Below are 71,061 nucleotides of genomic sequence, written 5' to 3'. Positions count from 1 at the left end.
GCATGCAGGCTCGGGATTGGACTCTAAAATTCAGGCCTGACTATTTTACAGGCCGAGCTAGGCCGAGCTTGGGCTTTCCCAAATAAGCCCAGCCCGATAATATTAAATATATAATAGAAATATGATAATATGTCATAATAATAGATAATATATATTATATAATAGTAAAATTAATATAAAAAAAGTATTATATATATTAAATGTATAAAATATTATATAATATATAATATATAATTAATATATTATAAAATACATGTCAAAGTTGGGCTTCGGGCTTTATATAGGGCCAGGCTCGAGCTCACGATCTAGGCCTGACAGTCAGGCCGGTCTCTGGCTCAGGCTTGGTGATTTTCTGTTTATAAAGAGGCAAAGCCCAACACGGCTCGACTCATGAACAGGTCTAGTGGTGATACAGTCATAATTAGAGCAGGAGATAGTGAAGCTCAAGGAATTTCTTGCCTCTCAATTTGTGGTAAAACCGTAAAAGATCTAAGTCACCTTCAATACTTCCTAGGAAATTGAGGTTGCCCACTCCACTAAGGATATCTTCATTTCCCCAAGGAAGTATATCCTAGATCTGTTACATGATTCAAACAAGATGGGAGCCAACCAACTGGCGCACCCATTGAGCAGAATCGTAGACTTGGAGATAGTGAGGGAGAACCCCTCTCGGATGTTGAATAGTATCGGAGGTTGGTTAGAAGGCTACTGTACTTGTCTATGACATGCTAGACATTGCCTATGTTGTAAGTGTTTTGAGCCAGCATCTCACATGCACTCTCCAAAAAGGATTCAAATCTTGATTATAGAGAGAGTACTTCAATAGTTGAAGAACCATCTAAGAAAAACCGTCTTGTTCTCTAAACATGGCCATATGAAAGTGCAAGTCTTTACTGATGCCAACTGGGTTGGATCCACAGTTGACCATAGGTCTACTTCAGGTTATTGTACCTTTATTGGAGGTAACTTGGTGACATGGAGAAGCAAGAAACAGTTTGTAGTGGCCAGATTTAGTGCTAAGCCGAGTATTGTGCCATGGCACATAGGGTGGCTGAAGTGTTGTGGATTATGAATTTGTTAAGAGAATTGGGTTTTGGTGTGGAAGGTCCTATGTGTTTTTATTGTAACAACAAGGCATTAATTAATATAGCTGTAAATCCCGTGTTGCATGATAGGACAAACCATATTGAGGTTGACAAGCATTTTATAAGGGAGAAGATTGACAAGGGGGAACTGTGTACTCCTTATGTCTATTATAAATATCAATTGGCTGATTTACTTACTAAGGGTGTTAATACCTTGTGCCATAATGAGTTACGTAGCAAAAAACGGGGGGAGGGGGGTTGATTGACATGTATGACACAACTTGAGGGGGAGTGTTGTAATATTATTACTTTTAGGTGCAAGGGAAGTTTTATCCTTTTATCTCTTGTTTAGTAACCCTAATAAAATAATATGAGTTGGCAGCTGCCATTCTCATTCTATTCTCTCCAAAACTTCTGTCTCATCTCTCTCTTCTCTCTTTTCTTCTTCTCACATGTCTGTTTTCATACTAAAACTACAAATTAAATAAAAAACTGTACATTGGGGCATATACAAACAAAAATACATTATATGACAATGCTTTACAAAAAGAGACTCTGAATAGAAAAAGTGCTATATGATCTCCTTTTAAATACATCAAGTCTGCCCACCTAATAACATTCCTATGATTTTCTTGATGGGATAAATAGACGATTGGCTACTTGACAAACCTTGGACATTTTTTATTTAAAACATTTATAATTGCAATAATGATGGCATATGGTAGAATGGTACTACTCAAAGATAACAACCAACTACTCAAATATTGATCAGCTCAAAAATAGCCACCTCATGGCACAAAAAGTGCTCATTTGCAATAATAGAGATATTACTTTTATTCTTCTTTTCTTTTTGGTCTAAGTTACAAACATCTCAGACACAAAGAACTCTACTTTAACCGTTCCCTTTCCTTACATGACAATCTTTACACAAATCTATAACAGCATAGCACAAAGGCCTTCGACCTCTATTGGCATGTTTTTGTCCAAAAGAGGTGAAATGGTTCTTGCCATTGTAATCGACTTTTTAGCCATAATTGGCCTCAAATGCCCCCATTGGACATTGATCTATCTAAACTTATGTTCTAAACAAATAGAGTAGAAGACAAAACCATGGATGTCCATTGTGATGCATAAAGGGTTCAAAATTGCAACTGTCCTCTCTGGCTGACTATGGTTATGCCCTAGAAAATCAGAGAAGTAAAAGCCAATCAAAGAGGGTAGTATAGGACACCTTTACACTGCAGACAAAATTGAGGGGTCTGAGCAATCTGATAACTTTTCTGGAAAGACCAGAGTTTTGAATATAACTAAAATTTAGAGCCAAATTTTACAAAATCAGAATTAAGGTGTACATCGAAGACTCGCCAAGGAGATAAAAGCTCAAGAAGATACTAGTGATTTAAACATGAAATGCATATAAATTGTAAGGGAATCCTAATGCTTATTAGCTGACTTGGTTAGAGAATTGTTTTTCTCTCTGTTTTTTTTTTTTTTTGAACAAGGTAAAATATTGTTTTATATTAGAAAGCAAAAGAAGGAAAAACAACCCATGTACATTGAGAGACTGTACAAAAAGAAACAAAGTATCATCCAAAAGAAAGGACCAGCTTCCAAAAAAGTGTTAATTGGACTACTTGAAAATTCTTTCATACACCTAACCAAGAACATAACGTTCCTCTGAGTTTATTCTTCATTTCCTCCATTTTAGTGTATTTGTTATAAAAAATACCATGGTTACTGTTAAAGTGTGCCAAATAGGGGTAGTTTAGTCTTCTTATGTTTGTTAAGTAGCTTGCTTATGTGGCAGTGTTATTAGAGTCACTCTGCCCCACACTTAAGTAAGGGCATTTTCGTCTATGTAAAGATTATTAGAGTCTAATAGAGATTAAGGGGGTCGACTGTATGGGGAATCCATCAGATTTCGACAGACCCTTCTTCTCTTCCTGGTTCGGACTACTGTAGCACCAGTCAAAACATGGTATCAGAGCCATGCTCCTGACCTACTTCAGTTGGTAAAGCACCTCAGCAGTGTTCGTGACTCTTCTCCTTCGTTTCTGGTCAGTCAATGGAGAGAACTGGTTCGCCCTAGGTCAGAAACATCACAGCTCGTCTCTCTCTGCTGCGCATAACCTTCTTTAGCAAGGAAAGTGACTTCAGCAGTGAATGGTTGGTTGATATTCTCAAAGGAAGGTTATCTCTTCTTCTAGTGTTACTGATATTTCTGGGTAGAAACCCTACAAGAAGTTGTTAGTATTGATTGGAACCTAGAGAACTAGGTTCATTGTTGCTCTAGAAAGGGCTGTGTGTGCAGTAGCCGAATGGTGTAGGGCTGCTGTGAGTTGTTGAGTGGTGTTAGGGCTGCTGTAAGTGGCCGAGTGGTGTAAGGTGGAATGCAGTGACCATGCCGAGCTCTTAGTGATTGTGTAATGCCCTCTTAAGTGTGTTAAACAAGTCTGAACTGGGTGTAGCAGATTTGACTGTGTTATGGTGCTTGTAATGCACAATTTTTTTTATTGAGTGGTTGTAAGAGGGCCTACTTGTGATTAGTGACTGTGTAGGTGTGTGAGATCAGCAGTAGTGTGAATAAGAACAAGTGTGTGCTCCCACTGTTGTGTTTAGGGGCTGCAATAGGTGCTGAGGTATCAAACTGTGAACAACATCAATCAGCTTGTAGCTGAGAAGGAAGGATAGAGTCAACTGTGAAAGAGTACAATGGGAGCAATAGGAGATGGGTACAATGATCAGAAACCTAGTGTGGTAATTTCCCCCTACTACCTAGGGGTACAAATGACCTCAATTAAGCTGAATGGGGAGAACTATATTCCATGGGCTAAATCTGTGGAAGTTTTTCTCAAGACAAAGAAGAAAGTAAAGCATGTAAGAGATGAGAAGCCACCGGTTGACTCTCCAGGGTTTGATGATTGGGAACAAGAAGATGCTCAAACCATGACTTGATACGGCTAAGGATATATGGGAGCATGGTAAGAAGCTATATTCTTGGCAAGATAACACAACAAGTGAAGGGATGAGAGATCCATCTCATGGACACCCAAAGATTGCGGAATAAGGGGGCTAATTTCAAAAATTTTTCTCTCCCTTCAACTGGGAATCACATTCCCTATTTAGAAAATCATATTTTCAAGGATCATTCTTGAACCTTAAACTGAACCAGATCTGAACCAAAAGGAATAGGAGAGAATTATACCTGATACGGAGAAGTAATATCTCCTAACGAAAGTGTTCACGCCGAAGGAAGGATCCAAAGACTACTCCCACTAAAGATGGCGCAGTGCAGGATGGAGCAGAATCAATAGTGTTCTTCCCCAAGAACTCTGTCCTTCGCAAGAATCAGTAGAATGGTACGTGAGCACAGCTTCCTTTCAATCATTTCTCAAAGAACTGATGTCAAGATCCAATCTTGACTTCTCCCACAACTGGAGATCGAACTGGCAAACAAGGCGGCAGGAACAGGGAGGCGGCAAGAGAGTATTCGCAAGGTGCAGAAAACTCTCTTCTTGATTTTTCAGCACTAAAGAGGATCTGATGTATGTATGTTAAAGGCTGCCGCCCCCTCCTTCCTTTTGTTAACTTAAAAGATCAGCTCCTAATCCCATTAGGAGCTGCTTATCCAAATCATATTTGGATCAGCCTTCTCTTCTAGTGATAAGGATAAACCCTTATCTTATCTGCAGATTAGATTAGCTTTCTCTTAATCCTATTAGAAGGTTTCTAGATCTGAATCACATTCAGATCTGGACTCTCTGAGTGGATAGGATTAAGACCCTATCCTATCTGCTAATCCATCTCAGAATTCGCCCCTTTAATTAACTAAATAAATAGCCCAGTTCGAAATGGGCTTTTAGGCCCATTAAGCTTATGTGCTCACTTAACCTTCCTAATTGCTGCCCAGTTGGGCTTCCTTGTATGGTGTGGGACCCAAGCATTGATCTACACATCAGCCACATGGGTTCGGCCCAGCCTTTGTTACAAGGCCTGGTCGAATACACTGTTAAAGACAGTGCACCCCCTGAAACCCATCGAATGGGCTCTATGGGCCCAACACTTACCCTAAGTGGTCCCTGGGCCAAGCCACCTTGTAACACCCAGGGACTGTGGGCAGATGCAAGATTAGCCCATCAGGTATTATCCTCAATGGTCTTACACCTAACCTCTCAGCCCTTAATGATCATACACTGCCCGACAAGAGAGGACCTCTCCCTCGACTGCAAGGAACAGTGTTGCACTCTCTACTTATATGGATCCCGGGAATTAAAACCTTTTTGCAAACATTTTAGAAACCATAATATATATATTTTTATATCTCACATAAAATATACTTTGCAAAACAAATCTCAACAATTGAAATCGGCTGCCGGCAGTATTGGTTTCCAACAGTGAGAGTGCATCCCCGATCATTACCTTTGTCCGACAAAAGGGCTGATCCTGTCACTATGATCACCCACTCAGATGAATTCTCGGATTGTCCCAACATACCTAGGTTTTGACCCCCGCTAAGGATCTCACTGATTGGTACATCAAAGACAGCCCGATCCGACACCTAGTGCAGTATCATAATCGAGTCTAGGGGTCGGGTGTAACTTTCCAGTTTTGCCCATCAATCTCAAAGGTCCAGAGCAATACTGAAAATCTGGTCCAGTTCAAATATTCAATTAATCCCATACTGTATGTGCCTAAGGTCTCACCCCGGTAGTTGAGACAAGCCACCCCAACCGACTTGGTGGCACCACAGTGTCAGCCTTGTCAGGATAGGTCTCCCCAGACCGACTCACTGGCTGTGAACATTCTAAACTAACACGAGTCTCAATAAGTGTCCAGTTTAAGGGTATTACACAAAAACATACCAAGGGAAAATGAATCAAATATGCACTTTTATTCATTTACAATAAACTCATAAAGTACATCAATTTTGATTGAAACTAAGGGCATACAAAACTGTCTAACAACAAGAGTATATCAGCTTTATCAAGAGTACTTTGATTTACAACAAGGAACCAAAACACTAGAAGAGTGTTATGCCTGCATGAAGAATATAAGGAATGAACTCAATGTCTATCATCCCCTCACTCCAGATATTAAAGTTCAGCAACAACAAAGAGAACAAATAGATGTTACAAGATTTTTAGTGGGGTTGAAGTCGGAATATGAACCGGTTAGAGCCCAAATATTGGGGAGCTCTACTCTTCCTACACTTGAGGAGGTATTCTTAAGGCTTCGTAGAATTTCTTTGGGACAGACTGAGAACCCCACACAGTCTGATAGATCAACACTTGTGACAGCTAGAGGAGGTGGACATAGTACAAGAGGGGGTGGTCATGCTCCTAGAGTAGGTCGTGGCAATTCCATGATTGGTCGGGGTGGCTGTGACTCAGGGGGAGGCCGTGGTAGAGAAAAAAATAACTCTACAAGGAAGTGTACTCATTGTGGTAGGGAAGGACACAGTGAATTTCTGTTATGACCTACATGGCCCTCCCTCTAAATGGGATAATCATGCTGTAGCAGGCGAGGTTGATATCAGTGACAGTAAACTGGCAGACCGAACTCCTCCCACATCTACATCTACTTCTGGGAGGGAGATGGTGAGTGTACCGCGTGATGAGTATGAACGGTTCCTTCAAACTACTTCACAACATACCATTGCCACACTTGCCCAATCAAGTATTGCTTGCATGTCATCTAAAACTCCTTCCTGGATTATTGACTCTAGAGCCTCAGATCATATGACCGGGACTCCAGGTGTGTTCTCTTCTCTTTATGAAATCTCTACATCACAAACTGTTACACTTGCCAATGGGTCATCATCTCCCATCTGTGGTGTTGGTAATGTTGACATGGCTTCTGTCCCTTATCATCTGTTTCATATGTACCTAAGTTTTCATTCAATCTTATGTTTGTTAGTAAAATAACCAAAGCTCTTAACTGTTTTGTTACCTTCTTTCTTTCCACTTGTGTTTTTCAGGATCTCAAGACGGGGAAGAAGATTGGTGGGGGGCATGAAGCTGGTGGATTGTATTACCTTGACAGTGGTGGATCTTTAATTGCACTTTAGACTTCCCTTACTCCTCTACAATGGCATTGCCGACTGGGACATCCATCTCTCAAGGTTCTCAAGATGTTGGTTTCGTCATTGAGTCAGTTGCCAGTTTTACAATGTGAGTCATGTCAGTTTGGTAAACACCGTCGTGTGTCTTTCAGTACAAGAGTTGAGAGTCGTATGTTGAGTCCATTTTCTTTGATTCATTCAGATGTTTGGGGTCCAATCAAAATAGAGTCTTATAATGGGTACACATATTTTGTCTCCTTTATTGATGATTGTTCAAGAATGACATGGATTTACTTAATGACAGAAAGAAGTGAATTATTTTCCATTTTTCAAAAATTCCATGCTGAAATACGCACACAATTTGGTGTTCCAATCAAAGTTCTCCGTTCAGATAATGGTTGTGAATACTTTCTTATTTCATTTCAACAATATTTAGAACAGCATGGCATTATTCATTAGACCTCATGTGCTTTCACCCCTCAACAAAATGGGGTGGCTGAACGGAAGAATTGTCAACTTCTTGAAACTGCTCGGTCTATGCTTCACCACATGAATGTTCCTAAACGGCTTTGGAGTGATGCTGTACTCACTGCATGTTTTCTCATTAATCGGATACCCTCTTGGCCTGGGACCTACCCTCTTGGCCTCTCTTTCAACTTGACATAAAGAATGCCTTCCTCCATGGTGATCTGGTGGAGGAGGTATATATAGAGCAACCACCTAGGTTTATTGCTCAGGGGGAGGTTGGTAAGGTGTGCAAACTGAAGAAGGCAATTTATGGGTTGAAGCAATCTCCACGTGCTTGGTTTGGGAAGTTCAACGAAGTGATGAAGAGTTTTGGAATGAAGCAATGCCAGGTTGATCACTCAGTGTTCAGTTATGACTCAGAAGCTGAGAAGATTTTATTAGTGGTCTATGTGGATGATATTGTCATCACTAAATTGGGAATTGGTAAACTAAAGGTATTTATGCAAAATCATTTTCAAACAAAAGACCTTGGAACATTAAAGTATTTCTTGAGAATAGAAGTTGTCAGGTCAAAACAATGTGTAAATCTGTGCCAAAGGAAATATGTCCTTGATCTATTGGAAGAAACAGGACTGTTAGGTGCAAAACCGGCTGAGACCCCTATGGAACCAAATGTTAAGTTGAGCAGTGATACAGGAGACGTATTTGAAGATCCTGGAAGGTATAGACGACTAGTGGGAAAGCTGAACTATCTGACTATCACAAGACCCAACATCTCCTTTACAGTTAGTGTGGTGAGCCAATTCATGCAGAACCCTCGTATACCTCACTGGGATGCAATCCTTAGAATTGTGAGGTATCTGAAAGGAGCTCCAGGCCGTGGGCTATTGTATAAACCAAGGGGAAAACTTGAAGTAATTGGGTATACAGATGCAGATTGGGTAGGCTCAGTGAATGACAGAAGAACTACTACAAGCTATTGCACATTTCTTAGAGGAAATCTTATGACATGGAAGAGTAAAAAGCAGATGGTTGTGGCCAGAAGCAGTGCTGAAGCCGAATATAGGGCCATGGCTCACACTACCTGTGAATTAGTGTGGTTGAGGAATCTCCTACAAGAAATCGGATTTCACATGGATAAACCTATGAGATTGTATTGTGACAACCAAGTTGCACTCCATATCTCCTCCAATCCTGTCTTTCATGAGAGAACAAAGCACATAGAGGTTGATTGCCACTTTGTGAGAGAGAAGGTTCTTGCTGGAGAGATAAATATAGAACATGTGGGCTCGAATGACCAGTGGGCAGATTTGTTTACAAAAGCTCTAAGCTCAGAGAAAGTGAACTATCTATGTAACAAGCTGGGATTATATGACATATATTCTCCAGCTTGAGGGGGAGTGTTAAAGTGTGCCGAATAGGGGTAGTATAGTCTTCTTATGTTTGTTAAGTAGCTTGCTTATGTGGCAGTGTTATTAGAGTCACTCTGACAGAAGATCTACTAAGGGCATTTTTGTCTTTGTAAAGATTATTAGAGTCTAATATAGATTAAGGGGGTCGACTGTATGGGGAATCCATCAGATTTCGACAGACCCTTCTTCTTCTTCTTCTCTTCTTCTTCTTCTTCTTCTTCTTCTTCTTCTCTTCCTGGTTCGGACTACTGTAGCACCAGTCGAAACGGTTCCTTTCCTTCAAATCGTCCAAATGATAGAGTTCATTGATCTAAAAAAGGCATATGATAGAGAGATAATATGGTGGGTGGAAAAGAAAGGAGTTTAAAATAGGTATATAGACCCAATTAAGGATATGTATGAGGGGGCAACAACGTTAGAACACCACTGGGAGTGACTTTAGATTTTACAGTTACAATGGATCTTCACCAAGGTTCAGCACTTAGCCCTTATCTATTTGCATTGATCATAGATGAATTGACTAAACATATTTAGGAAGAAGTTCCATGGTGCATGTTGTTTGTGGATGAAATTGTTTTAATTGATGAAACTAATGAAGGATTAAATGCAAAATTAAGCTTAGGAACAAATTCCCCAGAAGTAAGAGGTTTTAAAATAAGTAGAACTAAAATAGAGTATATGACATGTAAATTTAATAATAGGAAAAATTCCACTTTAGTACCCTGAACTTTGGGGGGTAGTGTCAAGTTAGTACCCGGACTTTCAAACATGTCACTGCAGTACCCAAACTTTAAAAAAATGTCAAGTTAGTCCAAAACCGCTAATGGACATTAAGTATCATATAAAAGGACAAAAACGCCCTTCACCTATCATCTAATTTTCTTCTGGTTCATATCGGATCTCTAATCACCCCCTCCATTTCAGTGACACTGTAGTTGTAATTATTGGGTCCTGCTTCTAGAGCTGGAGACGAAAAAAAGCGGATTATAAGAACTCTAAAAAACATCTTTTACAGTAAAGCTAACCTTGAGAAGCTGGTCGTTAGTTAAAGAACATCAGGATAGAGGTTAATCCTCAATTCCAATACGGAATCAATAAATACACAGCAAAACGCTTCTGGAAAGAGATTCAAACACTGACGAAGAAAAATATGCTCTATGTCAGACAGTTTATGAAGTGAAACGATAGGAGGCAAATCCATCACTACAAATACTAGGCAATTTCCGTGGTACCAAAGACTAATATTACTGAGAACATTTCTGGTTACCTCAGAGATAATTTCTTGCACAAGGAGAGACTAGAAGAAAACTAATGGTCCAATTCGAATGGAAGGATCTGGAGAGCAAATTCATGGCGGACAGAGTTTCAAAGGTTCAGTGGGGAACGAAAAGGATTGGAGGAGACTAGTTTTGTAATTATAAATAATCTTGACTCTTGAGAGTTGAGAGAGAGAGACCGAGCAGGAAAAGAGGATGAAGACAAGTGGCGATTTTATGGGCTTCTGGGTTTGGCAAATTTTAACTGTTCAGGCCCAGAACGGTATTAAAGAATTTTTGCATGCAAAGAGTGCAGCCATCTGTCGTAATTAAACCAGACTCAGATATAGATTTCTTTATGAAGGTTAAAAATGACAAAAACAGAACATGCAAAGATATGGCTACTCTGGTTCGTTTCAACAAAGACGTGTTCGTGAGTCAAGTGTTGATGGGTCCAACCGTATGCGTATTGGTGTTCATGGGTTCAAATTCATCAATTCACATCCTCTGCTCTCTCATCAAGTCAATCCAACTGTGGCTTAATGTTATTATGGTTCAGTCTTAAGGTAGAAGACAATGAACAATGTCATTTGGATTTGGACTTTTTGTGTATAGGAAATACCACTTAGATTAAAGGGAAAATTCTATAAAACAGTTGTAAGGCCAGTTATGTTGTATGGGACAGAGTGTTGGGTAGTCAAGAAACAACATGTTCAGAAAATGAGTGTGGAAGAAATGTGAATGCTAAGATGGATGAGTGGAAAACTAGGGAAAATAGGATCAGGAATGAAGCCATCTGCAGAAACCTAGGAATAGCTACAATAAGTGATAAAATGAGAGATTAGACTAAGATGATTTGGTCATGTGCGTAGAAGACCACCAACAGCTCCAGTTAGAAGAAGTGATTTGTTACAAGTAGAAGGGGCTAGAAGAGCTAGGGGTAGACCAAAAAAGACACAGGTAGTAGTAATAAAGGATTTAAGCACTAAAAATCTAACAGTGGATATGGATTTATATAGAACAGACAGGTGAAACAGGATTAGCCGACCCCATATAGTTGGAATAAAGCATGGGTGATGATTATGACGATGATGATGATGATGATGATGATGATAGCTGCAGGGAAGGTATTCCATAAAAATTTACCCTGCTGTTCAAACCCTTAAGCCACCCTTCTTGCAGTAACTGAAGCACCATTCCAGGAAGGCGGGTTTGTATGCCAAAAAGAGAAACAGCCATTGCCCACAATTGCTGTGAGAAACTGTCGTGCATAAAAAGATGGTTTGATGATTCAGGAACTTCATTACATAAAGAACAGAGAGTGATATTCAAGGCATTCTTCTCCTTATCAGCAGGTCTTTTGTCAAGCATCTTCAAGTGATGCAGTCCAAACTAGGAAAGCAATTTCTGATGGTATGTGGGAGCACCAAATTCTAGCCCAAGGGCAAGCATTTTATTTCTGGATAGACCGTTTATTGTAAGATGACTAAACTGAAAACATGCCTCATCTCTCCCATGACCAAATTCTTTCATCCTCTCGCTCAGAATCAGGTTTTATACCTCGAATGGGGTTTAACAGCTCAACCATTAAGTTGATTTCCCAATCATTCAAATTTCAAACTCCTTCTAAATGTAGGACATATCACTTAATCGTTCACCTGCTCATAGAGATCCTCTATCACTGTATCTTTATTTTGGGGACCAAGTTACCTTTGCTCACCCTGTAACCGATTCCTTTCTAGAAGTTAGGAAGGGTATTTTGAATGCCACTCCAAATAGCACAACCCAATAGGGATAGGGCAATACCAGAATCCCACCTAAGGCCTATAAGCCCATATTTGCCAGCTATTACCCATCTCCATAGGCTTTCTCTTTCTTTGTTGAACCTCCAGAACCAATTACCCAGAAGGGACTTGTTTTCTTTCCTATTGTTTCTGATAACCAGAAGGGACTTGGTTAGAGAATTGCGTTACTAACATGAGCATTATACCTTGTATGTTCAAGTCCTACATAGGCTAAACTGTTTAAACTCTAAACATCATATGTAAAATCTACAATATGATAAGTTGTCTATTGAACATCAAGTTCAATGTTTGTTCATCAAACACATAGCTAAGCCAGGTGAGGTAAGGTGCAACTGACAAAATGAGCCTTGCCTGTGAGGTCCAAGACATTCAAAGGGAGTGGTTGCTAACTTTGGTGCCTCTGCTATATTCAAAATCACTTAATGTTTTCAGAGAAATCATAGTTTGTATTGGAGGGGCTCTTATGCAAAGGTAGTATGACTAATGTCCCTTGTGCTACTGATAAAAAAAAAATAGTGTCCCTTGTGGTCATGTTGGCCACTCTGGCCTTTTTGCAGTCTTGATTTTCCTTTTGTTTCAGTTTTCTTTTAACAAATCCATATCTGAATCAATGAGATGAATTTAAGAAAAAGAAAAAAACAAAAGAAAACCCATCCTTGTACCTCATGCTTCCGCCGCATTCCCAAGGGGAAAGGAGAAGAGCTCACGAACCGGTGAAAATTCAACCAATCCAATATCCATAGCGTACCCAGTAACAGGTAACTTCAGGTCCCTCAAAACACTGAATGCCTCTGCCATCCGATTCTTGGGGACTTGTTGTGCAACAGAGCAGTAAGGAACCCAAGAGTCTGGGCTGTACTCCTCACTGATTTCAACTCCTTCCTTCTTCAATGCATCGCAAAGTTGTGAGTGGAATTGGAGGAGTGAAAGAGTGGGTGTTGGAGCAAGGAAGAGAATATTAGCTTCGTTGGGGAAGCTTCCAATGGAAGAGAAAGACAAAGCCAATGGCTCTTGCTTAGAAGCAAAGGTCTTTACGACGTTCTCCAGTTTCGGAGGATCGAGGGCGGGGCTAGAGAAGAGAGTAATGTGCGGTCGAGATTCCATCTCAATAAGCTGGGTACTGATCTGGCGACGAGCGAGGACGTTCCAAGCCTTCAAGACTTGGTTTTCCAATGCAGGATCGAAGTAGAGCTCAACTCCATAGCCTTGAGCCATTGAATTCGGTCAGAATTCAGAAAATTTGCAACCCCAAGCAGAAAATCGCGGGTCTAGAAGAAAGAATGACAACAGCTATAACAAGTTATTTACCAAACAAGCACACACAATATAGAAGAGAAAATGAGGAGGCAGGCTAGAAAATAAATAAATAAGCGCAAGAGAACTCTTACCACACCAAGAACGAGACGATTCTCGATTCCTAAAAAGGAGGAAAACGAAATACGAACCAAAAAAAGAAGAAACAGGGAAGGATCCGGTACTACGTAAAAGGAATACAAGAAAATAATGAAGAAATGAAAGGATTCCCGCTAAGGAAGAGAGCAGTCAGCTTTATAGTTAGGAAGAGACAGAATAGATTAAACTCCCAATGAAGAACCCGAATGAGTTACAAAAGAAAAAATGCAAGATAGCTCCAACCAGAACAATACACAAGCAAGAAGAGATAAAAAAGTATGATGGAATAAATAAAGGAATCAAGGGGAAAAAAAAAAGAAAAAAGAAAAACCAGAACAGAGATGCATCTTTCGATTCAGATATTAGAGTTGAAGAGCTGGGAGGAAGGGACTCTGATCTGGAATAGGGGTTTGTAAAAGAGAAAGTTAACTGGCCTAAAAAAAAAAAAAAAATCACAGATAGGAAGCTTCCCTGCAGGACCAATCATAGTTATGCCACGTCGAGGCATTATGTGGCAAATTTTAGCCATTCAGCACCTCTCAATTGATCACTTGCTCAATCGTCCGCATCCACATTAGCCCTGTGCCCTACGTTTCTCTAGTTTTTCTTTTTTTGACAATATTGAAATTTTCAATATTTTGATATTGAATTGGCTTAAAAAATAAAAATCAGAGATTTTTGGTTCAGCTCAGGTAAGAATTTATAAACTAAAATTACTGTTGGATAGGTGTCAGATCGGAATTGATGTCAATATTGTTATTTTAAATGCTTATAGTTGTACAATGAAAATTAGAATTTTACATTAAACCTATCCCTACTTTTCCGGAGAATTTTTTCTTATATTCATTTCAAACAACACCGTCCAAAACAAATGTTTGTTTCAAATAAACAAGCAACAGACAATGCAAGAGACAGAAGAACCGACGCTCAAAAACACACATGCAACAAAAAAAAATTTCCACTATTCGATTATTTGTCATTAAAACGGGTAGAATTTTATTGTCGTGTATCGTGTAATATTAGTCGATACAGTTCAATACGCACAAATATGAAAGCGAACTAGACTTTTGACAACAAAGGTGATGCAACTTTATCATTAACCATCCTTTACTTTATATCAATAAATGAAATAAATGACTAAACATGCAACATACATTTATACTCAACAATTTTAATTACGGGTTGTGTCAAGTCAGTCTTGAATTTCAAAAGGTGCCTTTGTATCATGTGACATTAGGTGTGCATTAAATAGTTTTAAAATGACAAAATTACTTTTTATTATATTTTTTTTATCATTATACCCTTTTTATCTAAGTCTTGAAAGAAAAAAAAAACAAGGGAAAAAAGGATTATTAAATTGGACATTGATCAATTATTGGTTGAAATCCCCAATCAATTGTAACCAGACTATCACTTGTTTGATTCTATAACCCTTCTTCCATTTTCAGCTTTTTAGCACTTAAATGAAATGGGTAAAATGGTTAGAAATTTATCATAAAGGATAATTTTTTCATTTTCAAATGATTTCATGTGCACCTGATGTCACGTAACAGTCAACTAATGGTAGGGACCTATTAGACACAATTTAAAGTTCAGGATACCGTAGAGACACATTTTGAAGTTTGTGGATTGACTTGGCACAACCCCCTAAAGTTTAGGGTACTGTTTAGGGATTTTCCCTAAAAAAATAATATTTAAAATTAGTATTTTATAAATCAATGAAATAAATAATTTATCAAATCCACATAGATGTATATATATATATATATATATCAAAAATTTATTTTTAATTTAAAATATTTATGCAAGTAAAAAAATTAATAATAAAATAATTACTTTAATACTTAAAATTTATAAAACTGCACATGATATGTATCTTAAAATTTTTATAAATTATTAACTAATATTTTAAATTGCATTAAATAACATTGTATTTATTATTTAAAAAATAAAAATATTATTTTCAAAATATTTGAGAATATAATATAAATTGAATCTATCAAACCCACTCATCTACATTTATATAGAAAAATAATTTTTTATTTCATAAAATCTATAGAAATAAAAACATTAATAATGGAATAATTATTTTAGTAATTAAAATTTATGAATTCTTATATGATATGCATCTTTAAAATTTTAATAGGTCTGATATATTTTAAGTTAAGATTATTTGTTTTAATAAATTGGTAATTGATATTTTAATTTATATTTTTATAATAACATATTTTTTGTTTACAAAAATGAAAATATTGTTTACCAAACATTTGAGAATTAACTTTTAGTTGTTTTTTATGTTAAAAATTAAAAAAAGTAAATAAAAAATGATATAATAATTCAAATGTAATAGTTGCATATGCTTTGTGCCTTGGACTTTAATAGAAAATAATGTAATAATGACTTTCTACATGTATTAATTTGTAAAACTCCGTATAATTTGTGTCTTGAACTCTTGATTGATGCATTATCAATAAAATTGTATAATATTTATGTATCACACTATATTAATCATAATATATTTTTTCATGTATACCATTAAAATATACAATTCCTATGTATTTCTACATTTTTTATAGTTATTTTGACATTAAACTTATTGTTAGTAATATTATTATGGAATTTGTGTACATTTTTCTACCGTATCCAAGCGTTTCTATATTTTTCGTGTGTATCTATGTGTATCCATATCCAAATTATTCAATATGATACCAATATTGATACTATGATCATTAGGTAGGATTACCCCACCCTGGTTGGTTCTAGGGTTTAGGGGTTTCCCTACTCGAATTAACCTAAAGGACAAACCTTGGTTGGACTCAATGGAATTGGCCTTGCAATCAAGCTTGTCTTAAAATAAATTAAAAAAATGAAGATGTAAATATTTGAATCCAAACACTCATGGTTACAAAGACTATGGCCTCACTTAATCATTAATGTCACTTAGGTTGTATTTGGTTGCAATGCAAATAAAAATTTGCATTGATGCAAAACCATAATAGTGCTGATTTGAGTGTAAACTATGATCTATTTTTATTTTAAAGTTTAGTTTATTTTGTTTGATTGTAGTACAAAACAAGTAAATTAAAACCCGAAGCAGAATAAAGTAAAACCCAAAACAAAATTAAACAAGAATTTGCATTCTTTTCATTTGCACTCCTATGCATTTATACTAGTGCAAACAAAATTGCATTGCAACCAAACACAATCTTAGTGATTTGATCACTCAAGTTGATGACTTAAGTAACTTTGTATTACCATTTAATTAGTTAAGTGGTTTAAATGTATATAAAATGACAAAGTAGGTTTTACTTTTAGAAACTTGGAACTAACCCCTACAAGGTAAGTCCCAATTTATGATCTGGGAAAATTACAAGAAGGTAAATTTACCAAAATGCTCATTCTTAGTTTGAGTTGTTGAGAGAATAAAATGGCAAAAATCAAAATACAGAAACAAACATGGTTAATGTACAAATGGCAAGGAAAGGGTTAAGAACTAATGTTTTAAACAGTGTTTTCAATCCATCGTTGACCCGGCCAGTTGAACCACTTGAACCATCACCCCATCAAGATTATGAGTCTGATTTGAGTAAAACCCAATAAAGGTAATAAAATGTTGACTTGGTCAAAATCGTTTGCCCCAGATGGGTGGCCCGTTGACCCATCTGTCCTTACCCTTTAATTCCCTGAAATGCTTCGTGAAGGAGGGATTAGCGGAAGACAATTCTTGTGTATGATTCCTATCCTCTTCCATTTGTATGGGTTGAGTATGCTGGATTATTGTAATGTCAAACATTATCATGGAATGTAGTATGTCAACAATCATCGTCTAAAAGAGAATGATTGTGCGGTGTTTGATATGCAAATCATAATTACAAATGGGAGGAGGGTTTTGTTAGGAATGAGGTAAAAATGTGATAAAGGAGGGTGGTGCAAATTTTGTCACTGTTACAAATGCAAATCATAATTACAAATAAACGGACGCAAAACTCAACAGGGTGCAAAATTTGTATCTGGAAGTTTCTCCTGTGCGCAAGCACCTGTCTCTCAGTCCATTTCTCTCATCGACTTCTCTTTGTTTCCCTTTTTCCATAGATGGGCGCAAGTAAATTACACTGTCTAGCTATCAACATGCTTCAAGTTTTTAGATCATTCTGAATGTACGCATCGCTGAAACCAAACTTTTCGCATTTGCATAGAGAATTAGTTGGAGTTCCTTCACACATTCTGCCATCGAGGGTCTCTCGCTACTCTCAGTGCGAACACAGCGAGACGCAAGGTTGGCAAACATGGCGATTGATTCCATGGTATATGAACTCCGACCCATCTCTGGGTCTATGACTTTGCGCAACTTCTTCCGATCGTTCAATATATGCCTGACCTGAGTTGTTGTTCAGAATCACCCAGTCAAGAGTCTGGTCCATTAATTTCTAACTGTTACTGAAATCTGTCAACCTTGAAGAACCAGCTGAACAGAAAATCTGTAAAAAGAAAAGGAAAAAACTCCCATTCATACCTGCACCACAAGGTTCTGGTCAGTGGGCCCTTGGTTCAAGTCTAGTGCTCTGCGCCCGGTCAAAAGCTCAAGAAGAACCACTCCAAATGCATAAACATCACTCTGTAAAGTGAGCTTCCCCGTCTGTGATGAAAAGATAAGCATCCAATGCTCAGTGTTTGGTTTGAAGGAAAGGGGAGGGAAAGGTGGGGAAACCTATACACGATAGTGCAAAGGCTGTTTGCTTGCACCATGGGAGTGACTGCCATGGAGACCTTAATCACGAAAGGGACAAGACATTGATGGACTTGGATAAACAGAAAAAGAAAGAAAGGAGGATACAAAAACTGAAAAAGCAGACCCAAAATGCTTTAACCCCAAATTTATTGCTGAAATAACATCTTAGATATTCATATATATGGAGTAAATGTAAATTGATGAGTTTGAGGCATTGACAAATTTGAAATTTTGGACAAGATAAGAGATTGTAGAACCAAGTTTTCCTCACTTATCAGGGCAGTGTAACAAGCAATGTCTCTGGAAAATTGTCCGATCAGATACTCTGATGCCAGAGTTGTAAAATCTAAACAACGGATAAAGTGGTGAGACTGCAACTAGGTTTTAGAGCACTATTATAGAACTTATCGGGGGGCAGAGCTTCAATGAGGAAAACCCAATCCAACATACATGAACAGAATATAGGTGAATAGATGATTAGACCAGATATGATGCAATTAATCCAATTCAACACTGAGTGAGAAGTAATCCCATGAATGTGCTTACCGATGTATATTCAGGATCAAAATAGCCGAAAGTACCAAGTACTCTTGTGGTTGTATACATTTCCTGGCCCTCAGGCATCAGTTTGGCAAGGCCAAAATCAGAGATCTGGGAAGCAGGAAAAGCTGGTGTTAGAGCTACAATGCATAATTTATATATATGCACAAATGCCTTGTAAGTTAATTACCTTTGCCTCAAAATCTGCACTTAAAAGTATGTTGGTTGATTTCAAATCTCTATGCACAATAGGAATCCCAACTGCAGAGCCAGAATGGAGATAAGCAAGGCCCCTTGCTGCTCCTAGTGCTACTTTCAGCCTTAAAGGCCAGTCCATCTTCTCCTCGCTGAGTCCTAGAATACAATTAAGTCAAGTGAAGTTTCTCTACCAAGAGAGAGAGAGAGAGTTCTAAGATTTGCAGAAGTAAATGAGCACATGAATGGGCATCAGTCAGTAAGTAGGGACTAGGGATCATGAATTAATTATGGATTTTTGTGACAGAACCCACCATTTAAATGATCTTGTAGATTTCCTTTGTGCATAAATTCATATACTAGAAACCGATGTTTCCCATCAGCACAATAACCAGTCAGGGCAACCAGATTTGGGTGGTCCAATCTGCTCAAGATATCAACTTCCACTCGGAACTCTCGTTCACCTTCGGCCTCTTTTGATGGTGGAAGCTCCATTTTCTTGATAGCTACAACCTTCAGAAAGTAGGATTAATTAATGGAAAACAAAATGATATTATCAGAATAGGCATTTCCATTTTCCCATAGTAAAGACTGCACTTGATTTGATTTTTGAAATTTGTTGCAAGACGAATGATATTATGAAAAGTACTTTTGATATATAGATAAAGACACAAGATAGGTTTGTGATGGTTTTCATGATTACTCCTGCGCGTACCTCTCCTGACCTTAGAATTCCTCTGTAAACCCGACCAAATCCTCCTTTCCCGAGCAGATTCTCATCGCTGAACGAACGGGTCGCTTCCTCCATTTCCTTGAGTGTGAACACTGATGACCCATGACGCCTTTTTGTGGATGAATTCTGATCAAGTTGCCAGCGTTCAACAGATTTATATATCCCTGTAGAAAGGTGCAATTCATTCAACTTGAGAATCTGAATTTTCCAAGGATAGAAATCATTTTTTCTGAATATGGGTAACAAAGACAATAAGCAGTAGCAGCAACAACAACAGAAGAAGAAGAAGAAGATAGATAGATAGATCACATGGGTCAATTTGATCAAGTGACTTGCTTCTCCGCCTCTTGTTCCACGCTGCGACTAATCCGAAAGGCATAATGACTCACTAAAGAAGCCAATCTGTTGGAAAAACTGATCAAAATCCTTTTGCTTGAGAATTAAAATGACTGTTCTTCATTTTAAACTGACAATTGATGAGAAAGATCAACCAAGCTCCCTAGTTTCGCTACACACTTGACAAGAGCCTATCTGACGTAATGCCCAACGAGAAGGAAAAAAAAAAACACTTCATTTTAACCAGTTTAACTAAAAAGCAATTCTCTATCAAACCAAAAAATGGAGAAAATTGAGAATGTTATAAAATATATTGCAGAAAAAAGAAAGAAAATAGGCAGTGTAGGAATCCTACCAAGGTACGTACAAAGTAAGTGAAGTTAGACTTGAAGAATACTCAACAACCACATCTCACAACCACCGGAACCTTCCAAGGAGAAGAAATAAACAAATAAATAAATTTGGAATGAGATAGGAAATCAAAAGGCGGTGCTTGAAGACCAAGGAAACACAAGGAAAACATGAAAGAAAAAGAATAAAAAAGGGGTAATGTTTGGTTAGTTGGTTACCTGGGAAAGACAAATGGTGGGGAGGGGTGCGTTTGATGGGGAAAGAGAAGATGCAACCTTTCCCTCCATTTCGTTTCTTCTCTTTTCTTTTCCTTTCTTTTGTGAAGAGAGAGAAAGATAGCCGTTGAGAGGAAGCTTTTAGTCATTTGGTGATCAGTTATATCGTTCCGTACACTTCTCCCATCACTCCCTTGCTTCCATGTCTTCTTGTTATAATCCTACACTTCTGGCCAGCCTTCTGGGTTGAATCCAGATCCTTCTGGTCTGAGAATTTTGATGATGCCGGAAGAACTTAGACCAATCAGAACGCCTAGGGTGAATTTTGATGATTACCACTTCTATGATGCACTCCGAATTAAATTGAAACACGTCCCAAGTCACATATGTGCGAGCCATTTAACGGGATCATTTGCTTTTTTTTAATATCTCAATTTTTCAAACTAAAAATATAAAAGAAAGAATAAAAATAGATACTTTGACCGCCCAGCTCGACAGACGGTAAAAAATATAGAGAAAACTGTTCAGACCTAGCCCTTCCATGGGGCAGATGCCATTAACGAATGATTGCAGGGGAAAAAAATTCTGGTGTTGAATCGTTTATACTGAAGTGCTAGCATACCTCCTCCATGGTAAACTTGCTTTATCTAAGTCAATGTTCAGTGTTTCTTATTCTGCAAATGAGAACTGAAGCAACAAACCGGCAAATCTTGTTGTTTTGATGACTTTATAGTCTATACTCTATCCAATTGATTAAGGTAAAGATTCAGAAATCTTCAAGTTGAGATAAGTTAAAAAGCAAAATTAGTAGACGTTAATTACTCTGTAACATGCTTCCTAATTTGTGAAGTCTCCATTGTCTTTCTGTTCATGATTTTTTTCTCAATACCATCATTAGAAAATAAAGGGAGTCATTACCCAATCTAGTTCATAATGGGTTGCAAGTGTTTTGAAAAAAGCAGAGTACTCAAGTGAATAAGAAACGATGGGCACCTGAAACAATTTCTTGCAAACGACTTCCACCCTTATTTGGTCTGCAATCGTTTATTAATGCATCGGCACTAGGTTAGAGCTGGTTTGGTTTGCAACAGTTTTCTTTGTTTTCGTTCTTCAATACTCATCAGTCAAGATTTCATATGCTTCACTAATCCCCTGATAGTTTTCTATAGCGATGTCTTCATCTGTGGAAGATCGGCATTCATGGAGTGATAGATTTGTGCCCATTGACAATAAACTTTTCTATTTTCTTCATCCCATGTTTCATGAGATATGTAGAGTGTATATCTCTCTATTTGGAGTTCTGATTTTTCCTTCATTCTCTGCTAAACGAAGAAAAAGGGATTAGGGTTTTACAAACAATATTAAAGTTTGTCATGAAATAGTCTTGCGGTTGCGGAAAACTTTCACCCTTTCTTTTATTTTTTAGGTATTATTAAAAAAACTAATAACTCGCAATTTGATTGGGAGTGCACCCTTGCACACACAAAACCAGGTGCAGGAAATCCAAATTCCTTCTATGATATCAGTTGATGGGTATCAGTTTTTTTAGGTATCATGACTTTTTCCATACACTCATTAATATATAAAATAGATAGATAAATAGATGCAATGATTTTGCTCCATTGAAGGGTGGTTCAGTTGTTATATTAACTGGTTCGTTGGAGTAGAGAGGGGATTCAAATCCCTTCATCTCCAAATTTTTGGGGAAGGAGGGGTTATAAGTGTGGTGCTGCTCTACTCAAACAGGCCCCCCCCTATGGAAGAATCCGGCGTACCACCAAAATACCAAAAAAGAAAAATCCGTATCAACTGAAATTTAAAAAAAAAAAAACACAAAAGAAAAATAAAAGAGAAATGTTCTAATACCGAGAAAGATGGACTACGAGGCTGAAGAGGGAAAGCTTAGATGCTATGTATGGTGATTGGTAAATGAAACCTATCTATAGCTTCAAAGTCGATGTTACCTTTAGAACATGTGGGCTCACTGGAGTTTAATGGCTCCCTTGCCCCAGAGGCCCACACACATGATATCTGCTCACACAGTTACAGGTTCAAGTGCTCGATGGGCCACAGTGCCCTCGATGGGCCTTGAACCTTGATCTTAAATAGCAACTCCATATTCTGGACCATAGAGTTTCTTTTAAGTGGGCCAAACCTCAATCACATGGGTTAGGAACTTAGTATGATCTTACCGTCTTTTGTGCCCTTCATGGGAAAGTTGATTTAAGGGGCCTACCTTAAACACCAAATTCAGCTGGAATGGGCCTTCACTAGCCTGGGATGATTACGAGCAGCATGAATCGGCCTTTTAAGTGCAAAAATAGAAATTTTAATCATGTTATATAGGTTGGATAAAACAGTATGGGTTCTGGCTAACACGATGGATCTGGACCATCTGGAACGCCATGTGGAGACCATTGTTTACGGTTTGACCCAGGACGTCTGGTTAATATTTCTCTCAGTAAAAACATGGGCCCCCTTTTGCTTTTGATCGCTTTCCAGTTCTTGTCTTGGACCAGTCCTACATCTTTCCGGTCGACCTTGCCCCCGGTGGCCCATGTTTGAGGTCATGGTTTACGTGGCTTAATCAGCAAATAGGAACCTTTTGCTCCTTTTGACCTTGTCTGATGTCATGGTCAGAATTGTGTGAGAGGTGGGGGGAGGGGAGAAGAAATTAGGGATGCAACTATATTTTCACAAAAAAAAAAAAAACAGAAAAAGTATTGCAAGTTGGGTTGCCCGAATTGAAACGGGTTCGGGCTGTAAAAAATTTAATAAATGCTCGACCTAATCCGACCTAAGTTGCACTCCCTACGGGAGACACAAGGAATTAAGAAGGGGGTGTCTTGGGGTTAATATAAAGATATAAATTGAGCTCTTTTAAGCACGTGCTAAATCTCATAATTGATCTATAGAAGGCTGTCCTCTACTTTCGAGTTGGAATTTCCTGCCAAAAAAACACGTTCCAACATGATCTGACACTATATTTCTCACAGTGAAATTAGGACCCATCTTACTTGCAGATTTACAATAATGCTCGGGATGAAAGTCAATAAGACTTAAGACCACGAACCAAACGAGGCCTTAGTTTGGGTGGTGGCGAGATTTCAAATATATTGGCCATTTAGGACTATATTGTTCTTAATAATTTTTATATAAATGGGTAAAATATAAAAACCTCTATTATTTCATCTTAACAAAATCCTTCTCTATAGTTTTGAAAAATCTGCGAAGTATTGCCTGTTTGCCTCAGATGAAAAATATTGGCCTAATGCATTAGTTTTTCAAAATATTCATTTTGCCTTTATATCTATCAATTCAGATGAAGGTTTAGTAAAATACCCTTAAAAAGAACTCTCTTAACTTTTAACTAAACCAGAATTCCCCAAATAAGATTGAAAAGGGTAAAGTAATTCTATTTTGTAAACTTGTTATATCAAGTTAAGTTTTGAAGGGTAAATCTAAAATTTTGAATCATGTCGAAAGATGTCCTAAGGGCAATTTTGTAACTTCCAAGGCTCTATTATTGGGACAATTACGTGAGGTAACTGTATGCTTTTTTTTTTCAAAACTATAGGGGAGGTTTCTATATTTTATCCAACAATAAAAATAGATTCATTGGAATTTCACAATATATTATTTATATAGTGAAGAAAGAATGAATTCAGCTTCAGTCAATGCAATGACCGTTTGAATGGCATTTACAGTCTTGCATTGAGAATATCTCCATACTTATATGATTTATTTCATGGAAAGATATTTCCAATCCAAGGTTGCAAGAGGTTGTTTGAATGGTGTGAGCATGGACTTGCAATGATCGAAGCTAGTCTCAGAAAGAAAATGTATAATTTATGGACTTAGGGTTAAAATGAAATTCAAATCCATTTCAGATGAATTATTAGAACACAAGCTTTTTAGATTATCTGTATTTTTTATTATAGTATTAGAATATTTGTGTTTACCCTATTTTTATTATTAGGGTTAATTACTTAAACATTTGAGAAACTACTTCTATATACCCTACACTTTCAACAATAACTTATACATACCTTGTTGACCTTTCAAGCATTAACTCCAACCAATAAAATTTAAAAGGACCAAATTGTCCTTAACTGTTGATTAAATTTTCACAATATGCCATTTTCTCTTTTGTTTTGAACAAAAACATGCCTCTGGTCCCTATACTCAAGTACCTTTAAAGAAGGCACTAGACTGCTAAAGAGCCACCAAATTTCTATTCTTTAAAAGATTGATGATTGAAAGATAACCATCCATAATAATAATCCTTCTACCACCCCATAGAAACTCAAAGCACATTGGTGTTCTGTAGTGTGGATAAAAAATTGGTGGGTGTGGACTGGTCCACACCACACCCTGTGGTAGAGACCAATCCACACCACACCACAGTCCATAGTTATTCTGAACTGTGGACTGGTTTTGATTCTATGTATGTTATGTACATTTTATGAATGATCTACACTGACATTTTAAAAAACGACCCATAAACGGAACCGTTATGGCCACTAGTTTTCGGGTCGATTCGACCGTCCAATTCGAAAGGACGACCCATTCTGACAAACAAATTAAAATAAATAAAAATTAAAAATGGTAAAAAACCATTGAATGGGTTGATGGTTTGGCCGCCCGGGTTAACATGTTTTTTTTCTCAATGGTTTTTAACCAAAAACCGGGTTTGGGGTAAAATGGAACCACTTGCCTGGATAGTTCCTAGGCTGAACAGTATGACCGTCCGGGTCAACAGCAGTTCGAAAATCTTGATCTACATAGTTAATCATAAATATCTAATTTTTGCATTTTATATGATAAATATATTAAAAAATGCATCAATGAATTAATATTAACCAATAAATATTAATTTTTTTATAAAAACAATAGTAAAATAATTAACAATTTAACAACTATATTTTAAATGTTTAAAATACAATTTTATCGATGAAACCTTAAAATTTTAAAAAATAAAAATTAAATAAAATAATTAATATTTTATTGATAAAAATATTAAAATGTAAAACCAACAATAGGGTAACTTTTCAGGGAAAATATAAAGTAGGGGATCAAAAATCAATTGTGAACGATCCCCAACCACAAGATTTTACCGTGGATATAAAATTGGGATATAAACCGGACCTGTACACGTTATATTAGAGTGACCCAGCCGAACGAGACCAAATCCCATGACGGAACCAAAATTTAAGCGATTCCAAGCACCGCCCTGATGCAAGAGCTTCAAAAGATTCAGTGCCTGCAAATAGATGACATGAACCGGTTGCCCGTAGATTTTCATCATACCCCATAACCACCATAGTCGCTGTACCACTCTCATGCTTGAATGAGCAAGCCATCAAATTTATGCGCGCGAATGTCAGTGTCAACCGAAAATCCCTATTAACAGTACTCTACCACATTTGAGGATCCAAATGGTTAATCGCCCAAAACTCAGCCATTTAGAAGAAAACTTCAAACTAGCATCAATTACAACTTCAAGAAATTGAGAATTATTTTGAGAAACAAAATCATTTCAAGAATACTTAATCTTTCACATAATTGACACTTGAGCTATGAAACTACACCTAACGTCATCATCAACTGTATTAGCAATCTTGACAGAGGCTTTAGGGAAACGCTCTCTATGTTTAAGTAATTTCATTGATCATTGGTTATAAAGGTGATGTTTGGCATCGATGCCATTGTTCCAGAAAACGGCAATACATCAGCATCATGTTGGAAAAACTGATGCTCCAGAAAATGGTCTCACGTTTGAAGTCATTTTTCCAGAAAAAAAAAAAAAAAAAAACGTTGCCCCAAAACATGTATGAGAATCAGGAATGTGTGATATGGGGAAATGTCAAATTCGATGTTTTCTCATTTTGGAGCTCATTGCTGCCAACGATCATTGGTTATAATGGGTGCTTTTTTCTACCATTGGATGTAAATAATATATACAAATTAGAAGCACGGGATAATAGGTACCAGTGTTGAAAATGAATATGGAGCACCGGTACCAAACAGAAGGTGGTGTTGTTGCCCCAGGAAATGTCTTTCTTGGCAACAACATTTCCAAACAAAAAAAGACATCGTTTTCTCAAAAAATGGTGCTTCCAACTTACACATACAAACACCATTTTTTGAGAAACCGATGTTGTATATACAACATCGATGTCAAACACATACAAAGTTTTTATTTTTGTTTGTGTTTGATAGAAAATAGAATGGGAAAGCAATGAGGGGCGCTTATGTTCTTCTTTGTTCTATTTATCATCTCTCCTCTTTGGGAAACATAAGGTCTAGGGAGAATTTATGGTGCCGGAAAGACATGGTATAGAAAGAGTCTTGATCAATCAAAACCCACCCATGATTTTTGATAAATAATACCTGATTGACTACCACATTTATGATTCCAATTGATCGGTCAAATGCTTTTTAGATATCATATCATTTTGATGTCATAGTAGAACCTGTAAGTCTATTTCAGTTTTGTTCAAAGTACTTAGGCTCCATTTGATTTACTGGAATTGGAATCGGAATGGGTTATGCCAATAAAATATACATTTCTTATGTATTTATACCTTATTCGTGGTTATTTTGACCTTAAAGTTAGTGTAGTTGATGTATTTATGAAATTTGTATGTATTTTTCTAATGTATCTATGTATTTTCATATCTTTTATCATTATTTATACATTTCCAAAGTATATCTGTATCCATACCCTTATTCAAGTTGTCCGATACAATACTCAATACCGATATTTTAATCCTTGGGTATAGCAATCAACCCAACATGCACTTCAACAACTATTAAGTAGTTCACAACATATTTAATCACTTCATTGGTAAAAGCTAAAGCAATAATTCGTTAATGACATGTTTGGAATCAATGCCTAAGAGGTGTTTTTTAAGAAAATGGTGATGCATTAACATGTTATTTTTCTTTTTTTAGAAAATGTTTTTTTTTTCTATTTTGTACCATTACTACCACTGTCACATAGGTGTTTTTCAATGCCATATTAGCATTGAAGTAAAAAAAAAAACAAAAAAAGTCATTTTCTCCAACCACACATTAAAAAACATTTAAAAAAAACACACATTAGATGTATGAAAAAAATAGAATTTGTAGAGAGCCGATGTGATGTCATTTTTCAAGAAAATGACATGGCTCCAAATACTGGAAAGTTTAGTAGGTGTTTGACATCGGTGTTGAGAACATCACACCATTTTCTCATAAAAACGGTGTTGGGCATGCAGAGTTGTAAGCACCATTTTCTAGGAAACTATGCTTATTTTTTGTTTCGAACCGATGCTGCCACATAAGTGTTTCCTGAGAAAACAACATTGGTTTTGTTTGGTATTAGTGTTGGCAGCAATGTTTTCATCTATATTATCAAATGTCCAGGATGATGCCACATCATTGCATCGCTGGCGGCAACATGTCGTTTTCTTAAAACATTGAATTTGGTGTTTCTCCATACCACACTTTCCTGATTTCTAAGACGTGGTTTGAAACAACGTTTTTTATAGAAAAACAATACCAAACAAGAAGGCGTTGTTTGAAGCACCGCTTATAGGCTACTTTTAGTCATGACAACACTGACTCCAGATCTCCTACCCACAAGCACAACAACACTACCAGTCTACCATGCATGCACCAATTAAGTAAGTGAGTACGTTCTGAATATTACCATAAGAGCATCACATACGACATTGTATTCCTTGATGAATAGGTGCAAAGTTGAGACGCCAACCCAACTATTCTTGATGTCTCCTACTCTTAAGACAACAATTCCATCTTCATCGTTAAGAAGACCTCCTGAGAACCTTGGTGAGCGACCTACAACCCTACGAACCTCATCCGAATACGACACGGGTATTCGATGTATATAAAGACATCTCCCCTTCAAAAGTAAGCTCTCTAGGATCTAGCACACATTACTCTCCTTGGCTTGGACCAGCTATCTACCTGTTTAACCCAACCAATCTCTCTCTTCATTACTGACTTGAGCATCGAAGTGCCTACCTAGGGATAAATTCCTCAGACCTCTAATTCTCTCAATGCTTGCAGACAATGGTGCATGGTCTCGTCCTTCCACCTTGACCTCGTCCAATTGGTAGGACCATTTGCTGCGTGTTCGACTCGACACACCTCAGATCGAACAACATCATCCATTTGATTCAATTGTCTCTATTTATATCTTACATTTCTTTGATAAACGAACAAAAAATTACACCAAAAGATAACATTGCAAAAAGAAGAATTTAGCCAAATAGGTAGACCTATCAATGATACTTGAAGCTTCACAACTCGATTCGTTGATATTTGGATGAGGTTTTTTATATAATCAGATTTGGATTTTGCAATCAACATCCTATTAATAATAAAAATAAAAAACAAAAAACAAAAATAAAAGTATATATAAATATCAAATTTCTTTGTTCGAGAAAGGGTATAATAGTAATTTTATTACAACTTCAGTGTCAACTTTAATGGCTACTAAAATGTTCATATTTGACTATTTAGTCCATTTCTAATTGTAAGGGTTGAAAATGTAATTCCAACTATTACTTTCCATGCCAATATTTTTTCTCTTATTATTAACTCTCATTTTCTCTTATTAAATCTTATAATTAAGTTATTTTTTACTAATATATGCTACTAATTAGATCCATGTCAATATTTTTAATAATATAAACCCATATATTTTAAAACTGACTCAAAATCAAAATTATTCTTTATCCAAGTGGTGGCTAAGCAATTCAACCATCCGAATCAAATTGGTCAACCTATGAAGTTATAGTTAGGTAATAAATTTTTTAAAATATAAATAAATATAAAAATTACAAAAAATTATAGAAAAAATTAAACACATTTATGATATTTTGTCAACCAAATTAAAAAAATAATTGTAATATACAACAATTATTTTTATTGTTAATGAAAATGAAATACATAATTTAGAATTGACAAAAAATGAAATTATTTTACTATTTAGCAAAGATCAATAGTTCAACTTTTGGGTAAAAAATGTAAACATTTAATGCCATAAATAAATAATAAAAATACAAAAATGAAAAAAAAAATACATGAATTTTGCAAAAAAAAAAAACATTCAAACACATGTATAATAGTGTATAATTATCATATTAAAGAAAAAGTAAGTGTGACATATCAGGATTATTTTTACACACAAAAATACAAAAATTATAAAAAAAATTGAACACATCTATCATTCTATATTTACACTACAATTAAAAATATAAATGAGATTGTGGAACTTTATTTCGACTAAAATACTCATTTTTGAATTTAGTCCATATTTAATTGTAAGGTTTAAATTGTAAATTGAACTAATACTTTTTACCTCATTCAATTCCCTCTATTTAAATCTTATATTTCTTTAATAAATAAACAAAAATAAATACACAAAAAAATAAAACATTACAAAAAAGAAGAATCTAACCAAGCAGGTAGTTTTGACAATGATATTTGAAACTTCACAACTAAATCCAATTATCACATATTTGGATAAGATGTTTATATAATTAGAATTGGATATTGCAATATACAGTCAATTAATAATAAAAAACAAAAAATAAAAAATATATATTTATAGAAATTTTTAGATACATTATTACTATCATTATCATCTTCTAGAATTGCCACACACAAAGCATGTGCACACTTACTAATGTAGGAAAAGCTTAAACGTATTGTTACTGATTCAACATTTTGCAAAAACTAAGTTATCTACTATTATCTCAACAATATCTACAACGGTAGTTTTCTCATAAATGTGTTAAGCCTTCATAATTCATAAAGTATGTGAAACCAAACACCATACAATAGTAGTTTAAGGTAGGGGTGCAAGTCAGGCAGGCATGGCAGGTTTATGGTCAATACGGGCCCAATTCCAAATTTGGGCTTAAGGCCCGAGCCCGAATCAGACCTGAGATCAAGCATGATATTCTCAACCCGAGCCTAGCCCGCACAGTAATATTATGCATTTAGGTTGGGTTTGGGCTCAGTCTGGGCTCGGGTTGGTCAATGAACCCACTCTAAAATTATATATATATATATATATATATATATATGCAAAATTTACATAGACATATGTATGTATAAATGTGTATAACTGGGCCAGGTTCAGGCTACTTAAGGGCTAGACCCGGGCCTAGCCAAAAAAATAAAAAAGTTTGACTTCTTAAGCCCGAACCCAGGCCGAGGACTGAAATCCAATCCCATCGCATGACTTAACCGGTTTGGGATGAGATGGACCCGCCCAAATTGCACCCCTAGATTAAGCAAAGCAATTTTTTTTTCCTTTATTTGAAGTCCAATCAAATTGAGCCTACATCGGAAGCATCAACATGGCTATATGGACCAAATTGAACCACTAGCGCAATACTCAAATGAGTCTCACTTTTCTTTGGATAAATTACAAAGACCCCCTGTACTATGGGGTCTGTGACAAAGACCCCATAGTATCCTTATAATGACTATTCATACAATTGGAAGAAAAACACGGTTGATCTTCCCAACCTACCTCTCAGAAAATGCTTCGGACCTTGGGGACGTGACTATTTTGCACTTCCTTTTACTCTCCTTTCAACAGGGTGTTTCACCGCCCATCTCACATTTCATCCTCTCTCTCATGGCTTCTTCATCTGGGAGCTTAGAGACATCTGAGAATTCTCATCCAACACCCTTCTCATTCTCTAACCAATTCATGAGTTCTTCTTTCTCCGACCTTCTCGCCGGTGACGCCGATAAAGGGCTTAACGATAAGCATACGACCAGTCCCAGCTGTTAAGATTTACTAAGAACCCATAGAGCCAACCTTTGCATCTTCACTTCACTGGGTCAGCCTTTCACTCCTCTCCTCTCTTAGTCCCAAAATGGCCGACATTAATGAATCACTTCCCGGAACTTCAGATTCCGGCAGCCATATTTCCATCTCAAACAAGAACAAGAAACTCTTCCTCTTTCTCCTCGTTGCCTCTGTTATCGGCGTCGTCGTTGGTGTTGCATCACGAAAAAAGTCCAGCAAAATACCCTCCTCAGCCCATGCCATCCTCAAATCCTCGTGCAGCAGTACCTTATACCCGGACCTTTGCCACTCAGCCTTCGCCACTGTCCCCGGTGCAGCTGACAACCTATTAACCCAAAAAGACGTAATTGAGCACAACCTATATCAACCTATCAACCTATCCCCGGTGCCGCTGAAAACCTAACAACATTACCATCACAGCCGTTGAGCACAACTACTTCACCATAAAAAAGCGCCTCACTCACTGACCGAACATGAAAAGACAGCCCTCCATGACTGTCTCGAGATGGTTGACGAGCTGCACGAGACAGCCGAGGACCTCAAACAGTATCCCAACAAGAACTCCTTAGCCCAGCAAAGGACCTCAAGATACTCCTCAGTGCCGCCATGATCAATCAAGAGACCTGCATTGGTGGCTTCTCACATGACTAGGCTGACAAGGAAGTAAGGAACGCTTTGTTAAAGGGTCAAGAACATGTGTACCACATGTGTAGCAACGCATTAGCCATGATCAAGAGCATGACGGATACTGACATGGCCAAGGAAAGACTTAAGATAGGGAGAAAACTCGGGGAGAGTGGAGAGATGGATGGGTTCCCGGGGTGGTTGTCGACGGGAGACTGGAGGCTGTTGCAGGCGTCGACGTTGACGCCGGATGTTATGGTGGCTTCTGATGGAAGTGGGAATTATAAGACGGTGTCGGCGGCAGTGACTGCGGCGCCGAATAATAGTAATAAGAGGTATATAATAAGGATAAAGGCAGGAGTTTATAGGGAGGACGTGGATGTGTTGAAGAAGAAGAATATAATGTTTGAGGGAGATGGGAGGAAGAACACTATCATTACAGGGAGCCGGAAGAACACTTACCTTTTCTGCTTTTTTCATTTAATTAAATTAACTTCTGCCTTCTATTCTCGACGTTTAGTAGCCTCACGATCCCATTCCGATACGGGGTTTATCGCCGCTGTATGTGTATCGTGAGGTAGGGGAAAATGAATAGTATTTTTTTCATCCAAATAGTAGTTATAAAGGTATTATGGGGATTAAAAAATACGGAGAAGTACGGATACATCCCATGCACAATTATGAATTTCAGCCCTCCTACTACTAACCCTCTCCCCCTAGAAATCACATCCTGCCCGTAATTTGACATCAATTCACTGGCCTCTGTCATGTACAGGTTTTGTTAAAAAAATTGAGATGAAGCTTTATAACATTTTTAGTTGGGCTGAGTTAAACCAATTTCAATCCAAACATTAATTTTGAGTTATGTATTGTTAGATAAAATTGTATTAGTTTTTAATTTATGTTAATTTAAAGTATTTTATTAATTCAACTTATTATTAATTTTTATTTTATTGTTGTTATTCTTTATCGTTAACGGAATTAAAAATTATAGTATTCACTATTAATTGTTATTATTAACAAAATTAACTAATTTACTGTTAATTAAATGAAATCTAACTAATTTCTTATAAAATTTACTATTAACGAATTCACAGGGACCTGATTTTCAATTCTGCATTTTCAGATGATTAAAATAAGGGGGAGGTTTAAGTAATGTATTTAAAGGATTAAATTAAATTAAGTAACTTGAATGTTATTGCAAATTTCAGCATTTTTTATGCAAGTTGTTGCAGCTTTTTGCAATTCTTTGAATTTCCCTATATTTTCTATCAAAATGCTCATTTTTCTTGGAAATTTCTGCATTTTTTTGCATTTTCTCCAACTTATTAGTAATGTTTATTGATATAAATTTTTATTATTATTTGTTTTCTTAAATGGAATTTAAATGATTTTAAATTGTTAAAGTACAATTTTGTAAATTTATTAAATAATAACAAAATTATTGTTAGTTAAAATTATTAAATTAGATAGTTTTTTTAATTAATTAACAGAAATTGCTGTTAATTATTGTTTATAACTTTATATTTAACAAAATTACTATTAATTAATATATTTTCAATTAGTTATGAATATAAATTATTAGTAATGTTTAAGCCCCATTCACTTTTCAGTAAGTTACTTACCCCATGTTTTTCTATTTTTCATGTAAATAAAGCAATGACCATTCTAGCCATAAAAATCCATAATTAAAAAGGGTATTTTTGTTCCATTCAAGTGTTGACAACTTTCCCCTAGGTGGGAAAGTTATTTACCCACCTAGGAGATGGGCATCACTTGTACCCAGGAAAATAAACTTTCATTAATCCTCACATAAATTTGAAAAAAAGAATATGGAATTCTTCAACAATGGGAACCAAAATCCCATTAACCAACTTTTCCCCTCTCAAAATCCCAAAAAAGAACACCCCCTTAGTTGTTACCAAATTAACAAAACGATTGTTAGTTAAAATTATCAAAATATATAATTACTTTAATTAATTAATATAAATTATCATTAATATTTAGCAAAATTACTATTTATAGTTTAGTTTTATTTAATGTTAATGTTTAAGTTCATGAAGACCAACCGGTTGATGTATTTAAAATTTTAAAGGACAGACATGTTATTTAAAATCAATCCATTGTTAATTAATGGATAGGGGTCAAATTTGGACCATATACACGCATAATCCGACCCATTAAAAGTTTCTTCCTAACCCGCCTAGCTGCTACAGTGTTTGCTCGATATATCAAACACAACAGTGGTTTTGGGCAATAAGAAGTTAAGAACCTAACATTTGGCATCTAAAAGATCCCAACTCAGGTCCAAAACTCCATTCAGTCAATATGAACATTGACCTAAATCAACAAAGCTGCAGATTTGGGCTAGTAAGACCCAATGAAGTTTATGTCAACAACAACCGATCGATAGTGGAACTTGGTTTATTAAATTAATGGCTAAAAAGCCTAAAATGAAGTTAAAAAAGAATAAGAAATAATGAAACGTACATTACATATACAATCTTAGAAATAATCTATGCACTTTTCATCATAGGCTCAGTTCGGAAGGAGTATAAATACAAGTATGGAGAGTGCAAAACTTTGTATTTTGTATTATTTTATATGTATCCAAATTGAGCCTTAGAATCTTTGCAAAAAGTGTTCAAACTTTCTTCTTGACCCGAATCGAGCTACAGTGGTCGCTCGATGTAGCGATCACGGTTATTTGTATCAAAACTGGCCAACAAAAACTAGTTCAGCCAATAAAATCTTTTGTTTCTAATACGGTGCAATCCGGTCACTCTTAACCAACGCTCGCATGGCTTTTGAGAGGTACCTGAGATAAGAGGAAAGAGGAAGAACTCCCGGGGGGTTTCCCGGTAGGAACGCTCTAATGCTTAAATTAGTATTGTGTGCAAGAAGCAAAAGAAAAAAACAAAGGCTAAGAGTGCAGGTTGCGCAGATGATTCGAAGATACCTTGTTCCTTGAGAAAAGCCCCTTATAACTGAATTCCGTTGCTTCAGGCCCTTTGACTTTTGACAGGGCAGGTATAACCGCCACTATTAGTCTGCCACAGCCGTTACAGGCAAGGCTGAGGTGGCACGTGCGTGGCCGTCGTTGCAGGATACGTGTGTGTCAGGTGCGGGACACCTTTCTAAAGGTGGCAAGCACGGTGCGAGGAACATGCGTACTGTCCACAGATTTGTCGGGTATGGCGGTTGAGCAGGAAGCCCTCCTGTGGAATACCAAACTACCCTCCCGTGAATTACCCTGAGCCGGGCTGTCCTTTGAGTGACGGGCTGCCTGTAGCCGGTTATGCCGAGCTAGCTGACCCGAGGTGTCTGTGCCTCGGGGTGTCCAGAGAAGGATCGATGCGTTCTTGCCTAGGAGTGACCTGAGGTCCATTGGGAGGAGCTCGGGTCTTAAAAGGGGTCTAGGCGCCCCAAACTCGATACCCCCGAAGTGCCTTAACCCCGGGGAGGAGGTGCGGGTAAGGCGACTTCCGGCGAGTAGTTTACCTACCGAGTTGCCGAGCTGAACTTGGTGGGACTTTCCCTCCGAGTTGTGCTCACGCTCGTTGCACTATCATGCTGAGTCACTATTTGAGCAAGGTCATGCCCACGTGTACTCGTGTTGTGAGGTCGAGCCAAATCACCCTCCATCAATTGCCCCCCACTCCCTGCGCTGGCGGCGGTGAGCCAATGCGGGGAGGTCATGACGCACCGGGTGGATTTGGCATCGGTATTCATGCCGCTTTGTTACGTGCTCCATCCAGCTAGATTGGTCTAGTGCCCGGTTTAATCAGAAAATACTCAAGTCATGTCTGGGTTATGCGCGGATCTCACGCGATTTGGACTTCGCAGATGTCAAAAACGCGCTCAACCGTTTTCGCCTCGAGGAACCCGCAGCCTTGGCTATAAATAAGGGAACCCTTGGCCATTTTCTTCGCCACCAAGCTCTCGTCATTATCGTTTGAGCTCGCGTCGGAGGTCTCTTAGCTCAAGTCTTCCGGTTCGTCCTGTTCTCCCAGTCCGGTCGCATTTCCTTTGGTGAGTCCCCCCGAGCTTCCTTCCCTTTTCAATTTGTTTCTTCCATTTATTTCGCTATGTCGTCTAGTGTAGACAGTCTTATCGACGAGCCCGAGGTAGGTACCTCGTCTCGGGGTGTCTCCTTTGATGCCCAGCCATCCGAAGTACGGGTGGCTTCGGGTCATCTGGCGTCCACCTCCCACCGAGGTCGGGAACCAAATCAGTTCGGGCCTTCCATAATGACTTCGGAGAGGCTTCAGGAGCTCATACAGAGGTTCCGCCTCCCTAAGGAATACTTATATAGCCTTCCCACCGGCAACTTCCCATGGAAGCACGGTCCCAATAAGTTCGTGATCTTTAGGGAACAACTGATAGCCGGGCTCCGACTTCCTCTTCACCCTTTGATCGTTGAGGTGTTGGTACACTTCAACATCACCCTGGACCAACTCTACCCAAACTCCATAAGGAATGTGGTGGGGTCCATCTCTCTTTGCTTCGATCACTCCCTCTCTATAGATTCAGATGTTCTCAATACAATTTTGGCTATAAAGAAGAGCGCTCACCCTGAGCATAGGCGGTCCTATTACCTGCCCCCCACCCGGGTTTCAAACTCATGCACAAGCTCCCGAGCAAAGTCCCATCTTGGAAGTGGGACTACTTCGTAGTCTGGAGTAGTACGGGATGGTCCTTCCCCACTGATTGGAGGATAGATGTTCAAGACCCTGGTGTCATCCTAGACGGGAAGACCAAGAAGGTGCTCCAGTCACTGGCTCAGCTCGAGTTTAATTATAAAGACTTCACTTCTGAGGATAAGCTCGTCCAGGCGAGCTTGAGCCCGGGTAGGTTTTCCCCCACTTCGGCTTTCCGTTTATATGTTTGCTTCGGTTTGCTGATGTCGTGTTTCACTGCAGGTCCCATGGAGGTGGAGAGAATAGACAATCAGAAGCTCTTCTACCAAATGAAGAGAAAGAAACGCATAGCCAAGAAGGCGCCCGTTGAGTCCCCGCAAGCTTCAGCCGAGCCCCAACCTCCGCAGACTTCTGTCTCAGGGCCCAAGGTGGTAGCCATGCCCATCGTTGACTTGGAAGAAGGGGCCATGCCTAAGGGGCCCGAGGTGATGGCGGAACTTGCCGTTAAGCCCACTGAGCCTGTTGCCAAGCCCACCAAACCTACTGGTGAAAGCATTGCTGAGGCCAACGCTGCTGCTGCCGGGGCTCATCTTGCCGAAGTTGCTGCCGAGGCCTCTGAGAGTTCCACTCGTGATGTGGAGATGACGGCTTCCAGCTCTGAGGGTCAGGGGAGACAAACTGTCCTGAACCCCTAGTGCAGCCTGAAGAAGAGCAAGCTGGTTGCATGCTCGGGGGAGGTCAACAATTGGGCCGAACTCACTCCTGGTCAGCTCAACGCCCGAGCTGCCACTCATACTATGGTGGCGAGTCTTTCTTCTTCTTTCTTCTTCATCTTCTCTCTCTCTTTTTTTTACTGGTTTCCCTTTTGTAGGTGAACACCGCAATTCGGGCCTTGACCCTTCAATCAGATCGACACCTGAGGCGGGCTCTGGAGGCTGAGAAGTCATCTCCTGCAGCCCATACTGAGTTGAGGGCAGCTCGTTGTCAGGTTCACCGCCTGGAGAGTGACGCCTTGGCTCAAAAGAGCTTCGTCGAGGTGTTAATGGTAGAGAAGGGGGAGCTGGCCCGAGACAAAGACAAATTGAGGGCCGAGGTGAATGGCCTCAAGGTCGGCCAGGAGGCCTTAAGGCTCGAGGTGAGCAGCCTCAAGGCTGAGCGGGATGCCTTGAAGCTCCAGGCGCAAGGCCTCAAGGAGGCAAAGGGGAAGTTGGAGCATGAAGTGGGGTACCTCCAGGAGGACATAAGGGAGAAGACTGCAATTTTCGAGGGTGCTCTTGAGGAGACCAAGACTCAAGCCGTCATTGACTACGTCAACTCTTCAAGATTCGACGACGCGATGACAGAGGCCTACCGTAAAGGATTCAAGCTCAGTCGGTGGCTGATCAGGCACCTCTACCCCGAGCTGGACACGAGCGCCATCACTACTTCGCGAATTACTGACGACATCGTGCGTCAGTCAAAAGATGACCCCGATTCCGAAGATGAGGGCGTTGAAGATGAAGCAGAGGATGCTGGTCTAGATACTGTCCCTGAGGAGGTCCTAGATAGAGGCGACGAGCTCCCGAAGTAGTTTGCTCTTTCTACTTGTAACTTAATCTTTTCCCTTTTTCTTTATTGTAATCAAGGCGTTCTTAATGAAATTTATGTAACGAGTTTTCTGAAATGAAGAAATTTTTTCCTTTTGTCAAAAGTTTGTGCAATTCATTTTTGTCGAAACGATTATCTCACCCCAAGCTGTCAACCTGTCGAGTTGGACTTCCAAAGTGAGTGTTCTTTAACGGCCATCGTGGGCCCGAACTATTTAGTAGGGGTAGCCTCGTGTACGTCGGGGTGAGGGACATAGTAGGGTGCACGCCCGACCTGTCTGCACCCGAGTAGGTTGTCGTCTATTATCCTCAGTGGGTCCAACTTTTTGCACTCCAGGGCTAGCTATTTGTTGTAAGGTTCGTGCCTGAGCCGCCTGCACCTGCGCTGCAAGTACTTGGTTCATGTTGATGGGGTGTCTCAATTTTGTGTGTTGCTGAGGCTTCTTCATTAGCTCATTGTTTCAGCTCTTAGGCTGGAGGAGTGGCTCGTGGCTCACTCTCGGAGTCTGCCCATGCTGTAGAGGCGACTGGGTCCTATTATACCGAGGCCATATTAGCTCGGTATTCTGGCCCTTAGGCTTTGGGAGTAGCTCGTGGCCTACTCGATTCTTACAGATAGTATTGTCTTAGGTTGACAATATTCCATGCCTGAGGTACTTGCTTCCCTTCGAGGGTCTCGAGCTCGTATGTTCCTTCCCCGAGCACTCATTTCACTCGGTAAGGGCCTTCCCAGTTGGACCTGAGCTTGCCAGCGCTGGGCTCAGGCACCATAACTTTACGAAGGACCAGGTCGCCAATGCGGAGATTCCGCTTCTTGACCCTAGCGTTATAGTACCGGGCTACTCTCTGCTGGTAGGCTACTATCCTAATGTACGCGAGGTCCCTTACTTCGTCGAGTAGATCAAGGTTGGTACATAGCTCATCTTCGTTTGTCTGATCACTGTATGCCTCTAATCGTAGCGTAGGCACTTCGATCTTTGTGGGAATCACTGCTTCAGTGTCGTAGGTGAGATTGAAGGGTGTTTCTCCCATGGCGGTCTTCTCCGTGGTCCAGTATGCCCATAGAACACTGGGTAGTTCATCTGCCCACGATCCTTTAGCCCAGTCCAACCGTGCCTTTAATCCGCGGAGGATGACTCTGTTTGTGACTTCTGCCTAACCGTTTGCTTGAGGGTGTGCGACTGAAGTAAAGTTCTGTCGGATTCCCATGTCTTGGCATCAGTCTTGGAATTTGGTGTCTTCAAACTGTTTGTCGTTGTTGGAAATCAATACCCGAGGTAATCCGATGCGGCATATAATGTTTTTTCAAAAGAAATTTTGGACATTTCGGGCTGTTATCGTTACGCGGGGTTTGGCTTCTACCCACTTGGTAAAATAGTCCACTGCTACCACTAAGAACTTCCTTCCACCCGTTGCTGGCAGGAATGACCCAAGTAGATCGATGCCCCATTGTGCAAAGGGTCACAGACTGGTGAGATACTTGAGGTCGGCAATGGGTTGGTGGTGAATATTGGCATGTTTCTGGCATTTGTCACATTTTCTAACGAGTTCAATGGCATCTGCCTTCATTGTTGGCCAATAATACCCTTGTCGAAGCGCTTTCTGGGCAAGGGCTCTGCCCCCCAAGTGTCCACCGCACAACCCCTCATGAGTGTCGCGGAGTACGAGTTCGGCTTCAGTAGGCCGCAAGCAACGTAGATAGGGGAGCGTGTAGGATCTCCTGTACAGTCGCTCGTCTATCATGACGTATTTGGCTGCCTAGCGTTGCACCTTCTGGCTGCATTGCGATCTGCAAGGAGGGTCCCGTGTAACAAGAAGCTCGTGAGTGGGTCAATCCAGCTCGGCTATACTTGAACGACGGGACCGACCTCCTTTGCCCTCCTGAGAATGCTAAGCCAAGACAGGTCCTCTATGTACATGATTCTCATGGTGATGTCACTAGTGCTGGCTAACTTGGACAGGGCGTCAGCCTCAGCATTCTTCGACCTACGGATCTGTCTGATGAAGTGTGACTGGAAGTCAAGCAGGGCCTCTCTAACTTTGGTCAAGTAGGCAATCATGGTTGGCTCGCGAGCTTCATACTTGGCGGTGACCTGGTTAACCACGAGCTGGGAGTCGCTGTAGATAACAATGTGCTTTGCTTTTACTTCTCTGGCTATGGCTAGTCCATCTATCAACACCTCGTACTTTGCTTCATTGTTAGACGCCGCGAACTCGAAGCGTAGCGCGTATTCCAGTTTCGTACCGCTTGGGCCGTGCAGAACTATTCCGGCACTGCTGCCCTGTTGGTTCGAGGAGCCATCTATGTGAAGGATCCAGGGCTCCTCATCCCAGCTCGCAGTTGGCCGAGCTAGGAGAGGTGCCACACTGGCTGCTACCTTACGGGGTTCAGACTCAACCGACCCGGGAGCTTCGGGCTCACCCGAGCTGGGAGCCTTGTGCTCAACCGGCCTAGGGACTTCGGAGTTGAATGTGCATTTGGTTATGAAATCTGCTAAGGCTTGGGCCTTAATGGTAGTTCGTGGCTTGTACTGGAGGTCGTAGGTCATACTCGTTGAGCTCAACAGCCCACTTCGTCAATCGACCAGAGACCTCGGGCTTAAGCAATACTTGTCTCAGAGGTTTGTTGGTGAGGACGATAACAGTATGAGCTTGGAAGTACGGGCGGAGCTTCCAAGCTGCGATTATCAGTGCGCATGCTAGCTTTTCCATCTCCGGGTATCTCGTTTCTGCTCCCTACAATACTTTATTAACATAATAGATAGGTCGCTAGATCCGATCTACTTCCTTTATTAGTACCGAACTGACCACTTCGTCGCTCGCCGAGAGGTACAGTTCTAAAACATTGCCCTCCTCGGGCCGGGTTAAGGTCGACACACTAGCGATGTATTTCTTGAGCTCGTCGAATGCGAGCTGGCAGTCTTGGGTCCATTCAAAACCTTTGCTCTTAATTGCCTTATAGAACGATAGACAACGGTCCGCCGGTTTAGACATGAAGCGGCTCAGGGTGGCTATGCGGCCATTCAACCTCTAAACCTCCTTCAACTTTCAGGGTGGTCTCATATAAAAAATGGCCTTAATTTTATCCAAGTTGGCTTCGATGACACGCTAGTTAACGATGTATCCTAGGAACTTGCCCGAGGTCACACCAAACACACACTTATTTTGGCTTAGTCTCATATTAAACTTACGCAGAATTTCAAAAACAGATTGCAAATCTTGTATTAATTCATGTGAGAATTGAGTTTTGACGACCATGTCGTCTACATAGCATTCTACTTTTCTGCCAATTAACGGCACAAACAACATATTTACGAGCCTTTAAAAGGTTGCCCTTGCGTTTTTCAACCCGAAGGGCATAATCTTGTAATAGTATAGGCCGAATTCCATGATGAAGGCAGTCTTTATCTTGATTTGGTTATAGCCCGAATAGGCGTCCAAGAAACTTAGCAACTCGTGCCCTGAGGTCTCGTACACCGGTTCAGGTTGGTGTAGTCGATGCACATGCGCCACTTGTCATTGGCCTTCTTTACCAGGATGGGGTTGGCTACCGAACTTGGGTAGTGGACTTCTCTTATGAAGTCAGCTGCGAGGAGTTTTTCGACCTTCTCGTCGACCGCTTTCCACCGCTCTGGGGCTAGGTTGCGTTTCTTCTATCTAACGGTTCTAACTACAGGATCGGTATTCAGTTTGTGAGTTATGAGTTCGGGGTCTATACTGGACATCTCTGCTGCGGACCAAGCAAAAATATATAAATTTTGAAGTAAGAAACTTACCAGTTCAGATCGGAGAGGTTCCTGGACAGAAGCGCTGATCTGAAGAGTCCGAGCTGGGTCTACTGCTGAGGTCAGAACCGCGATTGTTTCTTCTTTGGGCATAGCTCGTTCTTCGCCTTACTCCTTAGGCCACTCCCGCTCGAGGTCATCGGCTACCTTGGTTTCTCCTTTCAGGGCGGCGACCGGGATTCGAGCTGGTCGCCCCGCGCTACCCTCACATTGAAGTCTGTTGGAAACTTCATAGCCAAATGGTAAGTGGAGACCACCGCCCGTAGGACATGGGTGATCGGTCGACCTATTATGGCTTGTAGGGGGAGGGGGTCGCGACCACCAGGAAGTCGTGCTTGAATCTGACCACACAAGGCCACGTGCCGACTTTCCCAAGGGGCCTGACTTCTTCTCCGCTGAAGCCTACCAAAGGAGTGTCTGCGGGCTTCAGGTCGCCTCTCTGCAACTGGAGCTGGTCAAATGCAACTTTGAAGAGGATGTCGGCTGAGCTACCTGAGTCGACGAGTACGCGCCTAACCTCGAAGTCATTGATTCTTAGCTTTATTACGAGCACGTCATCGTGGGGGTAGTGGACCCCTCGCACCATATCTTCTGTGAAGAAAATTGGCTATTCTGTCCTCGGCCGCTTTGGGGGGTTCTGCTCCTCCCGGGTGGCCTCACGAACCAACGTCCGAGCTGCAGCTGAAGTGCAACCCGCGACGATCAAACCTCCCACTATCATGTGGATGGTCCCCCGAACTGGCCTCTCCTCCAGAGGTTGCCTCTACGGTTGTTCGGTCGGCCTATTGTTGGACACGGGAGCATCCTTACCGTGCTTCCCTTGCTGACTTGTTTTATTACTATTATTATTATTATTCTGTACAAAGTTTCTTAGATACCCACGGCAGATGATCTCCTCTATCTCGTCGCGGAGGTTTTTACAACTTTCGGTACTGTGACCATGATCTTTGTGAAAACTGCAATACAAATTCTTATTTCCTTCATTGGGATTCCCCCTCAAACGGAGTGGCCACTTCACGTACGGGGCGTCTTTGATAGCCATCAAGATTTCAGCCCACTTCGCGTTCAATGGGGTGTAATCAGCTCAGTCCGCTACAGGAGGTCAGAATAATTGACATGGCCTTGCCCCCCGAGCTGTGTCCTTTTTCTTTCGGCTGTCTCCTTGACTGGAAAGCTCTTCTTCCCTCTTTCTTTTTTTGGGCGCGCCCTCGCCTTTTTGGTTGATCTCCTCTTCGGTGGCTATGAACCTGTCCGCAAGCTTCAGAAACTAGGTTATGGTCGCTAGTTGGTTAACGGCCATGTGCCATTTGAACTCTTTGTGTGCCATGCCCTTCTTGGCTACTGCAAGGTGTACGGCGGGGTCCAGGCACGGTATTTGCATACATGCATCATTGAACTGCTTGATATAGCCCCGGATGGACTCTCCCTCTCTCTATACTATGCTGAGGAGGCTTTCTTCAGTTCGCGGGCACCGTTTGCTAGTGACGAAGTGGGACCTGAAGGTTTGTGTGAACTGCGCCCAACTTTTTATCGACCCAGGTGCCAAATTTCGGTACCACGTGCGGGTTGCTCCTCTAAAAGTAGTGGAGAAGGCCACGCACATTCCCGACTCACTAGCTCTCACCAGGTGCATTTGTGACTGAAAGGCATCTACATGATCATTCAAGTCAAACGACCCATCATATTCGTCAAGAGGGGGGAGCTTGAAGTCTTTGGGCATTGGGACTGCTAGGAGTTCGGAAGACAGGGGGGATGGAACCGAGAGGAGGGGAGCTTTGACTTTGGCCGAGCTTACCTCTTCTTTGCCCATGAACTCGGGAAAATCGCAGGTGACAGATCGACGAGCTTGGAGGCGGCGTCTCTGCTTCTTGGTGGGCTCAGCGTTCGTGCTGCTCACCTCTGCGCTGTCCAGAATGCTTGCACAAGAAGTAGCCTGGTCTGTTGGTGATGGCTGCAGACAGAGGGGTCTTGCTTGGAGTTTGTTGCTAGGATCTCGAACCGGTTTTCAAGGATCGGGGTTCCAAACTTTGACTGTCGAGGTGATGTAGACCTGACGAGTTGGGGTCCTCTGGACTTGTTCGCCCGCGGTGTGACCGGGGTAGCCGGTCTCTCTCGTCTACCGCTTGGGGAGCTTGGTTTTTAGGGAGGTTTTGGAGGGCCTCTCCTTGGCCAACAGGGTGCTCGTCCTGGTGGCAAGACTTAGCTTGCTGCGAGGCTGGGTGCCGAGGCTGGAACTGCGGCTGAAGTTGAGGTTGAGGCAGCTGGGGGAACTGATGTCGATATTGATACTGGGAGACCTGGTGCAGTACGTGTTGTTGATAGAACTGAAGTTGCTGGAACTGTTGCATTTGGGCCTGCATGGCCCGCATGTATTGCATCAAGTCCTCTAGTTGGTGTGGGCTGGCCGCTAGGGGCACAACTGAAGGTTCGGTGAACGTCGCTCCAAGTGTAGCAGGGAGCGGGGCGATGACAGGTGCCACTGTGAGAGGCACATTCAAGCTAGGGATCCCGTCTGCTGAGAGGGGGACGGTGAACTGTCCAATACAGACAGTAGGAAGCTGAAGTTGTTCCCTGGAGTTATCCATTTCCACGCTTCATCTGGCATTGCTAGAGGAAGCCATGAGCGTTGGATTGTTTCAAGGAAGAACATAAATGCGAAAGTTTAGAGAGAAAGGCCTTTTAAAGCGTTTCCCACAGACGACGCCAAATGATGCGGCGCAATCCGGTCACTCTTAACTGGCGCTCGCGTGGCTCCTGAGAGGTACCTGAGACGAGAGGAAAGAGGAAGAACTCCTGGAGGGTTTCCCGGTGGAAACACTCTGATGCTTAAGTTAGTATTGTGTGCAAGAAACAAAAGGAAAAAATGAAGGCTAAGAGTGCAGGTTGCGCAGATGATTCGAAGATACCTTGTTCCTTAAGAATAAGCCCCTTATAACTGAATTCCGTTGCTTCAGGCCCTCTGACTTCTGACAGGGCAGGTATAACTGCCACTGTCAGTCTACCACAGCTGTTACAAGCAAGGCTGAGGTGGCACGCGCGGGGCCGTCGTTGTAGGATACGTGTGTGTCAAGTGCGGGACACCTTTCTAAAGGTGGTAGGCGTGGCACGAGGGACATGCCTGCTGTCCACAGATTTGTCGGGTACGGCGGTCGAGCAGGAAGCCCTCCTGTGGTATATTGAACTACCCTCCCGTGAATTACCCTGAGCCGGGCTGTCCTTTGAATGACGGGCTGCCTGTAGCCGGTTATGCCGAGCTAGCTGACCCGAGGTGTCTGTGCCTCAGGGTGTCCGAAGAAGGATCAGTGCGTTCTTGCCTGGGAGTGACCCGAGGTCCATTGGGAGGAGCTCGGGTCTTAAAAGGGGTTTGGGCGCCTCGAACTTGGGACCCCCGAAGTGCCTTAACCCCAAGAAGGAGGTGCGGGTAAAGTGGCTTCCGGCGAGTAGTTTACCTACCGACTTGCCGTGCTGAACTCGGTGGGACTTTCCCTCCAAGTTGTGCTCACACTCATTGCACTGTCATTTTGAGTCGGTATTTGAACAAGGTCATATCCACGTGTACCCATGCTGCGAGGTTGGACCAAATCACACCCCATGAGTTTCATTCCAAATGGTTTTTTAATAAAAATCCCCTGTTTTGTTTCAAATGGACTCAAAAAAAGTTAGGTACCTAAGTCATCTAAAAAATTATAATAGGAAGGGTTGGAAGACATACCTGGCAGAGTGAAAAGACAGTAGAAACCGTGTTCTGGACCTCCGGTTGTAGACATTGAGAAAACAACTGTTCTCCGCTCTTGATTTTGCAGATCAATGAAGCTCTTTGTCATTGTATTTGCAAATGAATGAAGCCTTTTATAGGGAGATTCAAAGATCACAATGCCTATGTTTTTGCAGATCAATGAAGCCTTTCTTTTGTGAGGATTTTAGGAGAGAGAGAGAAGTTTGGGAAGAAAGCAAGTAACTAGGAGAATTTCCTCGTATATCACGATTCGAAATCGTGATTTATGATAAGATTATTATTCATTTATATTTTTGGATAGTTTCCTCGGTGTTTCCAAATCGTGATTAGATTGAAGAAAATTAGGTGGAATGAAAAAATTAAAAAAAGAGAATAAAAAAATTTGAAAAAATGAGAAAATTTTTAGACTCCTTTATTTTAATATATACTAGTGGGGACCTATGAGAAGCATCGGACAATCTGAAAGATTGAATAATTTTATTTACTATTAATTTATTGGTAAGTTAATAATCAAAATTTTCTTTTAATTAACTAAAAGTATTCAAAGTTATTGTTAATATTTAAAATTTTAATAATTTTATTTTTTATTTAATGTTGATTTACAAAAAATAATTATTGTTAATTTAATATGAAAAAAATATTTTTTAATAAAATTAATTTTATTAATTATTTATAGTAATTTTAATAATTGTTATTGTTTTTAATATTTTTAAATGGAATTTTTATTGACTTTAAATAAATAAAAATAATTACGAAAGGTAACGTTTTTATTAATTTCACTAATAATTAACAATTATATAGGAATGGTAACGGGACGGGTTCGGGGCGGGGCACCCCATCCCTATACCCACCAAGACACTTTACCCCATCCCCACCCCGTCCCCAATATTAGGCAGGTTCAGGGCAAGGCACCCACTCCCCGTTATTCCGTTACAAAGGGGGGAATCCTTGAATTTTCCCGCCTCGTCCTTAGTGTCGGGCAAGTTCAGGGCAAGGTACCCACTCCTCATCAAGGATAGGGAATCCTCAACTTTTCACCACCCCATCCCTAGTGTTGGACGGGTTTAGAGCAAGGCACCCACTTCCCATCAACCCAATATTCAATTTGAAAACAAAAAATGATCAAAATGATATATTGAGTATCAGTCACATGGTAAATTTTTAAAAGTACACTAAATTGTCTTTAATTTTCAAAAATATAATTCTATGAAAATTTTGAAAATTTATTTTTAAATTGTTATTAAATAATTTATTTTCTTTTTAAATGCTTTACTTACAGGTTTACACTAATTTATCTTATATTTTCTAATATAAACTAATCAATAATTTCCTTTTTCTAATATTATACTAATTTATCTTAATAATTTGTGTAATTATTGGTACAAATTACTGTTTTCCCTTTCCCATACTCATTTATCTTTAATAATTTTCAATAATTTACAATAAAAATTACATAATTTTTCAATAGTTTCCAAAATCTATCAAATGTAATAAATTTTCCTAAAATTTTGAAAATATTCCAATATATTTTTAATAATTATTTAATACATTTTAAATAAACTTTCAAAAATTTTATATCTTTTAATTTCCAAAAGGTTATTTTATGAAAATATTTGAAAATTTTATTAAGTTTGTGTAATTATGGAGATTTATTGTAAACTATTTTAAATTATTATTAAACATTTATTTTTATTAGATAGTTTAATAAAAAATTACACTAATTTATATTTTATTTTCCAATATAAATTAATTAATAATTTCATTTTCCAATGTAATAATATTCTATTCCCCCGTTTGCATTCGATTATTAAGTATAATAATAGCAATAACTAAAATTTTGTACTTTTAGATAATTGTTAAATATAATTCTCACTTTTATAGAAATTAGTTAAAGAGTTTTCAATTTCTGTTAAAGGTTGTTAATTAACATGAATATAACAATATTTACCCAAAATACTTTAAAAAGTCATGATGAGTTAGTTAATAACAATATTTATTAATTTTTTGTAATTTACTAACCGTATTTATTAACTTTTGGTAATAACACTATTTAATGCTCATTAAATATAGGTTGAATAAAATAAGTAATCCTTCTCTTAGGTGGTGTTTGGGGCGTCTTTTTGGTGCATCTTTTGGGTTGAAATAAAAAACTCAAAAGATAAAAAAAAAAAATGGTTGTTTTTCATTTGGTATCTTGTAGGTCGAGATCCAAAGATGAATGTATGAAAAGACTAAAAAAATCCGAAAATCAGAAAGCTTGATGAAGCAAAAAAAAAAAAAGAAGCTTCTAGCGAAGATTTTCGTCTTTCTGCACTAAAATAGCATTCTCAACTGTTTTTAACAGCTTGGTAGACCATGACATGAATCAAATGGTGTTGGTCATATTTATTAGGCTGTTGAAAGATCTACCTAGAAAGACTTGCCAAACAGTTCCTTAGAGTAGAGTTTCTATAATTCCACCACCCCACTAAATTTTCAACATATCTGAATGAAAAAAAAAAAATTCAGTTGAGTTATAGAGACCAGAGTGTAGTTGTTAACTTACAGAGTTACATAGACCAGAGCACAGTTAGGTTGCTTACATCCCTAAGCGGCGGATCGATGGTGGCGCCTGATGGTAGCTCGTAGCTAGTTACAGTGGCCCTCCAAACAGGTTTGGCATTTGGTTTCAGTGATTTGGCCTTGGCGGTCGGAGACGGAGACGTCTGGTTTCAGTGGTTTGGTAGGTGGCGTTTGGTCCGAGTAGGGCCCGAAATTTAATTCTTTAATTGCACATCACAGATTTACACAAGACGCACACCGAAATTGGCGAACATGTCACATTTACATACGCTGGATTTGGATAAGCAAGCCCATTAAGAACTTACCGACTTTAATCGGCGGGCGACCCACCCAATAATTTGGACACAATAATAAAAACATCATCTACCCCTTCCAAGTTGAATCCATTCAGCCAATGGATCAGTGCTTTTAAAATCGGATCGGACCAGATGGTCGGATCACAAAATCAGGAATTGATCATTTGATCGGTTTTGTTTTATCTCAAAACTACTTTTTGATGAAAAACTGTTAATTGACTGATTCAAGCGGTTAAATTGTTGATTTAAACAATAGTTTTTGAGTATTTTTTGTTTTTTTAGTTTTTTATTAAAATGAATTATTTATTTGGACCAAACGGTCAAATCATTCAACCCAAAAAACTAGTTTTAAAATGGTTTCCTACCCGATCCGATTTTAAAATCATTGCAATGGATTTTACTGTAAGTCCCTGGTACTCTTGCCACTTGTGCATTGTAAATTGTAATCAAAAGGAAGTGCAGTGGTCATTATTTAAGGAGCGGTGATTTTCTTTGGAAGCTCCGTTCTCCCTCTCCCTGAAATATCTTATTGAGTGGGCCAGGGCAATAATAATAATCTCAAGTTTTCAACCATCCAGTTGTAATCAGGAGGTGACCTACTTACCCTAAATACCACCCACGTAACAGGGGCACCTTTGAATTAAGTGGACCATCATATGTACCGCCCTCATCTCCCACCATTAATTTGTTTTTGAAATCATCCGTGCAGTAAAATAAAAGCAATGACTTTAATTTCATGGCCCAAGCGACCTGTGTGATACTGCCAACCACAAGCATTAGGGCTATCAAGGCGGTGTTTTGCACGGATGCAGTTACTATAGAAAATGGTAACATATTACTGTTATGTTGGAAAAATTGGTGTTCCAAAAAACAGTAATATATTTGAAATTAGTTTTTATAAAAAACAGTGTTCTAAACTATATCTTATAAATTGAGAAGATGTGGTTTGATTAAATGTTGAATTCAACATTTTCTTAATTTGGAGCTTATTGCTGCTAACGAAAATATGATGTGGTAGTAATGTGGACATTGTATAAATGGTACCAGTGTTGAAAATAGATATGGAGCACCGGTACCAAACAGAATATGTTGTTGTTGCCCCAGAAAACGTCCTACCTAACAATAATGTTTCCAAACAAAAAAAAACACCATTACTTTAGAAAACGGTACTTTCAACCCACACATATACAAAATGATGCTATATATGCATCATCGATGCCAAACATTTAATTAGGCTCAGTTTGGAAGGAATACAAATATAAATATATAGAGTGCAAAACCTTGTATTTTGTATGTATTGACATATTTGTACTCCTTCCAAGTTCCAAACTAAGCCTTAAGGCTTTGTTTTTGTTTTGAAGAAGCCAAACAAATCATACATAAAAACCATGGTTTTCAAAACTGGACAAGACCGGATGAATGGACCAGAAAAACCGGGAACCGGTCAAGTGAATAGTTCTATTTTCTCCAAAAACCAGATTTTCCCTCAAAACTATTGATTTTGGTCAACGAACTGCTTAACTGGACAATTAACTGTTCGAATGGTTTTGACCATTTTTTTATTTTTTGTTAGAATAAGTTGAACGTTCAATTCAAACGGTCGGACCATTCAACCCGATAACCAGACTCCTGAACAGTTCGGTCACCGGGTCGGTTTTAAAAACCATGATAAAAACTATTTTGAAGTCTGAATCTACCACAGTGGGCTTACTTCTTAACCAATAAAATATGCAACTGAAGCAATTAGGTGCCTCACCTGATCAGCTCCAACCATATCAATAATGCTCTCACCCCCAATTATATATAGGCATGCTATGTTGGTTTGATTCCATCATTGGCTCTCATATTTTTCTTGTCCTCCCCATCGCTAGCTAGCTTTGCAATATTGTTTGTCGGTCTCGTTAGGCATGGCTTCTCCAGGTAAGCTGGAAGTAGAAGTGGAGATCAAATCTCCCACCGATAAGTTCTGGGAAAGCATCAGAAGCTCCACCACCCTCTTCCCCAAGGTCTTATCTGATTACGAGAGCATTGAAGTTGTTGAGGGTGATGGAAAGAGCGAGGGCTCCGTCAGGCTGGTCAAATACACTAGTACTGGAGGTAATATAATTCAAATCAAATTATCAAAACGCACACACCCACCCCACCTTAATTAACATTTAAAATTACTTTTCGTGAAGGCACCATTAGACATGATGGATAGTGAATATTGCATTAAGGAGAAGTTTTAATTAATTTGAGATATACATACCGTGTAGGAATTCCTGTGATAACGATGTCCAAGGAGAGAATCGACCAGGTAGATGAAGCAAACAAGGTGGAAGCTTACAGCGCCGTTGAAGGAGATATATTAAAATTCTACAAGCATTTCAGGGCGAGGGTACATGTCACTACAGCGGGTGGTGATGATAAGAAGAAGGTGGTGAAATGGTCGTGCGAATTTGACAAGGCTAGCGACGAGGTGCCTGATCCCCACCTCGTTCAAGACTTTGCCACCAAGACTTTGAAGGCATTAGACGACTACCTTGTCAATAATGCCTAGAGATCCCTATATATGTTCGCTGTTGTAGCTAGGGGAGCAAGTATGAGATGCTGTGGATTAGGATCTAATTAGGAGCCCCACAGCACATCACTGTTGGATTAATTCCGATTAGGTGGTAGCTAGCTTATTGGTCACCGTACGTACGTGTAAGATTATTAGTAGATATCATATATTTTATATATATTGGTCAGATTAATCTTCTCTATCTTCAATGAACTAGTAGCTGAGATTTGTCATCGATGATCGGTTGTCGGTGGGCCTTGTCACATACAAGTGGGTATCTGATCGAGTATCTGAACTTCACTGCTATGTTATTACAGTATTACTATCTTCAGCTTCAGGTGGGCCTACCGGGTGCGACGGTTGGCCTTGTCACATTCAATTTATGAACAACCACCACCACCACCTCTTCTATATCTTAGATGCCGAATATAGCAGCTTAATAGTGAAGGAGGCTGATGACCATAAATCAAAGCAAATCAATGGAGTTTTCTTAATAAATTCAAAAGATCGAAACTCGTATACGTATACGCAAGTGCCCCTTCTTTCACCTTCACAAATAAGTGAATAACACACAGACACAGACACATACACAGGTGGGTCACAAACAAAAGACGCTTAGTTTATTTATTACCCTACTAAGTAGCTAGTAAGTACTAACTATTATCATAATGCTAGCAGCATTCCTCTTGTTTTCATGGATAGACTCCACGATCGGATGGTATAAGAGTGTAATATGTTAAATTAAATAAAGCTGGTTCACTAATGGGGAACACGAAGATAGAGGGGGATGGCATTGTGAGGTTGGGGAGGTGAGTCCCAGACGGAGAAGGCACTGGCGGAGTTCATCCACTTCTTTGTCATCTCTGGGTAATGGCGGTTGATAACATCTCTCAAGCTCTCAGTTTTGTTTACCCATTCCAGCCCCTTCTTTGTGTATGTCTCCTCATTATAATTGCTTGTGAAGAACCGATCCGCTTCCAACCTCCTACACTCCATTCACATACAACCAAATTCTTCATTAATTAATTACTTTCTATACATGCATGCATTAGCTTCTTTTTAGGGATTAATGAACTCTCAAATGAATTATCAAGAAAATCAAACCAAAGACAATGCCAAGATTATTTGACAAGTTGAGGTTGCATTAATTGATGTTTTCTGGGGTTTACCCAAACAAATATTTGATAAAATAGGCCATTGTTTGCATAGAAAAAATAATTTTTAATATTAAATATAGGTACGACGATGAAGTGACAATTGTATCTAGCATAAATGCCCATACCAATTCAATGCATACATTTTTTAGGCTACCAAACACTTTCTCAAGCAATTGAATTGATAAGCCCTAAATGTTTTGAATAGAACCTTAGTTCAATTCATAATCCTGATATTAGGCAGGCAGCCCATTTTAATTTACAACAACATGCCCCATTTAACTCGGATCTCACAACAGTCTTTTTGACCTAGGGGTGGCATTTCTACCTGATCCATTTCATGTAACTGGTTGGTTGGAAATGGGTTGAATCAGCCAATGGCTTTTATTTTTTCCCCAAAATAAAAAAAGCCAATTAATGACCGATGGAAATGGGCTGGGCTAGATTGTTGGGTAGCAGTCTGCAGTTAATCAGATATGCATTAGGTCAAACTTTTTTTTTTTTGGGTAAACTTATAACTAACACAAAGCCCCACTCGGACTTATCAATCTGATCCAACCCATTTAAATGTGGGTTTGCGTGGGCGTGGCATTTGGATCAAGGTGTAAGTACCACGTATGAGTACTGGGCAAACCTACCCCGGTTAACACGACTGGGCCATCAGCATCAGGCCATCCTTCCAAAAAGTCACCGTCATCCTGGATTGAGATTTGAGACCTCACGTAGTAGAGTATCCAGTGGTACATTGGATTGCATTCAGACCCAGTTGGGTTAATCCAACCCATTTAATTCAAAGGATGGGTCGTACGTTGTCTTTAAACAAGTTGATTATTGGAGGAGAGTTTAATTACCTGGATGCCATCATAAAGAATATAGTGAAGGCTGTCTCACTAATGGCAAATCCCTTAATCTTCTTTTCTGCCATGAGACCTACAGTGAGATCAAGCTCTTCAACGTCATCTCCATACACTTGTCGCAGTGTTTGAATTGCTTCCACATCGTCCGTCAGATCCTCCCATTTGGAGATGGGTATCAATAGCAAGCTCCGACGGAATTCGTTGTATCTGGCAACTTTCCTCTCCCTATCCCTGTAAACTGTGGGATTAAACAATATTAATTTTAGAATTATATAAGCCAATGAACGGTTGAGATCAGCTTGTGGTTTACCTTCAAGTGCAGGCATATCGACATGATCCGGCCTTTCTTTCCCATCCTTGTCCTGTGGAATTAGATCCCTCAACCACAGAGGGTAGTTCCAGAGCTCAAGGGCACCACATGCCTGATGTCCCATTGAAACCATTTGTCTTACGAATCCAATCCGGGATAATGCTTCTTCTCCCTTGTGGCCTATCAGATTGATCATAGGTATCCTGTTTGGTGCCCCATCGATCATTTAATATTAACTCAAAGACAAAGCGGTGATCATTCATGATCAGAGAGAGAGAGAGAGAGGGAGAGAGAGAGACCTTAAAAGCACTGGAGGCGATTTGTTGGGTCCCGGAGCAACAGAGATATCCCTAAGGTGAAGGTCATCAGGTAGAAGCGCATGCATCCTGCAAACACTAGTGAACTCCTCAGTCAAACAATAAGGGACACCATGATTCTCCGGCTTCTTCATACCCACCAGACCTCCCAAGATGCCTCCTCCTGCATGCCCAAATGTATCCTTGAATTTCTTTCCTAGCAACCCATACCTAAGAAAAAGTGAAAAACCATTGTAATTAATTAAATATGTTTACATATATAATTATAATTTGAATGGAAAGAGTAGCGTCTTTTGCTGTTGTCAGTTTCACCGGGTGCTCATGATGTGAATTAGACTTTAATTTTACCAGTTATTCATAGTGGAAAATGGGAAGCTTTGCAGTGCTAATTGTTGTTTTTTTTTTTTTTCTCACCAATTGGTACGCATTTTTGCCAACAATATATCAGTTTTCAGGAGCTCAACTGTCCAATCAATGGTGTGGACCTTGGCAATCACGGCTGAAGTAACTAGCCTTGCATGGCGATACAGATCTTCGTCATCTAACTCTGGATATTCCTTCTGAAACATCACGTGTTTTACAAATTAATGCTTTCTCTCATTGAATATATACAAGTTAGAATTAAAGAAGATGTAGAAGAAAGCATAATCAGATTAATTAAGGGTCTATTTGGTTTCATTGCCTGTATTTTATAAGATTTTTTATAGCTAGCCACCATTAGATGATCATTAGGCATCTTATAAGTTGAATAACGAAAAAATGCCTTGGCATTTGCGCAAACATCAAAAAGATATTTCCCTCCAACAGATGGCTCGCTCTTATACAATTCAAGAAAAACGTTTTTTTTATAAACGGTTTAATCAAACAATATTTCAAATTCCGTTAACAAAAAAGCCTATATAACACAGAATTGGCACCAGTTTTTCGGATAAATGGCAATAAAACAAAGCACCATCTAAATTATGGTTATTTATTTTCAACTGTTGTCCCAACCGGCATTTGTTCATTTTTTAGGGTTATAGCAATCAATCCAACCTGCACTTAAGCAGCTATTAAGTAGTTCACAACATACTTAATCATTTCATCAGTAAAAGTTAAAGCAATAATTCGTTAATGACATGTTTGGAATCAATGCCTGAAAGGTGTTTTTTTTTGAGAAAATGGTGATGCATTAACATGTTATTTTTCTTTCTTTCATAATTTTTTTTTTCTATTTTGAACCGTTATCTGCTGCCACATAGGTGTTGCCATATCAACATAGCAGTAAAAAAACACCAAAAAATAGCTATTTTCTCCAATCAGACATTTCCAGCTTTCCAAGGTATGATCTTAAAAAACATTGTTCAAAAAAATAAAAAATACACACACACATCAGATGCTGTATGAAAAAACAGATTTTACAGAGTGCTGATGTTCCAAACACTGGGTAAATTTAGTGTTTGGCATCGGTGCTAGGAACATTGCACGACTTTCTCATAAAAACGATGTTGAGGATGTGGAGTTGGTTTTCTTTGGTACCAGTCATGGCAATAATGTTTTTAACACTGATCTATATTATCCAAAGTTCAAAATGATGTCAACGATAACACATTATTCTCTCAAAAAACATTGAATTTAACATTACTCTAAACCACACTTTCTCAAATTTTAAAACATTATCTGAAACTAAGAGCATTATTTAAAGCACTGTTTCAGTCATGACAACACTGGGTCTGGATCTCCTATCCACAACCACAACAACACTACCGATCTACCATGCATGTACCAATTAAGCAAGTGAGTACGTTCTGAATATTACCATAAGAGCATCACAGACGGCATTGTGTTCCTTGACGAATAGGGCTTGCAGAGCGGAGACGCCAGACCAACTGTTCCTGATGTCTCCTGAGACGGCAATTCCATCTTCATCGTGAAGGAGAAGACCATCATCCGATATCTTGAGCTTCCCATCTTTGAAGGTCCTCGTTTTTCCCAACTTCTCGGGATTGCTCCCATATACAGCACTCCCATCCCTTGACGATAGATGTTCCATCCATGATCCATATATCGATCACAAACCATGATGAGCTTAATTATTTAAGCTAGCTTGAGAAACAAGAGACAACTAGCTAGAAACAGGGTTTTAAGGGTTTTAAGTCATCGTACGTGCGTGAAAGCAAAACTTACCACCAAGGTGTTCGAGTGTTCAGAGACCCACTCTTTATCTCATAAAAACCAGTCGGGACCTCCTTGGTCTTGTAGAACTTGAACGATTTGAGTGGGCACTGACTCGCTACTTCACTAGGTGCAGTCAGTTCTATCTGCAAAAGTGCAAACGCACAACATATATATTCAATTCATCATCATCAGCGACATACATCATCTCAAGTTAATTAGTTGGTGGTGGAGCTAGCATTGATTAATTAATTTGAAATTAACCTGGTTGGTATCCTCCAAGTGATCGATCCAATCATGTATCATGAACTGTATCCAAGATGCAGCGATCATGTTCAATTGCTTTCCTGTATCTTTGAAATTTCTCCGGGCCAGAAGTTTGGTGGCCACCGCCGCCGGCTCCGGTTGCTCTAGCTACGACAACACAATGCCATATCACACAACAAGACATGTTAATTATGAACAGAGTCAGAAAGTGGGAAAAAAATGTTCTTTTTGGATAAAATTGCCTTTGTAAAGGAAAAAAAAAAAAAAAAGAGCGAAGAGAGTGGTAATTAGGGGTGTCCACGCTTCCTTGCATTTCGGGCATGGATCTGGGCCGGGCCCAGGCTATAGTCCTTAATTATTTAGTGAGCCCGGCCCATGCTTGCACGACTAAAACAGATGGGTTAAATGTTGCAATCATTTCTTTGGTATATATAAATGCTCCATCTCATTCATTTCTCTTCTACTTTTTGGTCAAATTCTACAAATTGGTAATATTTCTTTCATCTTTTCTAATTTTTAGGAGAAAAAAAAAAAATCAAGTCATCAAGTGAAGATCTCATTGAGAAGACCGAGCACATACGTTTTTCAGGAAGATAGCAAGGTGTTAAATTACTCAAAAAATGAGGTAAGAGGGGAAGCAAAGAGGGCGAAAGCAACAAAAGGCCAAACAAAAATTCAGGGTTCAGGGCAAAGAAACACCACTGTACAACTGACCATTGACCACTCTTTTTCTTTCTTTGCTAGCGAGTAGGGAGGCAGCAGTTGTGTTAAACTGTTGGCAGCATCTCTTTCCAGAAAAATAGTTAGCTTAATTAAATGTCATAATCATATCTTATATATAACACATAAGATGGCTCCGCTGTGCATAAAATATATATATATATATATATATATAATAAACACAAAAACGAATCTCTGCCGGCGGTTTGTTAGAGCTGTCCCGGCGGTCAAGAGCTTTCCTGGGAAAAGACTGCAAAAGTCGAGTAATCTATGAACGCCAACAAAAACCTGATATTTTTGTGTATGTAGTGTTTGATTGATTTTCGGAACCACATTATCACAAAAAATTTCCATGTATACAAAAACAATGAAGTGTACCAGTACCTTGAGTCTCTGGTTGACAGGGGGAATGTTTCTTCCGAAGAAGGTGCCCTGACTGCCTGCAACTTCATTAAAGGGATCGTTGTACCTGCCATCGGCTGTTCTGTAAGGGCAATCAGCAGGGTTAAAACGAACACCAACGGGAGTGACACCGACATTGAGGAGGTTGTACTGTTGGTGAAGGTGCCGACGAATTCCAAGATATATCAAACCCAAGAACACTGGTAACTGATGCCACATGCCCAATTTGTCAATGGAATGTATTATCTGCAGTCATGAATAAAGAGAGAAATAATTAAGAAACAAAAAAGCAAGAAGATGAAACCCTAGCTAGTTATTCTTGATTGTTGGCAATATATAAAAGAAAGCATATGCAGGAATTGATGTTTCTAGCTAGCTACCAAGAAAAGAAGCTTGTCTATGAGAGTCATCCTAGCTACAACTTGTTGGAAGTCTTTATGGATGAGACCATTAAAGGGCGCACCCAGGATAACCTTCAGAGATGCCATGACAATCGACATTGTTCTTCACTTCTCCGAAGTCCAAACTAAGGATAAACGATCTCTACAAAGCTCACAGAACCCAATGAATCATATCTACTTATATAAAAAAATTTGTGCAAGTTAATTTGATGGTCACTTGGCATCCCTCAAAAATTAAAAAATATCTATCTATATATATATATATATATATATAGTCTTGATATGGGATCTAATCAGGAATTTAAGACAATTGTATTTAAAAAAAATACTATGGAACAGTAATTAACCAACATTATATTAAATGCTTGAATTTTTCTCTCTAACTGACGCTCAAAATTAAGTATTCGTTAATTCAAAACATTAAGAGAGACCGGATCCAGTCATTATGAACACATTCAATAGGCACTCATTAATATTTAAAATTTTCTGAGTGCTTACTCAGTATTCTTGTGTGTCAGCTTCATCTGAATTCTCCATTAAAGACAGAAGCCAAAGATAAACTCAACTTGTACTAATAGTATAAATAAATTAAGTTCTACCCATATTTTATATAACAAGATGCTGCTGTGCGTATCATATTGAATTGCTCTCTCGTATATATCCAGATTCTTTAGCTGATGAACAACCCCGGACCCGGAAAAAGGAAGCAAACATAAAGAAAAAGGGACTCTCTTCGGTCAGCAATGTGATAATTATATATTAAATTAAATTCTTTGAAATTGCCACTACTGCCATTCCATCCAATTTTTTTTTTTCTATTTGCAAATTTTGTATTCCAAAAATGGATGCAAAGTTTGCACCACCTTCCTCCTACAGTCTTATCTCAACTTTTTCTTATACAAAAGTGAGGTCCACACCATTTTGGTTTTTTACCTCACTCCCAAACAATTAAGCCTTCTCTTAGGTACATTTCTCTTTCATATAAGGTGGGGATAACATTAGTGGGGCAACTCGAATTGGCCCTAGTTAGCATTTTACATTGTTCTGAACTTAAGCCTTTAGGGCCAGGTCCATTCAAATTTTGATAAGAGCCCAATCCGAGCCTGTTCAAGTTATATCCCTGTATAACATCATTTTATTTCTTACAAATAAATAAAAAAGTCAAATCTCATAATTGTTTTGTGGGAGGTTGTCTTCCTATAATATTCGTTTTGCAATCAACATGTTTGCAAAATTATTATCTGATCGGAGGAATTGTATCCGATCAAATGCATTTCTCAGTTGAAATTTAAGATATAAGATTAGGGTTTAAAATTTAGGAGTTTTATATAAATATCAAGAGCCAGTCGGACTCTTTTGTCCAACCATGGTATGTGATCTATTTTTTCCTTTTTACAATCAACATGTTTGCTTTCCATAAGACTGCTATTTGGGAGGTGGCATAATACAAGGTTTTAAATTTGAAGTAGGTTAAATTTCTATCCCTGAAGTTTTTGGTTGTTGTTGAAGTCTCCTCTAAAGTGTGCTAATTGCAATCACCTTCCCTAAACTTTTTGACATAGTTGCAACCTGACCCCCTTTGTTAGAATCCTATGAAAAGAGGCATGGAAATGTCTAAAACACCCACAAAGTTTTTCTTTTATCAAAATGTTTATTTTTTAAATTTTCTCTTCATATCAATCGCTCAACTTTAGATTCTCTCTTTATTTTGTTGTTTATAAAGTTTGTATTGTTTTTTATATAGAAAGCAACACCAGTAGGTAAAGTTGCAACTTTAGATTCTCTCTTTATTTTGTTGTTTATAAAGTTTGTATTGTTTTTTATATAGAAAGCAACACCAGTAGTAATTATATAGGTATTTTGGACATTTCGTGTCTCTTGTTAAAGCTTAGAGGATTCTAATAGAGGGGGTCTACTTGCAATTGTGTCAAAAAGCTTAGGGGAGATGATTGCAATTACCTAACTTTGGGGGAGGTTTCAGCAATGGACAAAAAAACTCAAGGGGAGGTTTCAGCAATTTACCCTTTGAAATATAGTCCATTTAGGACTCCAGATCTGAAATGAAATTTATGTATATTATTATTTTTTTTTTTACATAAAAACTGATTCATTGGTATTTCACAATTAATATATGTTGTGAAGGAAGAAATTGTATAATTCATGGGCTTGGAGTTGAAAGTTAAAACAATGATGGTCTTCTTCTCATAATGTACTAAGCCCTTTTCATAATTCATATCAAGGTTTTTAAAACCGGACCGAACAGGGAATCATTTTAGGTTCGGTTTCTAGGTCAAATGATCCAACTGTCCGGTCTGAACAGACAGCCCACTCTAACAAAAAATAAAAAATAAAAAAAAAAACAGACAAAACTCATTGTCCAAATCGACGGATCGATGATTCACTGACCAAATCATTAATTTTTTGATGAAAAAATGATTTTAAAATAAAACAAAACCGGTCTGATGATCAATTCCAGATCTTTCCGATCCAACCGTCCGGTCCAATCTGATTTTAAAAAACACTGATTCATATAGCGAGTGGAACCAAACACCTAAAATATCAACATTTCGTTTCAGGTGCAATGAAATGGGCCTACATATATGTAACCATGGGGGCATCAACATGGCTCTGGAATTATAGCACTCCACCGGCAGCTAGACCAACTTTGGATAATTAGATAACTGGCACAATACTCAAATGACTACAACGTACCCAATAAAATGCTGACACCTCTGTAGTAAAGGAAAATCACTGCTTTTAATTTACTTTTATCCATCCTCCACATTCAAAGTGAGGCTGTATGATTCTTGCGCCACTAGTTTGGGTAAGGACTAATGCACTGTAATCATACAAGATAAAGCTAAGTTACCTACCACAAATTATATATATTAATTAATGCTACCAGCAAAAATTATTGAAGGATACAGGTGGACTATCAATAACTACTGCAGCCCGATTTTGTAGTGTGTATCAGTGTATGTATGTAACCTGAATTGAGGATCATCACCAGTTCACCACCCACCTTTGAATTAAGTGGGCCATCATATGTAACGCCAAACAACGACTTTAATTAATTTCATGGCACATGCGACATATGATAACCACCACCCACAAGCCGTACCCAACTAAAAAGGTACCGACTCAGTAATATGTGTCCTGATTATAATAATCAGGTTTTGGTCGTTGTGGACCAAACAAGACCCAAACCAAGCATATATTATAAAAATACCCCAATCTAATACTTAATTAGCTATTTTACTCTGGAATATTATGATAGGACCGGTTTCGTTATTGGTTTAATAGTTGCTGTTCTTGTTCAAAAGCATACCTTGGTTGGCCCGGTTCCTTTGCAACCAGCAACCGGTTTTAAAGTGACAATTAAATTAAGGTTGTGTTTGATATTATTGTCACTTGTACAACAACACTGACTGACATGCTACCATGATAATTCTTCCTGAAATGTCAAATTTGATTGTTTTCACCATAGATGCAAAGGATCAATCAATCCGATGCAAATGTGTATTCTTGTGAAGTGTCTTTCTGATGTAGGTGATGAAAGGATTGTGCGAATTTGAGATGGCCAGCGAGGTGGTCTCTGATCCCCACCTCGATCGTTCAAGACTTTGAAAGAGCTGGATGACTACCAAGCTTGTCCAACACCGATGGGCCTTAAGCCTTATCACATTCAATTTATGAATTATCGATCGGCCACTACCTCATCTATATCTTAGATATGCCAACCAAATAGCTAGATGGCGGTGGTCCTTGGCGCCAATAACCATCTTAATTTAATTAATCAATGGAGTTGTCTTAATTAATAAAAAGAAATGATATACACAAATTCCCTTCTTTTCCCTTAATTCACACACACAAAAACAAAGTAATCATACAAAAGGCGCCTAGCTTATTACCCCTACTATTATAATGCTACATCTTTCACGAAGATAGAGGGGGATGACATGGATGGATATACAAGAGTGCATTAAACTGTAGTACTTAAAGCTGGTTCACTAATGGGGAACACGAAGATAGAGGGGGATGACATTGTGAGGTTGGGGAGGTGAGTCCCAGACGGAGAAGGCACTGGTGGAGTTCATCCACTTCTTTGTCATCTCTGGGTAATGGCGGTTGATAACATCTCTCAAGCTCTCAGTTTTGTTTACCCATTCCAGCCCCTTGCTTGTGTATGTCTCCTCATTATAATTGCTTGTGAAGAACCGATCCGCTTCCAACCTCCTACACTCCATTCACATACAACCAAATTCTTCATTAATTAATTACTTTCTATACATGCATGCATTAACTTCTTTTTAGGGATTAATGAACTCTCAAATGAAATGAATTAGCAAGACCCGGTTGGGTTAATCCGACCCATTTAATTCAATGGGCCGTTATCTTTAAACGTAACCGTTTATTTATACCTGGATGCCATCAAAAGGAATATGATGAATGCTGTTTCACTAATGGCAAATCCCTTTATCTTCTTTTCAGCCATGAGACCTACAATTAGATCAAGCTCCTCAACGTCATCCCCATACACTTGTCGCAGTGTTTGAATTGCTTCCACATCGTCCGTCAGATCCTCCCATTTGGAGATGGGTATCAATAGCAAGCTTCGACGGAATTCGTTGTATCTGGCAACATTCCTTTCCCTATCCCTATAAACTGTGGCATCAATCAATCAATCAATCAAAAAATTCAATTAGATTCGTTCAAATTGTTGCATTAGTGTCCAAATCATAAAGATGGGTCCACATTATATAAGCCAATTAAGTAAGGGTTCAGATGATGAGCGCTTGTGGTTTACCTTCAAGTGCAGGCATATCGACATGGTCTGGCCTTTCCTTCCCATCCTTGTCCTGTGGAATTAGATCCCTCAACCACAGAGGGTAGTTCCAGAGCTCAAGGGCACCACATGCTTGGTGTCCCATTGAAACCATTTGTCTTATGAATCCAATCTCGGATAATGTTTCTTCTCCCTTGAGGCCTACCAGCTTGGCCATGGGAATCCTGTTTAATTAATTTGTGTCCCATCATTTAATAATGTTCAGACAAAGTTAAAGCCAATGAGAGAGAGAGAGAGAGAGAGAGAGAGAGACCTTTTAAGCAGTGGTGGTGATTTGTTGGGTCCTGGAGCAACAGAGATATCCCTAAGGAGAAGGTCATCGGGTAGAAGGGCATGCATCCTGTAAACACTAGTGAACTCCTCTGTCAAAGAATAAGGGACACTATGATTCTCTGGCTTCTTCATACCCACCAGACCTCCCAAGGTGCCTCCTCCTACGTGCCCAAATGTATCCTTGAATTTCTTTCCTAGCAACCCATACCTAAGGAGGAGACAAGTAAAATCATGCAATATAATGGAATTAGTTAAATGTTTATACAATCTTAATGGAAGAAGCAGCATCTTTTTCTCACCAATTGGCACGCATTCCTGCCAACAACGTATCAGTTTTTAGGAGCTCAACTGTCCAGTCAATGGTGTGGACCTTGGCAATCACGGCTGAAGTAACTAGCCGTGCATGGCGATACAGATCTTCGTCGTCTAACTCTGGATATTCCTTCTGAAACATCATAATTAAGTTTTCCAAATTAATGCTCTCTCATAGCTAGAATAGATGAAGAAGAAGAAGAAGAAGAAGAAGAAGAAAAAGAAGAAGAAAAAGAAGAAGAAAGCAGTCAGATTAACTTAAAGTTATTAATTTTCAACTGCAGCCCCAACCACTTTGAGAGTTCAGTCAATGTCAGTAAGCAGCAACCAAAAGCAACAACTACTTATACCTTAAGAACATCACAGACGGCATTGTGTTCCTTGACGAATAGGGCCTGCAGAGCGGAGACGCCAGCCCAACTGTTCCTGACGTCTCCTGAGACGGCAATTCCATCTTCATCATGAAGGAGAAGACCATCATCCGATATCTTGAGCTTACCGTCTTTGAAGGTCCTCACTTTTCTCAACCTCTCGGCATTGCTCCCATATATAGCACTTCCATCCCTGCACCATGCATGTTCATCACATTAATTAATTCATGATCCATCACAAGCGTGAGACTGAGATTAATTAATATTTAATCATGAGAAGATAAAGATTGAAGAAGCAGCAGCTAGGGTTTTAAGCAGTACTGAACGTGCATGAAAGCAAAACTTACCACCAAGGTGTTCGAATGTTGAGATGCCCGCTCTTTATCTCATAAAAACCAGTTGGGACCTCCTTGGTCTTGTACAACTTGAACGATTTGAGTGGGCACTGACTCGCTACTTCGCTAGGTGCAGTAAGTTCTATCTGCAATTGAATATATGTTCATCCTCATCAGCGACATACATGATCCGATGAAGTTAATTACTTGGTACTTGGTGGTGGAGCTAGCATTAATTATAATTAATTAATTAATTAATTTGAGACCTGGTTGGTATCCTCCAAGTGGTCGATCCAATCATGTATCATGAACTGTATCCAAGATGCAGCGATCATGTTGAATTGCTTTCCTGTATCTTTGAAATTTCTCCGGGCCAGAAGTTTGGTGGCCACCACCGCCGGCTCCGGTCGCTTTAGCTATGACAACACAATGCCATATCACACAACAAGACATGTTGAATTAGGACTCTCTCACTCTCTCTCTCTCTCATATAAATATATATAAATGTGACAATCTGCATAGACAAGTAAAGACGTAAAGCAGGAATAGAATTAAATATCAATATCATAGCTAGTAATTAGTAAATACACGTATTTAGGACATAAGTATGCATGGCTTCGTTGGTTTGTAAAGCACTATTTTCTTTATTTCTCAAACATGTATACAATAAGGCTTTGCACTATATACATAATTGTATTTGCACTCCTGGTCTAAAGTCCAATGAAAAATATAGTATATTTTGCATGTATGATCTATTAATATACGCAAATGTATAATTTTTTTAAAACCCCTAATTTTAAAAATAAGACATCCCATATTTTTAAAATCCATATGATGTATATATCATATTTTTTATGAAAAAATTAAATCACATATTTTTCTCTATACTTGTAAAATATAGAGCTGTGCAAAATACAAAAGAAAAAATATGCATATATACCTAACTACAAAAATGAGGTCAGATCCTATTAGATGGAGCAAGAGCAGATGTTGGAACCTAATCCAGATGTATTCCTCACAAAGTGCACTTCACACCAACCTCACATTCGTTTTTATATCCATGTATTGTAAACATCTTCCATACTTGGTTTTATCATTCGTAGGAAAATGTTTCAAATGCTGGGATCTGCTTCGCCTCGCAACCACATCTCACTGTATATTGGAAACATCTCCCATAAATAATAGCATACAAGTATAGAAGCAGATGCTCCTAATGTACGATTAAAATATGCTATGAGATTGATGTGAGAAGCATTCTATGAGGAGCAGATCCGGATTCAGACTGGGAGGTGCTGTGAAAAGTTGGTGAGAGGTGCGCTCTCAGAGGAGCAAATCCCAATTCATTGAAACAACACTACAATGGAGAACTTAGTACCTTGTGTTTCTGGTCGACAGGAGGAATGTTTCTTCCAAAAAAGGTGCCCTGACTGCCTGCACCTTCATTAAAGGGATCGTTATACCTGCCATCAGCTGTTCTGTAAGGGTAATCAACAGGGTTAGAACGAACACCAATGGGAGTGACTCCAACATTGAGGAGGTTGTACTGTTGGTGAAGGTGACGACGAATTCCAAGATATATCAAACCCAACAACACTGGTAGCTGATGCCATATGCCCAACTTATCAACGAAATGTATTACCTGCAACCACGAAGAAATTAGAAAACTTAAAAAGAAGTAATAAATACTAAGCCCCAACCTAGTGACTCTTAATTCTTGACACAAAAGAAAGCAGAGCAGAGGCAGAGGTATTCATTAATGTTGTCATCACCAAGAAGAGAAGCTTGTCTAAGAGAGTCATCCGAGCTACAACTTGATGGAAGTCTTTATGGATGAAACCATGAAAGGGCGCACCCAGGAGAGACTTCAGAGATGCCATTACAATAGTCATTCTTCTTATTTCACTTCTCCGATCTCCAAAGCCCAAACTAATTAATAATAAATGATCTCTACAATTACAGAGCTCGCACAACCCAAATACCCATTGTACCTATTTATAAAATTTGTACAAGCTTGTTGCCTTTTATCAACTTGTACCACGCAGGCAATTTAATTTCTTTGTGCTACGCATTTTCCTAAATTTCCTTTTTTTTTTTTGGGGGTAAAATCATGCATCTTTGACCATGACTGTTATGGGTGGCTTTTTTGTCTTTTTGTGGTGTGTGTGTCGGTAGGCGCCAGCCGATGACTCAGTCTCAGCACCACCCTCAATGCCTATCCACTTATGGGTGGCTTTTTTGTCTTTTTGTGGTGTGTGTGTCGGTAGGCGCCAGCCGATGACTCAGTCTCAGCACCACCCTCAATGCCTATCCACCCAAAAGAAAGACCATGAAAGTAAAAAACTAAGGCTTTGTTTAGCATATTTTTTTATATGGGTTATTGGCTGTTTAATAGTACGGTAGCCCGATTTTTTATCTTTTCCCGTTTCATTACGAAAAGATCTAGCCACCAAATGAACTCTAAATAAAGTTTTTCAACTTTAATTATATCTTTGCATAAGAAGGCGTGCCTCAATCAAACTATTTTGCTAAAATCTTAGAAACAGATTTCCTCTTGCCCTTGCCCATATCAACCGCTAACAGTGAACATGTATTTGAAGAATCTGTTATTCCATAATTAATTTCACAGTTTGAACTTTCATCATCTGCACCTGATCTTACTCCTGTTTGGATTTAGAACTTACTGACCATTCAACATCAGACCAAATATTAGATGTTGAACCTGCAATTGAAATGGTACCACTTGAACCTGATCTAGACCTCCAACAAACCAGACACAATACTAGGATTAGGAATAAGTCATCCTGGATGAAAGACTTTGTTACTAACTGCTGCCAATACTTACTTACCCAGAACCACGCCCACCAGTTCCAAATACACCCCTTAGACATTTCCTTTCATTCGCTCACCACTGTTTATATGTGATTACTTGTCCTTTCTAGCAAATGTTACAACTATTCAGGAACCAAAATCTTACAAAGAGGCCAATGTTAAAGCAGAAAGAGTGTAGGCAATGAACAAGGAGTTAGAGGCTTTAGAATCAAACCAAACCTGGGATTTGATGCCATTACATGCAGGGAAGAAACCTATTGGCTAGGGGTGTTCACGGGTCGGGTTGGGTCGGTTTCTTGGGATTTTCCCAACCGACCCGACTTGGTCGGGTTAGCTAAGGTGGGAACCGAAACCGACCCATTGACAGGCCAAACCGACCTGGTCGGTTTGAGTCGGGTTGGGTCGGTTTCGGTTTTGCTTCTGTACAAAGCCAAATAAAATTTGAATTAGTTGATAATTTGATATTCAAGAGTCCAGGATAAATCTAAATTTAATTCAGGTAAAGAATAAAATCAATAAATTCTTCACGTAAAAACAAGTGTCAATAATGGGCCTTCTAGAGTAAAAAACTAGGTAAATCTAGGTAGGTAAATCAATAAAATAATAATTTAGAAACCTTCTAAATTCTAATCTATGTAAAAAACTAAAAAATGACACTTAATTGAATTCTAATTGTTATTGCCTAATGGGCCTTCTAGAGTTCTAGTTCTAGTAGAAGATTAGTAGGAATTAGGAAACTACTCAAACTAGACTACCAAACTAGTAGAATACTAGTTCGGTTCGGGTCAGATTGGTTTTGGTTTTCATGCAAGAAAATCGAAACCGACCCGAGATTTCGGTTTATGTATGTGCCGAACTCGAAATCGACCGGTACGGATGAAAACCCGGCCGACTCGGGTTGGGTCGGTCTGAGTTGGGCATTCTTATGAACAGCCCTACTATTGGCTCTAAATGGGTCTATAAGGTGAAACTGAAACCATATGGGAGAGTTGACAGATGCAAGGCAAGATTGGTGGTCAAAGGGTACAATCAAGTTGTTGGAGTAGACTATTTTGAAAGCTTTTCTCCAGTAGCCAAGTTGGTTACTGTCAAAATTTATTTAGTTGTGGCAACTGCATTTTCTTGGCCAATTCACCAGCTGGATATAAATAACGCTTTCTTGCATGGATTTCTCACAGAAGAAGTTTATATGTGGCCTCTAGAAGGGTATAAAAAGGCTAAAGAATGAGAAGTTTGCAAGTTAAGGAGATCTCTTTATGGCCTTAAACAGGCTTCTAGAGAATGGAATTCAGAATTTTGCAAGAAATTGCAAATTTATGGTTTTTCGCAATCACAGCATGATCATTGCCTTTTTACATTGAAATCTTCCACCTATTTTCATAGCTCTACTTGTGTACGTGGATGATGTTTTAATTACAGGAACTTGTGAAGAGAAGATCTTAGTTGTGAAGAAGTTTTTGGATACTGAATTCACCATCAAAGATCTTGGTCTTGCAAGATACTTCTTGGGAATTGAGATTGCACGCAGTGATACTAGCACTTATAATAATAAGAGAAAGTATGCCTTAGATATTGTTACAGATGTTAGATTATTGGGTGCCAAGCCTATTACAAGTCCTCTACCTAAATGCCATAAATTCTCTTCTCAAGCAGGAGATCTTTTACTTGATCCTGACAAATATCGCAGATTGGTGGGAAGATTATTGTATTTGAATCTTACTCGACCAGATTTGACTTATGCAGTTCAACAATTAAATCAATTCATTAATTTACCCTGCAGAAGCCACCAGGAAGTAGCTTTACATGTTGTTAAATACTTAAAGGGCACACTTAGTAAGGGGTTTTATTTTTCTATCCAGGATTCTTTCAAGTTACAAGCATTCAGTGATGTTGACTGGGCATCTTGCATTGACACTCGTCGTTCACTCACTGGATTCTATTTTTGTCTTGGTCACTCTCTTATCTCATGGTAAACAAAAAAAATAAACCACAGTGTCACATTCTTCAGCAGAGGTTGAATACCGCAGCATGGCTTCCATAGTCTGTGAGTTGCAATGGATAACTTATATTCTAAAAGATTTGCAAATTCCACTGCACATTCCCATTCCTTTGTGGTGTGACAATCAAGTCGCCCTTCATATCATTGCCAACCCCGTTTTCCATGAGAGAACCAAACATTGGAGATTGACTGCCACTTGGTTCGCAATCAATTCAAACATGGATTTGTTCGTCCTCAGCACATCTCTACTAAACAGCAAGTGACAGACATATTTACCAAAGCTTTAGCTCCTCATTAATTTCATTTGATGTTGTCCAAGTTGGGCATGATGGATTTACTTCACAATCCAACTTGAGGGGGGATGTACAAAACATGTATATTCTTCTTGCATATTCAATGCTATTCACAGTTCATTAGAGTTCATCATTTACTTAGTTATTAGCTTCATATTATTTTTTTGTTTTATAAGGTGAGGTGGCAAGTTTATTAAAGAATTTGTTATTTTCTACATCATTCTTTTTGTCAAATTGTATATATAAAAAAAATGACCTTTGTTTTATAGCTTCTAGAATAATATTTTACAGAGCTTTTTCTTCTCTCCATTGCTCACCTATTTATAAAATTGTTTTTTTGGTAAAATCACGCATCCTTGACCATGACTATTATGGGTGGCTGTTTTTTCTTTTCGTGGCGTGTGCGGGTAGGCGCCAACCGACGACTCAGTCTCAGCACCACCCTCAATGCCCATCCACCCAAAAGAAAGACCATAAAGTAAGGCTTTGTTTGGCATAATTTTTTATATAGTTTATTGGCTGCTTAATAGTATGGTAGCTCGAGTTTCCATCTTTTCCCGTTTCATTACGAAAAGACGTGCATATTTTTTTTATCTTTTATCTCTAAAAGAAGTTTGACGTGCCTTAATCAAACTATTTTGCTAAAATCTTAAAACAAAAGTTCACACATTCTTATAATTATATTTTATTCTTATACATAAATAAGATGAATTCAAATCTGGGGCGCCCCGCAACATCTCACAGTATATCTTTATCATGTATTGGGAATATCTCCCGATATCATCATTTTTAATATATCATCGAGAGATGTTCCCAATAGAGGGCAGTGATGTTCTGGCAGCGCTGCAGCGAATATTAATCTTTACATCTAATATGTACGTCAATTGGATAATATGCAGCCGGCAGGAATCTGGATCTATCACGTCAATTGAAACACGTTCAAATCTGTACAATTAATCGCGCGTGCGTGACTAAAATCATCGTAGAAGGAGGCTTCGCTGACTCTGCGTCAGTTGAATGCTTCATATTTCCTATTCTTTGAATGAATGAAGCATCTTTGAATGCTTCAAGGGACACAAGATGCTCTCATATCATACCCAATTGCTAAAAGTGTTTTGTGTCCGCCGCTGCCGTCTCATCCACAACAATAATTTATGAAAAGTTCAATTCGAATCCACCCCTTAAAACAGTAGCACATATAAAAAAATTAGGGGTTCTTTTGAGTCAACAATGTGATCAATTCTATTAAATGCTTTGAAAATAATTTAGTAACCCCTTGCGTTTTTTCGGTAGACAACAAAGACACTAACAACATCTAGGGGTAGTGCAGTTCCATGGATCATTGCATCTGTTTCTCTCGATCAAACTTCTGTTCGGAAAAATTGCATTTTCCACGCCGTTATTATAACCCAATTTAGCCAAGAGATCTGCTACCATATTGGTTTCCTTGAAAATATATGGTCAATGCACCTGACTGTTACTAATGAGTCACCTTCGAGTATTGCTTTCAGTAATTTATATTGCTAACTCAAATCTACTGTACATTGAAAGAAAATGTGTTAAAAGGTTATTGTGTGCAGTTTAAACGAAAATAATTACTTTTTGGTTGAGGAACTGTTAAAAGTTTAAGTTGTTACCTGAAATCCTTGAATTTGAAGAGTTTTATTCTCTAAAGTTTAATCACAAGTCCTCATATCTTGCGCTGAAATTAATTATTATAAAATTAATAAGGATCAAACACTACACCATTTAATTAAAGAGGCTTCGATATCATTTTGAAGAATCATTCAACCTAAAACATTAAGCTGTTAGTAAGGTCATTCAATAGAAAAGCCCTTGCTTCTTGAAAGGAGGAAGCCATCCTTTTCACCATGGATAAAAAGGTCACAACTCGTTGTGTTAGATTTTTTTTTTTTTTTTTGAAATTTTGGATAAGATGGCTTTTAACCAATGTTTTAAAAACCAATCCGAAGGCCGAACCATTTTTTCCTCTGGGCTGCATTATGTCACCGGGTTGAATGGGTCAAACCGT

General features: G+C 39.0%; 5 protein-coding genes and 1 pseudogene across 13 annotated transcripts in view; 2 read left to right on the top strand and 4 right to left on the bottom strand.

Moving 5' to 3' along the window:
• The window catches only part of LOC148862910 (uncharacterized), a 15,197-nt gene extending 1,312 nt beyond the window's left edge, over window positions 1-13,885 (bottom strand). Inside the window, exons 1-2 of the mRNA XM_088980780.1 lie at window positions 13,476-13,885; window positions 12,750-13,355 (exon numbers count right to left, since the gene is read on the bottom strand). Of these exons, the coding sequence (XP_088836906.1) occupies window positions 12,751-13,302 (552 nt within the window). The 5' untranslated portion in view covers window positions 13,303-13,355; window positions 13,476-13,885 and the 3' untranslated portion in view covers window position 12,750. The remainder of the gene's footprint in view (window positions 1-12,749; window positions 13,356-13,475) is intronic.
• Window positions 13,886-17,255: 3,370 nt separating this feature from the next.
• LOC148862909 (putative serine/threonine-protein kinase PBL28) lies at window positions 17,256-21,819 on the bottom strand. Of its 6 annotated transcripts, none has more exons than XM_088975008.1 (9): window positions 21,572-21,819; window positions 20,582-20,845; window positions 20,368-20,439; window positions 19,659-19,840; window positions 19,258-19,456; window positions 18,939-19,102; window positions 18,755-18,859; window positions 17,993-18,115; window positions 17,256-17,857 (listed from the first exon to the last, which is right to left on the bottom strand). In XM_088975008.1, exons 4-9 carry the CDS (start codon window positions 19,749-19,751, stop codon window positions 17,621-17,623), a joined length of 921 nt encoding a protein of 306 aa, XP_088831134.1. In that variant the 5' UTR covers window positions 19,752-19,840; window positions 20,368-20,439; window positions 20,582-20,845; window positions 21,572-21,819; the 3' UTR covers window positions 17,256-17,620. The 6 variants fall into 6 exon arrangements, with proteins under 6 accessions (XP_088831134.1, XP_088831130.1, XP_088831132.1 ...); XM_088975004.1 differs by lacking the exon at window positions 21,572-21,819 and adding an exon at window positions 19,986-20,078 and having other exon boundaries at window positions 20,582-20,950; XM_088975006.1 differs by lacking the exon at window positions 21,572-21,819 and adding an exon at window positions 19,986-20,078 and having other exon boundaries at window positions 20,380-20,439; window positions 20,582-20,926.
• Window positions 21,820-31,316: 9,497 nt separating this feature from the next.
• Window positions 31,317-32,618, top strand: LOC148862908 (pectinesterase 3 pseudogene; annotated as a pseudogene).
• Window positions 32,619-50,480: 17,862 nt separating this feature from the next.
• Window positions 50,481-51,426, top strand: LOC148862907 (MLP-like protein 423). The gene is made up of 2 exons (XM_088976583.1): window positions 50,481-50,744; window positions 50,903-51,426. The coding sequence occupies exons 1-2, from the start codon at window positions 50,555-50,557 to the stop codon at window positions 51,184-51,186; spliced, it is 474 nt and encodes a 157-aa protein (XP_088832709.1). The 5' UTR covers window positions 50,481-50,554; the 3' UTR covers window positions 51,187-51,426.
• A 225-nt stretch (window positions 51,427-51,651) lies between these two features.
• Window positions 51,652-58,502, bottom strand: LOC148862906 (alpha-dioxygenase PIOX-like). 4 transcript variants are annotated; one of them, XM_088976580.1, is made up of 10 exons: window positions 58,270-58,502; window positions 57,353-57,616; window positions 56,246-56,395; window positions 55,994-56,127; window positions 55,626-55,839; window positions 54,242-54,387; window positions 53,810-54,037; window positions 53,511-53,713; window positions 53,195-53,438; window positions 51,652-52,174 (listed from the first exon to the last, which is right to left on the bottom strand). In XM_088976580.1, exons 2-10 carry the CDS (start codon window positions 57,587-57,589, stop codon window positions 51,949-51,951), a joined length of 1,782 nt encoding a protein of 593 aa, XP_088832706.1. In that variant the 5' UTR covers window positions 57,590-57,616; window positions 58,270-58,502; the 3' UTR covers window positions 51,652-51,948. The 4 variants fall into 4 exon arrangements, with proteins under 4 accessions (XP_088832706.1, XP_088832708.1, XP_088832704.1 ...); XM_088976582.1 differs by having other exon boundaries at window positions 58,371-58,387; XM_088976578.1 differs by lacking the exon at window positions 58,270-58,502 and adding an exon at window positions 57,751-58,000.
• Window positions 58,503-61,604: 3,102 nt separating this feature from the next.
• Window positions 61,605-66,103, bottom strand: LOC148862905 (alpha-dioxygenase PIOX-like). The gene is made up of 10 exons (XM_088978272.1): window positions 65,678-66,103; window positions 65,284-65,547; window positions 64,175-64,324; window positions 63,921-64,054; window positions 63,553-63,766; window positions 63,190-63,335; window positions 62,871-63,098; window positions 62,579-62,781; window positions 62,193-62,436; window positions 61,605-62,007 (listed from the first exon to the last, which is right to left on the bottom strand). The coding sequence occupies exons 1-10, from the start codon at window positions 65,795-65,797 to the stop codon at window positions 61,782-61,784; spliced, it is 1,929 nt and encodes a 642-aa protein (XP_088834398.1). The 5' UTR covers window positions 65,798-66,103; the 3' UTR covers window positions 61,605-61,781.
• Window positions 66,104-71,061: the final 4,958 nt, after the last annotated feature.

The sequence above is a fragment of the Nelumbo lutea genome, chromosome 3 (genome assembly GCF_056320005.1).
Source record: "Nelumbo lutea isolate HS-2025 chromosome 3, American lotus-T2T, whole genome shotgun sequence".
Classification (NCBI taxonomy): Eukaryota; Viridiplantae; Streptophyta; class Magnoliopsida; order Proteales; family Nelumbonaceae; genus Nelumbo; species Nelumbo lutea.
This window is presented reverse-complemented; position numbering and strand designations above follow the sequence as displayed.

Excerpts from the sequence above, each read along its gene's own strand:
- LOC148862909 (XM_088975004.1), bottom strand. The coding sequence starts at position 20,055 with ATGCCTTTCGGATTAGTCGCAGCGTGGAACAAGAGGCGGAGAAGCAAG. Across the intron at positions 18,860-18,938 it reads GTGCAGATTTTGAGGCAAAG|ATCTCTGATTTTGGCCTTGC; the intron begins GTAATTAACTTA and ends CCTGCTTCCCAG. Across the intron at positions 17,858-17,992 it reads ACCAGAACCTTGTGGTGCAG|GTCAGGCATATATTGAACGA; the intron begins GTATGAATGGGA and ends ACAACAACTCAG.
- LOC148862907 (XM_088976583.1), top strand. The coding sequence starts at position 50,555 with ATGGCTTCTCCAGGTAAGCTGGAAGTAGAAGTGGAGATCAAATCTCCC. Across the intron at positions 50,745-50,902 it reads CAAATACACTAGTACTGGAG|GAATTCCTGTGATAACGATG; the intron begins GTAATATAATTC and ends CATACCGTGTAG.
- LOC148862906 (XM_088976578.1), bottom strand. The coding sequence starts at position 57,870 with ATGTCGATTGTCATGGCATCTCTGAAGGTTATCCTGGGTGCGCCCTTT. Across the intron at positions 56,128-56,245 it reads ACTTGGAGGATACCAACCAG|ATAGAACTGACTGCACCTAG; the intron begins GTTAATTTCAAA and ends GCACTTTTGCAG. Across the intron at positions 54,038-54,241 it reads GCAAAAATGCGTACCAATTG|GTATGGGTTGCTAGGAAAGA; the intron begins GTGAGAAAAAAA and ends ACTTTTTCTTAG.
- LOC148862905 (XM_088978272.1), bottom strand. The coding sequence starts at position 65,797 with ATGACTATTGTAATGGCATCTCTGAAGTCTCTCCTGGGTGCGCCCTTT. Across the intron at positions 64,325-65,283 it reads CTGTCGACCAGAAACACAAG|CTAAAGCGACCGGAGCCGGC; the intron begins GTACTAAGTTCT and ends GTGTTGTCATAG. Across the intron at positions 62,008-62,192 it reads TTCCTTTTGATGGCATCCAG|GAGGTTGGAAGCGGATCGGT; the intron begins GTATAAATAAAC and ends AATGGAGTGTAG.